The 72089-nt window shown below is 42.8% G+C and overlaps 1 protein-coding gene across 1 annotated transcript; it reads left to right on the top strand.

The window, feature by feature from the left end:
- The first annotated feature begins 37292 nt into the window (after nucleotides 1–37292).
- pard6gb (par-6 family cell polarity regulator gamma b) lies at nucleotides 37293–71877 on the top strand. Its single transcript, XM_085395924.1, has 3 exons — nucleotides 37293–37627; nucleotides 44063–44285; nucleotides 70296–71877. The coding sequence occupies exons 1-3, from the start codon at nucleotides 37556–37558 to the stop codon at nucleotides 71357–71359; spliced, it is 1359 nt and encodes a 452-aa protein (XP_085252050.1). The 5' UTR covers nucleotides 37293–37555; the 3' UTR covers nucleotides 71360–71877.
- The last annotated feature ends 212 nt before the right edge of the window (nucleotides 71878–72089 follow it).

Below are 72089 nucleotides of genomic sequence, written 5' to 3'. Positions count from 1 at the left end.
CGAGTTAAAAATAATTTCATTTTATTGTCACAACAAGAATGACTCATTTATCCTCTGTCCAACTCTGCTCGTATCAGCTGGTAGTTGCATTCCAAACACTTGTGTTGCAACCAGGGTGGTTACCTTCTGGTGGATAAACTATATCCACCAGAAGGTAACCACCCTGGTTAATGTTGTATAAACTATACAACATTAACAACATTAACACAACATTAACACTGCTGTGTCTTCTTTACTTTTAAAATTTTCATTTATCGACCATCATAAATCTCTACACAGATATATTGACAAATAGCCAATATTGGGCTCTATTTTAGCAATTTGCCAATATCAACCAATATATCAGTAAAGAGCCAGTATCGGCTGACATATCAGTAAAGAGCTAATATCAGCCAACATATCTGCAAAGATCCAGTATCGACTAACATATATTGGCAAAGACGCAATATCGGCCGATAAACTGACAAATAGTCAATATTGGGGGCTATTTCGGCAAATAGCCAATATCAGGCAATATATCAGTAAAGAGCCAATATAGGCAGAAATATCCGCTAGGTAAACATATTTGTTGGGCTCCAGAAAGTACAAAAAGCAATCCCTTCCTGTCAGTCTTTGTTGAAGGAAACAATTGGATTAAAGACCTGTTGAGTTTTAGGGGGAGGAGGCTAGATTGTCATTTAATAGCAGGAGGGGAATGCTGATTGCGTCCTCCTTGTGTGTGTGTGTGTGTGTGTGTGTGTGTGTGTGTGTGTGTGTGTGTGTGTGTGTGTGTGTGTGCGCGCGCACGTGTCAGTGGAGAGTACATGTTTACAGCCCATGTAAGTGTTTGTGTGCCTGTGTATCTATGTCTCACCTCCTCCTCACCCTGCTCCGCTGAGAGATGAACAGATGGACACAGTTGGGGGGGAGGACGGAGTCTAGCGAGGCACAGCGAAAACAAAGAGAAGCAGGATGGAGTTTTCTATCTCGTCTTCCCTCCTTCCACCATAACACAAGACACCAAGCTGTGCCTCAGACGTGTCAGACTAACAGGTGCTACAAAGGTGTCTTTTGAGGGAGCACTTGGGTGACAGTCGGACGATGCACCTGGGTGACAAAGGTGACACCGTGTTAAAGAAATGACACCGGAAAGGTGCGCAGATGGCACAAATGTGATTTGCAAGGTGCTCACAGGTGAGGTTACAATGAGGCAGATGAGAGACATGCATGAGGAAAAATTAAGTTATTAAAAGTTACATTGTTATAAATGTGGCTGCTCTTTATTCTTAGATTAGCTGTCTGGAAAATAGAACTCTGGCTTTATTTTGGTCATTTGGAAAATTTTAGAACACACTATAAATAAAGACTGTTAAAAAAAACTCTTTTAAGTACTCACATTTATACAGGGCTTTTCTAGTTTACTTGCCACTTCAGACTACAAGTCACATTTTAACCATACAGGACTTTAGCTGCCTCACAACCATGGCCAATTTAGATGTGCAGTTACACAAACATGCACGTCTATGGACTGCGGGAGGAAACCCACACAGGCACAGGGACACATGCAAACTCCGCAGAGAAAGGCCTCAGCCGGGGCTCGAACCACAAACCGTCTTGCTGTGAGGCGACAGTGCTAACTGCTCCGCCCCGGTGCAGCCACAGCATGCAAAAGCACTGCAGCAATGACCAGAGAGCAAAGAATATCATCAGTCGCATAATGAACCGGTTTGTTTCTGTAATTCTTTATGTGCAGTTAATATCATAATGCACATTTTCAGCAAAAACATTAAGGGATTTGTTTGATTGGAGAAGACTGGCCTAAAGAAAAGCAGACTAATGACTCGTAGATATGATCAAAGATCATTTTGGTCGAATTTTTCCCTTTATTATTCGTGATCGCTGGCTAAATTACAGTAGTGTCATTTTGGTTTAGTGTGACTGGACCACATCAGTGCTTGTGAGCTCACTTACAGTGTCACATGACTTTACAAATGACATATGTTTTACTGGTTGACTGGGAATATGAAACTCAAAAGCCAAAGAAAAACTAGAGCGGAAAAAAGAAGCAACTTGATACAACACTGAAACCATGAATGTGCTCTGTTGAGTTGAGGTTTGGAAATGTAAAAGAAAAAATGTCAGGCAATTTTTCATATTGTACCGCTAGATTATACCGCTCAGCCAAAAAGTCACTCCTTCTACCACACGCCTTTCATTTCAGAGCACGCTCACGCCTTTGTTTTCATCATGCACTCTGTAAATACATGTGATTTCTTAACCATCGTAAGCTGGTGCAGCGATACAGTGGAACGTTTTGTTAGTTTACACTGTCTTTCACTGCAGTATATGTATATATGTGTGTATATATGTGTGTATATATGTGTGTGTATATATGTGTGTGTATATATATATATATATATATATATATATATATATATATATATATATATATATATATATATATATATATATATATATATATATATATATATATATATATATATATATATATATTTGGTTGAAAAGATATTTGGTTGAAAAGAATGAGTGAACATGTTACTAAAACTTTTTAAAACTGCAGTTCTTCAAATGGCCACTTGAGGGTTCCTGAAAAAGTGAGTCAGTACCATAGGCAGGATAATGCTCTGCTCCTCTGCCTCGGAAGTCGGATCTTGTAGCTGAGAGTGATGTCACTTCTGAGTTTGGCACATTCAGAATAATTAAATAATAAATAATATATAATAAAGTCGGGAAAGCAAAAACAAGAACATCCTTTATCAAAGGTAGAGCCATTCATGCAGAGTTAGCAATACACCACAATGTTTGATTTGTGCTTTAAAAACAGCACTGCAGCACATTCATGGTTACAATTTTTCTCAGTCGCTTTGGTGCGTTTCTCAGAACACCATTAACATTTGCACAGCAGTTAGTGCATTTCCCAAAACAATTAGTGCAAACTGCAAAACCTAGTGGATAGCCTGCAAAAGCACGTCACATGCACAGAATTGATTATCCATACCTCAAAAGCAAGTATCCATGTCAATGAAACTGTCAGTGCCATCAAAATGAAAAGTCTTGACACCATCTTTATGAACAAGATAGTCAAATGGCATTGTCATGTTTCCACTATGACAGTTTATAATTTCAGTGTTTCCCATTGCAAAAACAATTGGTGACACCTGAAAATGCTGACAACAGCACTATGGCCTACCTGTACAGCCATCTGAAATGTGCAGTAAAGTCACTGTAGATGTTATGGGAGTCTTGGGAGTAACTAAGACACTGAATACGTACGTTTCACATTTCCATTGTGTAGAAGTGTTTGTAATCCTACAGAATTGTGCAAAAGAAAAATATGCTACAGTCACTTGTTCACTGTAGAATACATGTAAACATAAAATCACCCATTTGGTAGAGCCTCCTCATGAGTGACAGCTGTAATTCACCTGAGATCAATTGTTCAATTTCGGAGACATTTCCAAGAACAATGATACAGAAAGGTATAGGATTTGCTTGACAGATGGCCAATATTTGGCATGTGATAACTAGTTCAACAATTTTGTGTGTGATGACTTAAGCAATGGATGTATGACTATTAGTTTTATTGGGAATGACTATTCAGCATCCATAGGTATGATTACTTTTGACTGACATGACATAAGCAAATGGAAATGTCAGAAAGCAGCAGGGAAATGTATGGAAGCAACTGATTCATGTCCAAAATCATTTGCAGTTTGTTCAGAGAGAGGAGAAATTGCTACTATGATGTGCACAAATGACTGAGTGTTGTGGAGGTTGAACTAATAGTTATGAGAATTTCAATTCTGATCTGAGAAACGCACCAAAGCGACTGAGAAAAACTGTAATAGTCTGCATATAGCCAGTCCAAAATACCTAAACATATATACAGTTGAGGTTAGTTTTACAAATGTTTACCAACAGTAACGCCATCTTGGATTATTAGGTGAGGGAATTTTCTGGGTAAGAAATCTTCAAAACCCTGGAATTATGACTTCCGACTTTACATGGAATGTGCTATAAAACATGGATGTGTGAGGAAGTGTCTGAAAAGCTGCATTCAATCCGAAGGTCACCAGATGGCGATAGTTGTGGTTGGAGGAAGACTTCCAGGCTGATAGAGGTATATAGGGTATACAGCGTCTGACAGTGTTACACATTTTCCTAATGAGTTTGAGCTCAGTCCTCAGTCATTTATTTTGATTATCGATAAAGATAGATAGATAGATAGATAGATAGATAGATAGATAGATAGATAGATAGATAGATAGATAGATAGATAGATAGATAGATAGATAGATAGATAGATAGATAGAGAGAGAGAGAGAGAGAGAGAGGGAGAGATTGAGAGGGAGAGAGCATTATTATTAGTTTGCTGATTAGCAGATGGCTCAATGAGCAAGCAGTGACACAGTCAGACCTGCACCTCCTCACCGCATCTGTTTGTTTAAAACCAAGAAGCCAAAATGAAAATGTTAATTGGAAGCTTCAAAATGAGACTTCAGAAACCAATAGGTGACTTTATATTCATTCTCCACACACTCATATGTTAAAATGACTAAATTTAAAGCAGAAATATCCACTGTTACATCCTGCTGCAAAAATAGTTTTAGTCTCTTTTGCTAATTTTACCCTCTGGAAAAAGGGAACTCACCAGTTTAAAGAGAAGTAACACTTAAATGTATTCACTGCTGAGGATGTGCAGGACTTGCAGTGTTTTAAGACTACAGATATTAATATATATAAAAAATAAAACCACAGGGACTGAGATGATGAGTGGATCTATTTTTTCCCCTTTATTATTAAAGCCATTGTGCAATAGAACAAGATTAACTGCTATCTAGTCCAGATATACAACAATAGCATGGAATAGATTTTTGTATGAATGCATTCAATTCAATTTTATTTATATAGCGCCAAATCACAACAACAGTCGCCTCACAGCGCTTTATATTATAAGGTAAAGACCCTTCAATAACAGATTGATTGATATATTTTATACTGGCTGCACACACACAAATCACAGTGTTGATGTCACTGGTGTCTCCATCCTTCACCCTCCTTCAAACACCACCCTCCACTCGCTCGCTCCTCTCTCCTTCTCTTTATTTCCATCGCTCTCTCTCTCAAGGACAGAGAAGTGGCAGATTCAGATTCAGCTGTGCTCTCCAGTCATCTGCAGACCAGGCAAATTGAATAATTGCACGGAGCATGTGCCATCAGGGCATGTAATATTTTCATGTAATTGACAGTGTGTGTATGTGCGTGCGTTTGTGCGTGAGTGCCTTCAATGCCACCTTCTGTGCATCATTAAATTTAAAACAACTTTATTGAGATATCTATAACGACGCACAAAAAAAATCCTGTATACATCCATCAAAGTGTGTAATGCTGAAGGCTGATGTTGTAGCTTTAAATGTGCTTTTATACATTTCCTAATACATACAAGGTCACGCAGCTTTCTGTTTGCTTGTTGCTCCGTGTGTCTCTGTCAGCTCTGTTAAATGGACGGACATATCCGCTGTGCTCTCTCTCTCTGCGCCTGGAAGTGAATCTGATGGGTTTTTCCTGCGACTGTGTCAGCTCTGCTTTGCTCTGACAGTCTCCTCAATTTGAGCGGGAATTAGATTTACTTCCCTCTGCCAGCTTTGGCCTTTCATCAACACATACAGGACAGTGAGATCATATTTGACAAGTGCAGCATAGGTAATCTGTGTCCGGACCCATCATTTTAAACTTTTTTATGTCCGGCATTGACGGGGCGTAAATCTGGAGGCAAATATTTATTGTTAGAAGGATGTCAGTGAGCTGAGAGCTGCCTGACGGTCAGTGAAGGCCAAGTGGTGCCCGAGAAATCAATTCAAAATCAGCTCACAGTGCATTGGTAAGAAGTGGATTTCTGGTGTGCGTTTTATACTCCTTTTTTTTTTTTTCAGACAGAAAGCTAAGTGAGTTTTCACTTCTCTTTGTTTGTATGAATTTCACAGCTGGATCATCACTTGTTTCACCCCCCCAAAAAAGACTACGCAGCTCTTACAGCCATGAAGCTAGCTGTCGAAACTGAGAGTGGGAGTCTGCCTTTGCGTTTCTGTTCGGCTTCTGACTGAACTCAGTACTTACTCACCAGAAACTCTTCCTGCTAATTCATCTCTTTTCTTCTCTGAACGTTTACGGAGCAGATTCTTTAAAAAAAAAACCTTCGTGGATTTTTCAATGAAACACTTTTTTCCCCCCTATGTTGACGGGGCTTTATCTTTGTCAGTCGCTGCTCCACATAGTCAATAACGCACGCCAGCATCCTAGCTCTGTATACGTATGCTTCTACTCTCTTAATTCACTAGAAGCATACGGTTCTAGCACAGCGATGATAAGTTGCATCTGTGTGCTAGAACTTCACTGTTTAAATATTTTATCTTCTCATATGTCTCTACTATCATTTTTATAAAAGTATTAAAGTTTTTCAGCTTTGTAATAATTAACTTTTAATATCACAATCCAGGAAAAACAAAGAGAAAGTCTTTGTTTTGATTAGGCTGATTTGATTTGCAAATAAATTTGATGCTTGCCTAAACAAACTACATGTAAAAGGACTGATGTAGAAACAAAGACGTACTATTTCATATTACGCAATGTCCCAGCAAGCTCTGCTCTTTGGAAATATTTCAAAGAGCAGATGGTATGAAACTGCATCATTTTAAGGTAAGTAGAGAGGGGTGGAGGTGGGGGGACTACACAAAGGTCAGAGTACTATTAGTATTAGTAAGGAGGATGTGCTTTTTCTCCTGTGGTGGAAAAGACATGTTTCTAACTTGAAAACTGTTCCCCGGGGTGCTAGCAGGTGGTTTTGCGTGACTCACAATTCCCTTGTTTTCGGCAAATTTGTGACACCTCACTTATGTTTGTTATTATGACCTGAGCCTGTTTTCCATGCATCCACCGTGGTATTTCCGCCCAACTGCAACGAACAAAACGTCAGGTCCACGCCATCCCCGTGCTGCTCCCTGCATCGGCTTCCACGAGGCCTTGTTTTTATCTCGTTTTCTACGGGGTGGGGGTTGTACGAGTGCCGAATTGCTTAGTTCAGCCTCTGCAGATAGCTATCACTTCTGAAGCTATTTGCTTGTAGCCCCTGCGAGGGAAGCCAAGATGGATGCGTTAGCGATTTGTTGATGAGCGAAAATAAAACTTTTACGCTTGACAGTTTGCTCCAAAGTGGATTCCTTTTGCTACCTGCAGGTATGTCTGGGGAACACTTATAATCCATCTGATGCTGTTCAAGCATGGGACAGCGGGCAGGTTTGCCTCTGGTGGTGAATTCCTTCTGCGAGTGTGAGAGAAGGAAAGATTTGTATGCTGCCTGCGTGAGTAAAGCGGTAATATAGAGGAAAACAAGATGCTCAGATTAGACGCTTTGATAATTGTGTGTTTAGATCTCCTTTTTACTCTGAAAACAACCACCCTGGCTCATTTACATTAAATATTTTGAAGAGCTAAAGCACTAAAGTGTACTATTGTCACACTAATCTAAATTAATGTACTGATAGGAACATAATTTAGTGGAAGGAGCCAGAGTGACACAGTGTGTGTAAAGTGCTGAGACGATCAGTAGCCCAAACCACCGAGCTGATTTACACACTCCACAGAATATGCAGTGATTATGCAGCAGTTTGACCTGGTGGAATAATCAGCCTATTTTCTTTCCTCTCTCGCAGCCCAACACTTGTTCTCCAAGTCCCGCTCTCCTCCGTGCATGTGCTTCAGAATATGCGTTAGAGCATTTCATTAACCTACGATGGAGATGTTAATAAACACAGCCTGCGGGCAAGCATCGATTGATCACAATTTCCTTACTGCTGTTTTGCCTGGTGTGTCACAGATACACACAGAGTGCGCACAGATCTACATGAAGGCTTGTATGTGCATGAATAATCACCAGCACAGACATGCACAAATGTACAATAAAGCGCCAGCACACAAGCCCACATCTTCACTCACCCTGAGAATGATGAATTGCAGTGGATTCTGGTTTTCAGACAGATAGGCATGAAGAATTACACTGATCATCGTTTTAGTAATGCAGTTTTTTTTCCCTTCTCTTTTCCTAAACATGGTTCTCGTTTGTTTTGGCTTCTAAGATCAGCACAGCGAGCGGGGAACAAACCAGAGTCGGTGTTTTGGCTTAAAGGAGAGCCACTCATTTTCTGTGTTTGCACGTCGCTGAACGCTGAGGCCTCATCGTGGTGCTGCTGGTAGCGAGGCTTGTTTTGCATGCTGCTTACATGGCTGCACGATCACTGTGTGTGTTTAAGTTGTGGGTGAGACACCGCAGCGGTTTGACATATATTCTCCTGGGTGATCGCACACACAAACACACATACACAGGAAGCAAGGTGCAGCCTGTGTGAGATGAAGGTGTTTACATGCATATTATAAAGCTGGCTTAAAAACATGTCTGAGACGTTCCCAGCATTTGTAACACATCACTGTCACACAGTTCAGAGAGGTATACATTGTGTGAACAAAGCGAAACTTCCATACTTGCACCCAGGTCACTGTGGAGTGGGTGTGCAAAGGCGATAAATACACTCTTTTTTTTCTTTTTTTTCACGCAGCTGCAGTTTTACAGTTGCTATTAACGAAGATCCAGAGGTACTCTGGCTGACACAGACTCTCACATTCGAGATTAAGATCTCTTTTTCAAAAGGAAACCGTGTTCAAGAATAACATGTATGCATTAAACATAGAGATAAAACAGAAACAGAAACACAGAAGAGAAATTCAACGTGACACGATTTGCATATACAGTTCAGATAGTCTACAGTGTGGAAATTAGGTAATTCTGCAAAAGGCTTTGCACCAGTTTTCAAGCAACAGAGTCAAAATATCCTGTGAGCTGACATTATGTAATTTCTATATAAGCGTGGGAAGTGAGGATCATGTTTTGTCATAGTTATCACACGGGCATAGTGTGTCTTTACATGCAGCCATGGGAAAAAGACACTACACCCTAGGAAAACGCAACCTTAGATGAAGAATAAAACATTACAAGTTACATTGTGTCATTCTTTATGTAACAAAAATTAAGTCAGCGTGTGAAAAGTTAAGTACACTCTTACTGCTTCTATAGGAATTAAGCGGGTAAGTAGCTGCTGGGTGTTGCTAATCAAATACACTTAACCGATCATCAGCACCTCTGTAAAAGCTGAAGTTTTGGCAGTTAGTCTGGAGTGTTCAGGTGTGTTAACACAATGCCAAGGAGGAAAGATCAGCAGGATCTTAGAGAAGCAATTGTTCCTGCTCTTCAGCCTATTAAGGGTTATATGGCCATTTTCCAAAGCACTTTAACGCTCTACAGTTCTACAGTGAGAAACATTTTGCACAGATGCACAAAAGATTTCAGACAGTCATCCCAGGAGGGGACATCCCAGCAAATTCAGCCTGAAGTCAGACCATGCACTACTCAAGACAGAATGCAAAAAATCCGAGAGCTTCATCTCAGACTCTACAGGCCTCGCAGAATGTGACATGTTAAAGTTCGTGACTGTACAATTATTAAAAGGCTGAACAAGTATGACTTGCGTGGAAGGATTGCCAGGAGAAAGCCTCTCCTCTCTAATGGATATGGCAGCACAGTTTAGGTTTGCAAAATTGCATCTGGACAAAGTACAAGACTTCTGGAGCGATATCCTTTGGACAGAGGAGGCCAAAGTGGAGAAGTCTGGCACCACATCTAGAGAAAACCAAACAGTATATCAACTAGGGGTGGGGGAAAAAATCGATACTGCGTAGTATTGCGATATTTTGTTTGCTAATAATGTATCGATACAGGGACAGCAGACATTGATATTTTGTTCCAAAAACTTCCAGTCCACCAGATGGTGCGGTTGAGCTTTTTCTCTAGTGAGGTCAGCAGAGGTTAGGTCAGCACATGGGAAAATTGATCAAACAGCCGTACCCAATCTCTACATAGATGTGAAGCGTAAAGTTGAGGAAAGTTTGAGCACAGCAGAAAGGGTTGCATTAACTTGCGACGCATGGACCTCGCGGGCTGTGGATTCATATGTGACTATAACAGCTCATTATCTCACAGCGGACTGGCAACTGCTGTCTTACGTTCTCCAAACTCGAACATTACATGAAAGTCACACCGGAGCGAACATTGCAAATCTCCTGCAAAATGCAGCACAGGAATGGGGGATTGCCGACAAAAATCTGGTGGTTGTCACCGACAATGCTTCTAATATGACAATTGCCACTCAGCTAGCGGGATACCTGCATGTGAAGTGTTTCGCCCATACGTTCAATCTGGCATCACAACGAGCCTTAAACCTGCCTGCAGTAGCCAGGGTCTTGGGGAGAGTGCGGCGCATAACTGGGTTTTTCAATAGAAGCACAGTGGCAAACCACGCTCTGGAGCAAAAACCAAAAATGTTACAGCTCCCGACTCACAAGCTCAACGCGGACGTCTGCACGAGATGGAACAGTGCTTATGACATGCTCCAGCGTTTCCTTGAACAACAACCTGCGATTTGTGCAGCGCTGCTGTCTCCCGAAGTCAGAAAGAGTAGCACAGATATCTTTACTCTAAACGAGACGAATATTGGGAACACTGAAGAAATTGTCTGGGCCTTGAAGTCAATGCAAGTCGCGACTACTGTGATGTCTGAGGAAAAGAATCCTACTCTGTCTCTCGTAGCACCGCTGCTAGCACAGCTGTTGCACGACACCCAAGACAACATTGGTGACACAGCGCTGGTCAGAAACATCAAGCAAAGTATCAGTCAAGATCTTAAGAAGAGATATGCCAGCACAGTTGAGAGGAACACCCTCTACACAGCATCAGCTCTCGACCCACGCTTTAAAACCCTGCCGTTCCTGTCACTGGAGGAAAGACAGGAAACCTATGCCAGAGTGGTTGCTGAGGCTATAACCCTTCAGGTAAGCAAACATTCTGGTGTTATAATTTAAATAACTTACTTACAATATTAGTCGATCGGTGATATTTTTGTCATATTGGTAATATTCTATTTAACAATTAAATACATTAATTATAATTTGCTAACATATTACTGCATACTAAAAGATATGAAATATTTATTTTCTCCCTCTCTCTGTATGTGTGTGGGTTTTCTACAGGAAGAAAAGAGGCAGCAGCCCATCTGTGAGCCAGAAGCCCATGAACATCATGAGAAACCTGACGAGACTGAACAAAATCCCAGACCCCCTCTCATACCAGCCAAGATGAGGAAGTCTTGTGGGTTAACAGACTTGCTTGGTCAGACTTATGGTGATGTTGGAGCCCCACCAAAATCATTATCTGCCACAGCTGAGGAGGAGGTGAAAAGATACCAGGAGGTCACGACACTGGCACTCACAGAAGACCCACTAAGCTGGTGGAAATCCCATGAGGAAGTCTATCCTTTCCTGGCCACGCTGGCAAAAAGATACCTTTGTATCTCAGGTACTAGTGTCTCGGCTGAAAGAGTCTTCTCAACCGCTGGAGACATCGTCACAGCAAAACGGAGCACTCTGACTTCAGAGCATGTTTATCAGCTCCTTTTTCTGAGCAAGAATGCTGACATTGCTTCACTGTCCAAATGTGTTTAACTTTTTAGGGCAGCAACAAACAGGACAGTTTTCTTATTTATATTTATTTACCTTGGCTTTTAGCACAGCAGGACTTGTTTATGTCTCTTAATACGTTTCTTATTAATTATATTATTTTTAATTTTAAGATATTTTATATGTAATTTAAACTGTTTCCTCTCTGTTTTATATTTGTAGCACTTTGGTCAACATTGTTGGATGTAAAGTGCGTTATAAATAAAGATGCTATGCTATGCTATGCTATTTTAATTTAAGAAATGTTTTATTTTATTTAAATTGAAAACTTTTTTATTTAATGTAAAATTATATTTTGTTTTAAGCTATAATTGTACCAGATAGTTACGTTCAGTTAAGTTGGTTACTAGACTGTTATACAAACCGTTCACTTTGTCAGCAATAAAACTGACTGACATGAGAGAAAGACTGAGTGTGAGACTTTATTATTAGATAAAATGAATATTGATAAAGTTTACCTTTAAGGACAAAATCTGCAGTAGAAAAAATATGTGATAAATCACAAAATATCGTATTAAAATACCCAGAATATTGCAAAAATATATTTAAAAAAAATCGCAATAATATCGTATTGTGGAGGTAAGCATCAACGACACAGAGCTCTCAGTTCTCACTCCTTCTTTATTCGTCTCCAACATCAACTGCGCATATCGCGCCACAAAACACAGGAACACACTTCCTATACACTGGGTGTGAGTGGAGCCCTCTAGTGGTCCACCACACATGCCCCCCCCGAACACCCAGCAGAACTAGTCCAGGACCCGGGGCTTAAGCAAACAGCTGGAACGGCTGAACTGGGGGGGTGGGGAACTAACAGAAGGCAACCCAGCCTGGGAGCGAGGCTGGCACTGGCGGTCAGAAAAAGCTGCAGACGACTCGGACTCCGTTGATTTTGGGTCGCTCCTGGGGGAAAAAACAGAATCCATCAGCCTGGTGGCAGGTGGGCGGCCGCGGCGAGGGGCCTGGGCCAGGACCACCTGATCCTCTTGCATAACATGTACAGGCTTAAGTCTGTCAACAGAGACAACTTCCTGCCGACCGCCAAAGTCCAACGAACTCGGAACAAAAGTGTCAGGCAGGCAGTGGTGCACAGGACCAAGAACAGGAAATGAGTCTCTTGGGGGGCGAAAAGGCAACAAAAAGGTATCGAAACATGGGGGAGGGCTCTCAGGTAAGAATTCCCCGGGGACCCGGAGAGGCTGGCCGAGGACCAGTTCAGCCGGGGAAACCCCGAGGTCTTCTTTAACTGCGCTACGCAATCCCAGGAAAAACCCACGTAAGACGGTCGACCCAGTCGCCACTTGTTAAGGAAGCCCGGAGCGCGGCCTTAAGTGACCGGTGAAACCGTTCGCACATCCCATTTGCTTGCGGGTGGTATGCTGTGGTGCGGTGGACCTTGACTCCCAGGCCGTCAGCCATAGCAGACCAAAGCTCAGAAACAAACTGGGGGCCCCTGTCCGAGGTAATGTCAGCAGGGGGGCCGAAACCCACGTTGACAAAAACGCCCTGGCCACCGTCGCCGCTGTCGTGGACGCCAGGGGTACCGCCTCCGGCCACCTGGTTGTGCGGTCCACCACAGTCAAAAGGTGCGTGAAACCCTGTGACTGCGGCAAGGGACCAACCAGGTCCACATGAACGTGATCGAAACGCCTACCCGGGACACGGAAAGGTTCGAGGGGTACCTGTGTGTGCGCCGGTGGATTTTCAAGCCTTGGCATGGGATACAAACCGCCGCCCATTCTTCCACCGTCTTGTGAAAGCCCGGCCAAACAAATCTGGCGCTGACCAGCTTGACCGAGGCCCGGACGCCGGGATGAGAGAGGGCATGCACTGAGTCAAAAACACGGCCGGTGGAAACGTCGCAAAGAAGGTGCGGACCGCCATCCCACACCGGGGTGTCCTCCAGCACGAGGCCCGTTTTTGTTGACTGAAGGGCAAGGACGTCCGGGTCAGCACGTTGCTCGGCGGCCATGGCAGCGTCGTCGATGCCGACATACACCGGAGAAACCAACACACGTGAGAGACAGTCAGCGACGTGATTGGACTTACCAGCCACATGCTGAATGTCTGTGGTAAACTCTGAAATGGCCGGCAACTGGCGCTGCTGACGTGCGCTCCATGGGTCAGAGACCTTGGACATCGCAAACGTCAAAGGTTTGTGGTCAACGTACGCAGTAAAGTTGCGACCCTCGAGGAAAAAACGAAAATGTCGCATCGCGAAGTGCAGGGCCAGCAACTCCCTGTCAAAAACACTGTACTTGCGTTCAGCATCCCGGAGCGTACGACTGAAAAAGGCGAGCGGTTGCCAGAGACCTGAAACCCGCTGTTCCAACACCCCCCCGCCACGTCAGACGCGTCGGTGGTCAACGCGATCTCCGCCGATGGGCGGGCCAGCAGGGCGGCGTCAGCCAGCGCAGACTTGGCTGCGGAAAATGCACGGACGCGTTCCGGCAGCCAGTCAACCGGATCTTTGGCTGTTTTACCTTTTAAGGCAGCATAGAGCTGTAGCAGGTGGGCAGCTCTGGGGAGAAAGCGGTTGTAAAAATGTATCATCCCCAAGAACTCCTGCAACGCTTTAACCGACGTGGGAAGCGGAAAAGCCGAAACGGCCTGGACTCTGTCGGGCAATGGAACCACACCTTCAGCGGAAATGCGGTGCCCGAGGAAATCCAAACTGGCACTTGGAAGGGTTGATGATCAGGCCGTGCGCTGCCAAACGCTGGAAAACCTGGCGCAGATGGGACTCGTGCTGGCTCGCTGAGCAGCTGGCCACCAATAAATCATCCAGATAAACAAAAACGAACGGCAGCCCATGCAAAACGGAGTCCATCAGCCGCTGAAAGGTCTGGGCGGCACCTTTCAGGCCAAACGGCATGCGCAAAAACTCGAACAAGCCGAAGGGGGTAATGACAGCGGTTTTCTTCGGCGCGTACAGGAACCTGGTGATACCCCCGCACCAAGTCAATTTTAGAAAAAATCGACGTTCCGGCGAGATTGGCAGAAAAATCCTGAATGTGGGGGATGGGGTAACGGTCATTCTCCGTGGCATTATTCAAACGGCGGAAATCTCCGCATGGCCGCCACCGACCGTCCGATTTGGGCACCATGTGAAGCGGAGAGGCCCATGCACTGTTCGAACGCTGTACAATGCCAAGGCGCTCCATGGCTGCAAACTCTTCCCGAGCGACGGACAGTTTCGCGGGGTCGAGGCGGCGCGCGCGCGAACACCGGGGGCCCGACTGTGGGAATATAATGCTCAACCCCATGCTTCGTTACCATGCTAGAGAAATTAGGGACAGACAGCGATGGAAATTCTAAAAGCAAACGCTGAAAAGCATCCCCGGAGGTCACTACATTAGCCCGAATCAGGGGCTCGGCGGCCCGAGTAAAACAGGATAGCGAAGAAAACGAGAGAGCTTCGATTAAATGTCTGTTAGCAACATCGACAAGCAGTCCATGAGCACACAGGAAATCAGCACCCAAAATAGGTACAGAGCTAGCGGCAACAACAAAGTTCCACTGGAAATCCCGGCCATGAAAACAAACAGTCACCAACCTTTCCCCAAACGTTTTGATGGGAGAGCCGTTAGCTGCAATGAGCTGCGGCCCACAGTTCGCTGCTAGTCCGTCGGCAGCGGTAGAGGGAAGGAGGCTCTTCTGGGAGCCGGAGTCCACGAGAAAACGTCTCCCGGAGCGCGAGTCCTCTATGAAGAGCAGCCTTTCTGTATTACCAGCGGTCGCGGCTGCTACGGCGCGCTGGCGGGTCCGTTTCCCCGGGCCGTGAAAGCGCAAGACGGCAGGCAGCGACGCGCTCTGTCGCCAAAACGCTGATGGTAGAAACAGATGCTCTTTCCGCGGTGCCGGCGTGTAGCAATCCCTGCCGTCAGCAAGGGGGCGGATGCTCCGGGGGAGGCAGGTGGAGGCGTGGAAGGTGCCGCCAACGATTCCGTAGCCAGGGCGTGAACGTCGAAAGTGCGGCTAGCCAGGAGAATGCGATCCGCTTCTTCAGCCAGGGAGCGATAATCCTTCGCAGGCAGAAGCGGAGAGTTTGCAAGGACAGCTCTCACGGCGGCCGGTAGTTGGCGGAGGAAGAGGTGGGCGAAGAGGAAACCACCGTCATCCGGCCCGAGCAACGATAGCATGTTCTCCATGAGCTCGAGGGCGGTACCGCCACCCAAGCCTGACAGATTGAGGAGCTTTTCAGCTCGTTCAGCGTCGGAGAGGGCATAGAAGCAGCTCTTTGAGGGCGGCGTATTTCCCTTGGGCGGGTGGGTCACAGAGGAGCGCCATCGCGCGACGGGTGGCCAGCGGGTCGAGCGAGGCCACCACATGGTGATACTTCGTGTCGTCAGCCGAGATGCCGCGAAGGGCAAACTGAGCCTCCACGTGTACAAACCATGACGGGGGGTCATGGAGCCAAAAGTCCGGCAGTTTCATCGCCACAGTGAACGTAGCTGCAACAGGAGGCGGAGGTCCAGCGGCCGCTGATGCATCCATAGCGAAGTCTGCGTTATCTGCAGCCCGTTACATGCTCGAGTCAGGGGTCACCAATGTGGATGTAAGCATCAACGACACAGAGCTCTCAGTTCTCACTCCTTCTTTATTCGTCTCCAACATCAACTGCGCATATCGCGCCACAAAACACAGGAACACACTTCCTATACACTGGGTGTGAGTGGAGCCCTCTAGTGGTCCACCACAGTATTGTGAGTTAAGTATTGTGATAATATCGTATCGTGGGGTGTATGGTGATTCCCACCTCTAATATCAACATATAATAACTCATACTTACAGTCAAGCATGGTGGCGGAAGGGGGATGATTTGGGCACCTTGCGCTCATTGAGTCGACCATGAACTCCTCTGTATACCAAAATATTATAGAGTCAAATGTGAGGACAGCTGTCTGAAAGCACAAACAGGGTCAAAGCAACAGCAGCAAATCTACAACAGAATGAGTGAAAAAGTCAAGGTCCAGACCTCAACGTGAACGAAATGCTGTGAATAAACGAATACCTGCAAACGTCAATGAACTGAAGCAACACTGTAAAGAAGAGCGAGCCATTGTGAGAGAGTGATAAAGTCATACAGAAAATGACCTTTAACCTTTAGAAGTGACAGAGGGCACGCTTTGTTTTTAGCACGACTCTACAGGTTAACTAAAAAGTAACCTATGGCATCACTGAGTAAAAAGCAGGAAGTGGAAACTATTAAATAAGGCATGTTTGTGTGTGTGTGTGTGTGTGTGTGTGTGTGTGTGTGTGTGTGTGTGTGTGTGTGTGTGTGTGTGTGTGTGTGTGTGTGTGTGTGTGTGTGTGTTGCAGACAGTCAACCTTTGTCCTCTTGAGAAATTCTTACACATTTAAGACCAGCAAAAGACAAGTAGTGCTTATCCTTGTTCTTTCCCCCAGCTTTTAATTTTTTCAAAAGATGTCCTTGGGATATTGCGGTAAAACCTGACCTTAAACTGAAACTCTTTCACCAGTCTGTTGAGGTGCCTCACAGTTTTCATGAGGCGAGTTCCAAAAACACTTTACTTGTTCAACATGCAATCTGTGGCGCTTCACAAGAGCTGCGCCATTGCTCATTTTTACCGCATGCAGTGCAGCCACCACAGCCCCCCGCTTACCGTATAGATTTACTGAAGACAGCCTATAAAATTCTATATCACTTTTCAAACTGTTATCATACAGCGGGTGAAATAGGAGTCTTTTAATGGGACGTATTTAAACGGCTAATTGAAGTGTAATGTGCCCAGATTTTATTTCCATTATAAGCGATAGTGACACGTGAGAGCATAAACGCACAGACCATTAAATGAGCTCAATGAATTAATTTTAATGCCAACACGTGTGTGTGTGTGTGTGTGTGTGTGTGTGTGTGTGTGTGTGTGTGTGTGTGTGTGTGTGTGTGTGTGTGTGTGTGTGTGTGTGTGTTAGCAGATGTGTGTGTTTCTAAATGGTTGACTCTTTTGAGTGTTTGTCTGTGCATATGTGTGCAAAAAGCGCTGCTTTGCTACACGTGTGCTTTTGCCCGTGTGCTTTTGTTCATGTAGGTGCCTCTTTTTCTTCTTCTTCTTCTTCTTCTTTTTGTGCGAGTCTGCTTTAGTTTGAAAGCAGCACCATCCCAGTGCCAGTCGCTGCCTCCCCCTCATCAACCTGCTAATCACTGTGATTAGTGACTCATTTCATCATTACAGGTTTCATACCACACACTGCTTATTCTCAACACAACCGTTCCTAGAGAGAACTTCACACACACACACACATATACAAGTACACACACACAGAAACACACAAAGGCCTGGCTGTTGATCACACACTCCGCCACCTTCACCCCTGCAGTCTGCCATCCATCACCGTGCCACTGGGGAAGAGAGGGAGAAAGGAGAGAGGAAAAGACTGGAAAGGGAAGAGAGAGAGAGACGGAACGACCAAAAGACAAAGGAAAGCGTGGCCACGTCTGTCTTTGCCTTGAGCTGGGCCTCTCTTAATCCCCATCATGCACACACTCTCGCAGCACCGGACGAAACAAGATATGTGAAACCAGAAAGCCTAAAAGGTAACCACTTCCTCGAGGGGCAGCTCGCACATATGCGCGTATAAATGTATATGCGGCGAGGTGCAACAGAAGCTACACAGAACTGTGTGAGGTCAGGTACATGTGTGAAGGTGCTGCAGACTTTCAGGCTCAAAGACACAAAGAAGCGCACAAGCGTGCATATAGCATAAATGAAAGAGTCTAAATATAGTCTGTTGACGGATCTGTATATTTTAGAATTATGATTATTATTATACATAGACTTTGTGGGCTTTTAGAGAGGGAGGCTTTTCTTAGATGTCCCTTTTAAAGAATGTTACAACTGACAAGAAGACTCATATGGAAGCTTTAAAATGCTCAAATACTCGTATGTAGAGCAAAATATGTGATATTTATTTATACTGAAATGCAACACATCCTTTTAAGCTATGTTGTTAATTTTAATAGTAAATGAGCTGGTTCTGCGTGACCTCCTGAGCCACAGCCACCCCAATAGGAGCACATGAAACAGCAGAAAAAATGACCTAACTTTGTTTAAAGAGGCATGTCTTCTTTAATGCAACACCCCCCCCCCCTCCCCCCAACTCAGTTTTATCGAGATTAACACTTTTTTTTTCTATTTCAATCCCTTTTGTAACTTTAAATCTGCCACAGCTCCCATGACACCCACACACACATACACTATTGACTGGTTAAACTCAAATGACATCGGCAAACTTGCTTGTAGACAGTTGCTTATTAACACACCCAGCAGTTAAACAGAGACTTTTTTTTTTTATTTGGAGTCATGTTTCCGTCCGCATGATGGATCAAAGTTTTGTATCTGCTCATTTTTAGCCCGTTTTGGTTTCTACACAGTCCTTGGGGAAATATCTCGGTTTTTAGCTGCTCCTGGAAATCCACCAGTTATTTCCTCACTCTGTCTGTCATTGTCATGGTCTTCGCTCCTCGTCAGCTGACAGCCGTCAGGTGTTTTGTTTTTGTTACCTTTCTCTCTCACCTCTGCTCTCCCTTTCTCTCTCGCCCTCTTCCATTCTCTCTTTCTCCTGCCGGGGCGGAGCTCAGTATGGGCTCCTGCCCCTGGCCTACGCACCTGGAGGTGATCAGCACATCTGTCGCTGATCATGAAAGATTGGAACCCTTCTTAAGAGGGCGAGTCTGCTCTACTCGTCGCTGGATCGTTGAGTCATCAGTGTCAGTCGTCCTGTATTTTGTAAAGTCAGTTTATGAGCATGTCTGAACCAGGAGACTAATGGTTTTTTTTCTGCCTGTGCATAGATTGCCTCTGGACTTGTTCTTCTCCTGTGCCTGGCGACTGAACGGGAGCAAGAGAGATAAAGGAGAGGAGATGTGCTAGGACTGAATGGAAACTTTCCCTTCCTGGACTCCTGCCTCTTTCACTCCTGGACCCTGGAACTCCGGCCCCTTTTTCCTTTGATACCATTATGTGTATATATGAATTCCACTGTAGGAAACACTGTAAATAAATGCACCTTTTGAAGACACTAGTGGTCTGCGCGTGAGTCCGATCTACGAAACCTGACAGTCATGCATTTAGTGCAAAACTGTGGCTTTTTGCATATCTGCTGAAAACAGAGCAATGCTGTGTTTGATAATGGTGAAGTACTGCAGTAAAGCTGCAGGCCAGATACTTACACTATGTGATTATTTGTAGAGGGTGTTTAATTTTCTCTAGGCTCATCACTAGAATCAGTTTCACACTTCACATTAGGCTTTGGTGCATTGGCAAAACCTCCAAAGCTTACATTATGTGTGTGCTAAGACCCCCACCCTCCCTGAACTTCAGCCACTGCCTCCTACAAGCACGTTCAAAACAAAAGTGATATCAGTCGCAGAAGACCTGAGAGCTGCTTGTCTTCGTGGTTGTGAGCATGTATACATTCTGTATATAGCTTTGCATCTGCAAAGGCATAAGGCTGTCTTTGTACATATTTCCTCTGCTACATCTCGCCCATGTGGTGTGTGTCACAAGTCGAGCCAAAACACCTAGTTAGCTTTTTGTTTCTGATAGCTGTTCCCACATCTGTGTTTCGATGGCACCTTGTCCAGCCTGCTCTGAATGATCCAGCCAGGCAGACTGAGCCGAACCCTCCCCTCGTGCCAAGAGACCGCCAAAATAATAATCCCACCCCAGGTCAGAGTACATTAACAGTCTCTTTTATGAGGTAGCGTACCCCCAGAGGCATTCAGGGGTGGGGTTGAGGGGGGGTCACACCTTTAGAACAATGAAGACTGTTTCCTGAAGGCTCTGAAGCAAATAAATCCAGCCTGTGGGGACCTTTGGAGGGCGCATGGTAGTAGCTGTAACTTCTCAGCAGTAGATAAGTTTTAAATTCTAATGTTCCCGAGTCCCCCCACTGTGTGTGTCTGCGGCTACAAAAAGGTCCACACATGAAATAAAAATTAGCTTTCAAAGGAAATGTATTAGCTGAGTATTGAGAGGGCTACTGCACAAATCAGGGCAGGAACAGGTGGGGAAGAAAGATACTAAAGCAAAGAAAGCCAAGTCTAGACTGCAGGGGCAGGGCTATAGGGTTGTAGTGAGCTAATCCTAACCAGCACTGCCTCGTCTGTCTTCAACCAGCAACACCTTGTAATGGAGAAGTGTGTGTAGGAGGAGGTGGGGACTGGTCTGCATCATGTTCCAGTTTAGAAAAAAAGTGGATAGACTTTCCTGCAGAGTCTGTGTGTGTGTGTGTGTGTGTGTGTGTGTGTGTGTGTGTGTGTGTGTGTGTGTGTGTGTGTGGTGGGGGGGGGGCACATGTTGTCAAAACCTCCCACCATATGGGCTGTTTTACCAGGTGACCCAGTGGACTGCATTACTGGGTGACAGAGATGCATGGCAAAGGCTCATCCATCTCCACATCTGCAGAGAGGATGGAGTGGGGGGCATCGTAGATGGATTGGATGCAAATTGGTGTGAAGCTCGTGCACAGAGTATTTTTCTTTTCTCTCACAGAAGTAGCAGCACACGTGACTACAGCAGCTCCCTGTTTCTCCATATGTGGCACCTCGCAAAGCTACCGAATATGTAAATGTGCCGCTCATAGACGAAAGTTCCCCGCTTTATCTTTTTTTCTTATATTGTAGTACAACTCATTAAACGAGCTCTTTTATTTGTCTCCTTTCTTGAACTGAGGATTCATTTCACTGAAGGATAAAAACAGCACATACTCTTTACCCCCCCCCCCCCAACAGCAGTTTTCCTTCCTCTTTGCTGGTCTCTCCCACGCTTATCTTTCACTCCTACACAGTCTCTACTCTAACACCCCGTGACTGTACAGTAAACCTGTCAGGCTCTTTTTCTTTTTCTTCCTTTCTTTTTTTTTAAATCGCTGACATATTCTGACAACAGCAGTGAGAAAAACAAAAATGATCTAATGCCAGATATTGTTTCAAAAAAATTAGATTAGGGTGATGTTTTAAAAAAAAAAAAAAAACCCTTAAAGCCTTAAAGCCATGAAATAATTGCCAGACAGTTTTTTGAAAAATAAAGTGTTTATGAACCTTGTTTATGAACGTTCTGATTTTTATTTACTTTTTTGCAATTTATTGCTTAAAATGTATTGCACAATGTATTTAGATTTTTCAGAGAGGGGGGAAATCACACTGATAATGCTCAAAAACTCATAAAAGCTGTATGTATAAAATATAATGCATCAGGCATTAAGGGTTAACCGCATTTTTGCATTAAATGTATACATTGTGAATGGTATTGCAACTGATTACACAGCTTTGTCTGCACAGGGGTTTTTTTCATCAACTAAATGATTTCGGGTTGTAAATACATAAGAAGCATGTGCAGATGCTCCCTCATAGTCTCAGAAATTGATCTGTATCATTGCCACCTCTTTTTCTTTTTTCTACAGCATCTTCAAAGTGTGGCCTGAGTTTAAGGCCGTAACGGCAAACAAAAAAGTCCAAAAAGCAGCCCGTCGGCAAACAAACTGAGAAAGGGAAGAGGAGGAGGAGGAGGGCGAGGAGTGGGGGTGAGGAGAACGGAGGGGGGCCATGTTTACCTCACTTCTCTTGGGGCACTGCTTTAGGGTCGGAGGAGGGGGCTGGCTTCACCAGGGGGAAAGGGTGGTTCTTTCTAAAAGGGAATGGGGGGTGGAGTGCTGTGGGGAGTACTTTAGGAGAAAGGGAGAGGGGGGATATAAAGATTTATACTTGGGGGAGGCCAAGGTGCTGTAGACCTCCTTCCCTTCTTTTCAGCGAGACTTGTTTTCATTTGTCAGAAGGTCCAGTAAAATATGAGGAACAAACGCTCACCCTCGAACACTCAGATTATCGCACGTTCGACTCCCTTTTTGTAAACTGTTAAACTCTTCACACGACATTCGCACCTAGACACAGTTCACGCGGTGTTACTGCCACACATGTGGACCCAAGAAACTACAAGTCATTCGTGGCAGCCGAGCAGAAATGAAGATTTGAGCACGAGCTGCCTCCTCTCCTCGCAGCTTTACATTCAGGGTATTTCTCTTACATTCAAAGAAGGGAGAGGTAAATGAGTAATTAAGAATTCAGCTCTACAAAGTGTTTTTTCATGGCCTGACTTTTTATCATTTTGATAAATCGTGTTCTCAAAACAGCGTGGATTTCAAACAATCTCACGGTTAAGGGAACGATACGTGACTAGACAGTGCCAAAATGAATGAGCTGCCTGTTTGTTATTTAGCTCCACACAGACAAAATCAGTTTAACTCTGGCAAACACCTTCGACAAGCCTCCTCACCCCTTAAACTCTTTCTCTCACACACACACACACACACACACACACACACACACACACACACACACACACACACACACACACACACACACACCAAAGGCCTCTTCCCAACAAAGCAGCAGAGGAGCGCGAGAGGCAAAGAAATAGAGAAAAAGGAAAATACACGCTTGACTAATCCTTGTATTCAGAGTCGGTAGTGCCTTCCCCTCCCTCTCCTCTGACCATGAGGGAGTGTGTGTGTGTGTGTGTATGAGACAGAGAGAGACAGAGAGAGAAACTGGCACTCTCTAACCTTGACATTTTAGCATCATGGGGGCGATGAATGAAAATGACCACAATAAACGTCGAAAGGGAGGAGGGAGACGAGGGAGACGATCATAAGAGAGCAGAGAGGCTCAAATGGTGAAGGAGCAAAGATCTATCTATCTATGGACATAGATATAGAGGGCAAAAAGTGTGTGAGTGTTGTTTTTGTGTGTGTGTGTGTGTGTGTGTGTGCGCGCGAGTGTCACTGTGTGTGTCCTAAGTCAGCAGCAGCAGCAGCAGGGAAGGAATGGGATCTTTGCTCTAAACAGCCTGCTGGTTATTTAAAGGCCTCGGGGCCTGTGCTAGATTGATGTTGTTTTCTTTCAATCAAGGAGCCATGTGGGACGCTCTCATGCTGCAGACTGCACGCATAAACACTCTTTACTGCTCTTGTAGGGAGGAGGACAGGCCAAGACGCTGTGTCTGCATCCGCCTGTCTCTGCATCCGCCTCTCTCTGTCCCCGTGTGTCTCCGTCGGTCTCACAGATTGATGGGAACTTTTCATAAACCCAACACAGCTTTAGGACAACCGACATATTTCTCAGGGGGTCCTGATGCTGACGCGGGATGCCATATTGGCAGGTTTTTTCCTTAAAATGCATCCATGTGCACATTGACTAAACGTTTTTTCACCCCATCCCGATTTCTCAGTTGTACCAACGTTATTCTTGTGCTCTCACAGTTTTTGCTTCTTGCTAACACGTCATTAGCATGTTGTTTTGGGGTTTTTTCTTCTGTTCTGTGTAAAGGAAATAGCGTTTCGAGGTTAAAGTCCTACACAATGACTATTTTTCACCCTAATAAGCCTTCATTACTCATCCTGTAGTCATCTGTATCACAGCCTCATGTCTGATTGATATCCTCTTACACTGAGTTCACCTATTAACACTCATCTCTGGTGACCTATTACAAAAGTGCACATGTGTTAGCAAGGTTTATCCTTTCATTTGTTACAGAAAAACACTTTTTTTTTGGATCTCTGATTGTTTTTTTGAATAATATACTACACACACGCAGACACACACACATGCACACACGGACACTGACTCAGATTCATTTCCTGAATGCTTACTTAAACTTTAATCAGCTCTTAGATCGTGAGGTTTATGTTTACAGATAAGGAAGATGTGTCCTTATGTGACTTTGCAAATAGATTTAGAGCAGTATACACACTCTCAGCCACACCTTTCTAGTTGTAATGTACTCACAACTAGAAAGGACTAGAAGTTTCTCTAATGGCCGGTCTATCTCCTTAAGGCACAAGTATGAAACATAAGGCCCAGGGGGCATAATCAACCCGGCAATGACTCCAGTCTCGGCGACTAGGCAGCTTTGGAAAATGTAGAGGAGTGCATAAATTCTGATGTTTTAAGTGTATTTTCCTATTGATACCCCCTCACCCCCATACACACACACACACACACAAACACACACACACACCACCCACCACCACTCCATTAATTGAGATTTAAGACAAGATGTCTTTTGTTTTATAGTTGGTTCACAGGAAAAAAGGATATTTTCTGTGAATTAATGATTATATATTTTATAATTACAGTCTGCAAAATGAAGTTCCCGAACTGTTTCTGTAATTTTACACCTTTATCATGTAGTTTTTACTGGTCCAGCCAATTTAAGATCAAAGTGGCCTGCATGCGGTCCACGACATAAAATGAGTTTGACGTCTCTGCCTTAAGGCTTATACAGAGTAAGAAATAAAAAGTGAGGTTATAAAATGCCCAAAGGCCTATCAGAAAAGTATGTTTTATTTACCCACTGCAGACTTCACCTGCAGATGTTGAATGGATTCTGAATTACGTCTTCAATTTCCCCTGCTGCCCCAAGTATTTGCAATCTAAGACAAACTACACCTATCCAGCTGTCAAGGCAAGGGAGAATCTCAAAACTGTCCTCAGCTTTTCCCCACAAGCAAAAGATTCATGCTCACATTTTTAAAATATAAGTAATCGATGCGTCATACACCACACACACGCACACACACACACTAATGACTCGGCCAAGCAACTCTCCCTTCAGATATTTTATTCCAGAAAATACCAAAGAGGGGAAAAATATTAAACATTTGTTAGTTGAGCTCTCTCTGTATGGTGCGCTGACACGCCGCTGTTCAGGAGACAAACTGTTTCAACTCCTGTGGGCAGAGAGCTTCTATAAATCTATGACCTGAATTTCAACAGGAGATATTTTCACAGAGAATCTTAATAGAGAAAGACAAAAAAAAAATCACACAATGTTATGTGCAACACATTTGACTGTGTAAATGAGAAGCCAGTAGTTGTTTTCTATCAGGCAGCAATCACAGCTGAAAGTGCGAGTAAATCTGAGTGTTCCTGTTGTGACAAATAGATTCTGGCTTCGAGAAAACCTCTCTGTGTAAATACATAATCTATGATTTTAATATTGCTCCTCACTGTTTCTCTAAACTAGTCATCACTTCGAGACGATTCACTTCAATTCATTTTTTATAGCACCGGATTACAACTGTTGACTGATGGCATTTATGCTGTAAGGTAGAGACCCTAAAGTAGGGTCAACGGGGGGTCAGCTAAGCAACAGTGGGGAAGAAAAACTCCCTCTTAACAGGAAGAAACCAGGGAGAACCAAGCTCAGGAAGGAGAAGCAATCTGCCATAATCTGCTGGGAATTGATGGAAAAGTGGTAATAAAGGGAGAGCATAAGAGCAAATGTGAGCAAGCTCCCGGTCACACTGCCGTCTGGTCGACAAAGAAGCCACACCGAGATCTCGTTGTGTTACACAGAAGCTGAGGTCTGCTTTCAGGACGATTAAGAAGTTGAAGATGGGCATGTGCAAAAGTTTTCAGAGGTGCTGCAGGAGACGACCTCAGGTAAACTTAAATCGAGTGTGATCTTTGCTTTTCATGAGCAGAGTTAGTGGATTTTTTGAGGGCAGTTTGTGTCTCTGATATGGATTTCACTGTGTAGTCTCTATTCATGAGATGAAGAATGATTCTGCACAGATTATTCTAATTCATCTACCAAAGCCACGTTCTTTTAGTTGAAGACAAGACCACATTTGACCGTTAAATATCCATGCACATCAACAAATAGCTGCAGTTCATTTTTATACTGTTGCATCAAAGCAAGAAGGTCCTAGGTTTGAACCACAAGCTGGCTGAGGCCTTTCTATGTGTGGTTTTCAAGTCCTCCCGATGTACTTAAGCTTCCTCCCACAGTCCAAACACATGCATGTCAGGTCCACTAGTGATTATAGTGTCCTAATGCGTCAATGTGAGCGTGAATGGTTGTCTGCTTCTCTTCAACATGTACCCTGCCTTTCGCCCATTGACAGCTAGGATGGGCTCTGGGCCCCTGAAGCAGAAGCAAGAGGATGGACAAATGGACTATTTGCATTCACATGTGATGATTATAGGAATAGCCTGCTGCTCTGCAGGTTGGGGACAGACTACAACACCTTTAAAGGTTACCGGTTAGTCAAAGAGGTGGTAGTCTACTCCTGAGGACTCTAAATATTCCATTATTCCCAACATCTTTTGGATCTCCATGGCAACTAACACACACACACATGGGCACATGCACAGACACACATAATAGTCTCTAAAGAGCATAAAAGGGGGGTATAACTCAGTTTACTTGTGAGCTCTCTGTACTTGACTGCACTGCTGAGTCTCGCCATTGTTTTTTCCAGCCAATTAGGCAGCACCGCTGCAAAGGCCAAATGAGACCTGTTACTATTATCTAACAGCTTACCTTTTTATAGACCTGCATGTTATAGATACTGCCAGCTGAAATGCAGGGGAAATTATTACAGTCATGGTGGAAAATAACTGGAACGGATTGTGGGACGTGTTGGATGAAATGGCTCAGGTGAAAGAAAAGGTTGGTGAACGCGCACACAAACACACACGCATATAGAGATGCGCACACGCCTTCGTCGCAGCAGTATCCCCTGCGCCTTTTTCTTTCTCATCGACCACAGCTATTGACGTACTGAATGTTGGAAGGCTGAGTCAATAAACAAGAGGAAAAGCTTTTTGAAGCGAGAGTGCCTGAAAGGAAGAGAGGATCCAGGATGCATTTGTACGCATGCGTGTGTGGGTGGGTGTGTGTTGAGTGCATGCATTCATGTGTCACCTGCACATTTCTTTCCTCTCTCTCCCTCTCTGAAGTGACTTCGTCCACACTGTCTCTCTCTCTTTCTCTACTCACGTCTCCTGTCCTCCCTCTAGACTCATAGAGCTGAGTCGTTAATGTTTAATGCTCACTCAGGAAGCAGACACGCTCATGAGAGAGGCTCCCTGGCACACACGTATGTACGCGTACACACACTCACACATCCTACATCCACCTAGCAACGCCATCCTCATTAACAGCCTGAGATTTGACCTTTCACCTCTAGACCAGATGGCTGATGTTTTCATTCTGGAGGGAGAAGAAATGAACCAGGAGTGGCTCCACATTTTACAGCGTCACAAGAATGATGGAGGTGTTGGTTTGTCACCAGGAGGAATCAGAGAGAGCTGCTGCTGAGACTGCTCCTCTAGTTGCATATCGTTTGGGAAGATTTTTCTAAGGCCACACTTTATAACATCAAATTATACCTGTGAGATAAAAGTGTTCAAAATATTCTCTTCCTTTTATGGTTCAACTGTTCAAAGTTTGGTGTGAAACAGGCCTGAGTTTGGAGTAAAGTGTCTCTGACTCCCAGCACTGTGACGAAGTCCAGATCCAGCTCCAGGTCTTTGCCACTTTACACATCAAAAGACTCCACAAATCACTCGGTTTGGACAAGAGGCAGCATTTGCACAAGGCTGAGAGTAAGCAGGCGTCAATGAGTGAGAGGTTTCATTGTTTAAAAGAAAAGAAAGTGTGTGTGTGTGTGTGTGTGTGTGTGTGTCTGCGTGTGCACACGTGTGTGCGTATGTGGTGTTAAAAAGCGACCGAGACAATGACTGAAAGCAGGCCTGTGTACGTGCCTGAGCGCATGTTCATGCATGGTTAATGGTAAGGCAATGGCACCCTCAGGTGGTGGCAGGACCGTGATGGAGTTATCTCCATGTTTGCGTGCTCACGATTGATAAACTTTATTTATAGAAGTCATTCAACATGTACAATGTTTCGACAAGCATCCTGTGACCAAGTAGTTATGACTCCCATTAAATAGAAACCGACAAAAAATCCTTCTCTCATACGAGAATAGTGACAGAAACAAAGATAATCATGAACCAAACTTCATAAAATTCAAATAAAAACAAACAAACATGTTTAACGAAAAATAATTACCCGTCATTAGTGTACAGCGACAAGTTGTTAGGGTGTAAAGTTTGTGAACATTTTATTGACCCTTAAAGGTACAGTACATAAAATCTCACCAATAGGTGTCAGTAAAGTAGACAGAACATGCATACGCTTTATTTATTTATGTATTTATATTTAAATACTTGGCAAAAATATTGAATTAAATAGCAGGTACCAATTAAATATTTTATTTTTTGTTAAACAATAGTGAGTGGTCCTAGATAGTTTTCCAGAATGTGTGTGTATGTGAGTCAAAGTTTTGCTTTGATGGATGTTTACCAGACTGGATTCGCTCCAGAGTGTTTCAATATATGGGTAGGCTGTCAGTCCACGTTTCACCTCAGTTGTCAATGCCGGGTGAGAAGTGTCCAGGTCAATAGAATGACTTTACAACTTAGTCTCTGTTAGCTACTGTTAATCAGTATAAGTGAAACTTTCTTTGAAGTCGGACTTGGACACTTGAATAAACTTGAATAAACTCCAAGGAACTCTAATAGAAGAGTGGGAATCCAATCAAACTATTTATCAGATGGAAAGTGAGATTTTTAGGAAGCTCAAGCCCAATAACTTAGTTGGCACAACATTAGTTTATAACCAGCTGTTGTTGTTTAGTTGACTCATTGTCAGCTGTCTGGAGGTGGGAGGGTTACATGTCTAATCTGCTGACAATAAGTAATTGTTACAATATCGGGAATACATTTTCATATTTTTGCACATTTTTGTGAATTATAGGCCTGATTTCAGTTCAGGAGGTGAGGCTTGAGGTGAGGAGGATGGCATGGCCCCCCTGTTGTAGCCATACTGACCTGTCAGTTCCTGCCTTTCTTTCCACCTCATGCTCTCTGCCTTAATCCTCTGTCTTGTGTGTTTACGTGTGTGTGTAAACACACATGACAGTCCCATGGTTTATTGGGGATATGATATGAGATATTTGGAGACTTAATCAGAGCAAATATTTCAGTTGAAGACAAATAAACTGCATCCCAAAAAAGAGACCAACCACCACACTTTAGAGACTATATTGAAAGACCTGCTTGGAGAAAATGTTGAGGGGTTGTCCAAGCAGTGACGTGCTGAGCGTAAAGGCTCCAGGATTTATAGAAGCACTCAGGGGAACTTTGTAAAAGGGCCTTAGAACTGGTCAGAAGTTCACAAATGGAATGAAGCTTGCAAGCAGCAACTACAGGCAGTCAACCAGAGCTGCATCGCATGCTAAAAATGTAACATGCCTCATTCCCCTTACGGCATGTACCAAAACATTCAGTGCTAATTTATTGGTCTATTTAAGCTTCAAAATATCCAGCTCGCTCTCAAATATAACATATTATTACTTCACAAATCAGTAAATACTAAAATTTGGCAGTATTTTAAAGGAAGCATTTTGTAGAATTGGCTAAGATAGAATGATAAACAAAGATACCCATTGCTGCTGATCTACACAGTTCAGAAAACTAAGAAAAAGATGGTTTTACATTGGAAATAATATTCCTCCGTACTAACATAAGATTATAAGGATATCTCATTTTAAATATTTTTATATGCAAAGAGCACCATTCTTATTTCAGCATCAAAGCGAATTAGTGAAATAGGACCTAAAGGTTTAGATGACATCATACAATGGATATTACAATGGAAATAGCTGGGAGACCCAAATTCTTCTACTTTAAGTATTTATTTAATCAAGACCAGTTTAAGCCATCTGTATAAAAAAAAAGTATATATTATTCAACAAAGGTTGAAGGGACGGGGGGAGTACTAGTAGAAAAACTAGAGGATCCGCAACAGGGCCTTGAGGGACACCATAACAGTCACATGGTTACTGGTGCAAAAAAGAAAAAGGACATAGGATGATGTAGTAAAAATATTTTTTATTAGTAGAGAAAAGTCAATGGCAGATAATCTCAGAACTGGTAGATAAACAAAAAAAATTAATGAAAATGTGTAATTCTATGGATGAAATCCCAAGATGAAGTCCTGAAAACAGCTCAGCACTAAGCTATGGGTTAGTGATAGTACCTGAGTGGAAATCTCACCAGCCTGAAGTGTACAAATATGTGTTTTTAATCAAATGGCAGCAGATGTGTAATCAGCACTACTTACCAAGTCGCCTCTGTAACAGTGAAAACCTTCCAAAGAGCTTCTCCCAGCATCGCTGCATGTGTTACTTCACTCTCTTTATACTTTTTGCTTCTCCTCCTTCTTTTCTGTCTTATGCACAGACATATACTCCAAGAGAATCACGCTGCAGGAAAAAAAGAGGCAGAGACGGAGAGATTAATTTTCCATTTGTCAACTTGGACCGCATTTAATTTTGCCATTTAAGTCAAAGGACATGGCTGGAGAGGCTGGTGGTGTGTCATGACGCAGTGTGATTCCAGAGACAGCTCTGCTTATGAGAAAACTCAACCACGATGTCTGTTCAGTATGACCTGAATCTTTAGATCTGGCTCTGTGTGTGTGTGTGTGTGTGTGTGTGTGTGTGTGTGTGTGTGTGTGTGTGTGTGTGTGTGTGGGTCCTCTTTTCTCTTTAATCAGAGAGTGAGTGAAGCAGAACAGCGTGGTGGGCTGAGTTGAGGAGCCTTTCTGTTGGTCTGGCTGGCATTCCTACCCTACTATAACCAGCTCCGGATGTTTTCCTGTCTCTAAACAAAGGATGGATTAATGTGTGTATCTCTTCATCTCACTGTAATCATCTCATCTCACATTACCAACAAAGGACCACCTAAATTCAGACGTTAGCTGGATAAAAACCACAAACTGCTATGAGCTCTGAGTGTAAAATGACTGTCTCCTCATTATGGAGACAAGCAATGATGCATCCAGCCTTCTTCATCTTTACCTGTTATTCCTCTTCTACTGTTTTCTTCTTGTTCCTCAATCTTTTATTCTTTAGTACCTGTAATTTGTTTATGTATTACTTGCACACCTTTCCACACCTTCTTTCTTTCTATATTATCTTTTGTTATTTTTTTCCCTTTATTGATTTCCTCATATATATCCCCTGACAGTTCAAAGCAAATAAGCAGCAGAACCATTAATACATACGGTAAGAAAGGTTGTAAATCGTAAGCCACTCTTAAGATTATAATATTTGGCTTTGGTCACTCTTACAGCAAGTATCTGAAGTAAAACCGCATTTTGCCTATATCAAACAACCATATAATTTGTTTGGGGGGCGAATAACATGCGTTGTAACTGTTGTGTCAGCTCTCTATGTGACTGATCCCATCCCCCAAGTGCTTGCTGTATGTATCTTATGTGGGTGTGGTCTGCCCTCTGGTGGCCATATGGGGAACTATCTCAGAGTAAAAAAAATCAATATCCCAACATTCCATTGGAAATCCACGTGCTGTCATATATAGTAATCCATGTTGTTCTGTTCACTAAAAAGAAGAATATGCAATTAAATCAACCATAAACACAATGAAGATTCAATATTTCACTGTCACCATTACAGCCACTTGCTTATTGTATCAAAAATCTGGTTAACATACAGGACCTTACAAAAGCCTTGAGCCATTTTTCTTCCAAAATATTCCAAGCCACTTATCACTGACATGAATCAGTGGGATGAACTGCGTTGTGTTCATCAGTGGCAACAGGTTTTATGGACTAATTAATCCAAATTTTATATTTTTGGTTCAAATCATTGTCATTATATATTAAGGATGTCAGGAGAGAGGTCTGCAACCATCTCTAAAACATGGTGGAGGCTCTGTCATCATTTGGTGCTGCATTTCAGCCAGTGGTGTTGGAGATCTTTTTTGGGGGGGGATTATGAACACAGAAAAGTCCAGTGAGATTTTAATCTGCGATGCAACCCATCTGGCAAGTGTCTGGTTGGTAAGGGCTTCATTTTTCAGCATGACAATGATCCAAAACACACTGCCAATGCCATAAAAGTACAACTGGACAGACAAGCACACAATATAACACTACCAACCATGAATTGGCCTCCCCAGAGCTCAACATTATTGAAGCAGTGTGGGATCATCTTGACAAGAAACATAACAGATGACACCCAAAATCCAAAGAAGAACTTTGAATGTCCTTCAAGAAGCCTGGATAACTATTCCTGGAGCTTTATTAAAGAAATTACTAGAAAGCCTGTCAAAAAAAGTTCAGGCTGACTTTCAAGCTTGTTAGAATGCAAACTCGGTTTTCCACTTATACACTATATTTCCATTTACACGAGTTTAAATAAATCACTGCACACATTTCCTATTTTCCCATCAAAATATAAAGAAATAAGGGATGGCTCGGGGCCTCTGCACACTGCTGTTTGTTGGTATATAGACTCATCTCACTGCCGATCAGCCCCAAAGCAGTAGCAGACCCCTTTGTCGTGTTTTGAGATAACTTTAATAGATTTAGACTCATTCTGAATAGAGTATTGGATGGCAACTAGCCAACATCCTAGTTGGTTTTGTCTGTATCGAGCTGATCGATTACTTGTGTATAGTCAGCACCTTTGATGTGGTTTCATTGTATTTTTATTCACGTCCAGAGTAAATTTATATGTTTGCCTTGCAATCCTCATTGATCATGAAAGCCTTGTAACTTCCATTTCAAAGAACATACTAGTGATTGAAGCTTCTTTATGAGTTATGGCTTTGTTTTGTTTCCTTGATGACACATACAGAATTCTTTTTAAATCATCAAATATGTGAGATGAAAATCTATGTTTTAAAAAAAACTCATTCTGTTTGATGTTGCATAAAGTTTTATATTTAAAAGACAGTCTGGATGTTGTCCCACCATCTGCAGAAAAAGCAAAATCATGTAAATGGCTTTGCTGCAAGATAGCTGATTAAAGTAAATGTACATCCCCCTTTGTCTCTTTCTCTCCTAATTGATTGCCTGGCTTTTGAGACAAGAAGAAAATAAATATCTTTAAGCCAAGATACTTTAGTTGCACAGAAAACTAAAACGGTTTCCCCCTGCCAACGCCAATACACTATACTGCAGTTTTAAAGAGGCAATGTGGGCCAACACTAAAATTTAGTGAGATCTTCCTTTGCACATGCTCCACTACTGCTCAATGAAGTTTCATGACATTTACTTTTTGTGTAATGTTGATGACAAACAGAAAGATTGAAAGCATACCTTCACTGACAGCATCCACAATAGTTCGTGGCAAGACAACATCCCTAAACCTTCAGACCGTGTCATTTTTACTTGTGTTAGATTGTTCTTCCAAGCGGCCTGCAGCAGATCAGCAACCTGACCAAGATGTGCTCTGCTTTTTTCCCTAGGACACCAGTGGTTGCATGCTGGAGCAGCAGGTTGAGTGTCGTGGATGACAACAGACAAGACCAGTAGCGTTGTAGGGATGGAGCTGGACTCAAGGTGGTTGTTGTCCAAGATAGAGACAATACTGGACAATAAACTCTCATCGAGTCCATGGTTTGTTGGTCAGACAGGAGCGCGTTGCCCAAATGCACCACTGAATGACACAGGAAGTCATTTCTTCCTATGGCCATCACTATGTATAACTCCTCCATCTACACAAGTACACACTGCAATAGTTGCACGCACTTAAAATCACATCGTCTACAAAGAAAAGTTCCAATTACAGTTTTTTCTGAATGCTTAAACCCTAACTGTGATTCCTGTAGCACAATTTCTAAAACTATTCAGACTTATAGCAAAACCACTCACTGAGTTTGCAAAACTAAAAGCACAAAAACTGCTTTGCACTCAGTTTGCAATTTTGTAACACACACTTTGCAAAACTGTAGGCACAATTCACTGCACAACACTCAATTACCAAATTTCCAACACACTCCTAGCAAAAGTATACACATGTATGGCTATCATTAACACTAATTTGCCAACTGTCTGGCACACTTTCACATGTGAAAACTGTTTTAGATAATTAGTCCACTTTGCAATCAGCCTAAGCACTATGAACAGGCCACAGGTAAGCTGTCTATGTGGAGTACAATGGAAGGAGCAGTAAGAGTGAGAAGAGTGAGAATCAGAGGAGGCCGAGGGAGAGGACGTGGAGGTGAAGAAGTTGGAGGAAGAGGACGTGGAGGAGCAAGAAGAGGACGAGGAGAGGAAAGAGGAAGGGTAAGAAGAGTAAGAAACAGAATAACTGATGACACCAGAGCTACAATAGTGGACCATGTCATCAACCATGGGATGACCCTGAGGGAAGCTGGCCAACGTGTTCAGCCTAAACTGAGCCGCTACACTGTGGCAAGCATCATTAGGACATTTCGAAATGAGAATCGGTAAGTACAGTCACTTTGCACTAAGATTTGTAGCACTGGATGGATCTATAACAGAAGTATGAGCTCAAACTGACATGGCCTACCTTGTGCACAGAGAAAGCAAAAGCCAGATGTGTTTTTCATTCATACCATCAGTGTGTAGTTGGTGAATTGTGTGCTTAGTAGATGATGGCTTGTGTGTACTGTTTGATACGGAAACACCATTTTTACAAAGGTGTGAAGAGTTAATCTAGCTGTGTTCGCTTTTGCAAGAGAACTAAAATGTTTTGATGATTGGGTGACAGGTTTTCTTATTTGTGTGAAGAGTTTTGCAAAATTAGCCAATAGTTACAAAAAATGTGCTTAAGCAATCAGAAAAAACTGTAATATAACAAAGGGGGCACCTCAGTGTCACCCATATATATGTAATTTAGTGTAATATACAGGGATATTTATGATTAGAGCTATTTGTATTTATTACAGCGATTTTGTTATATTTTGTAACTTTGTAATATATTGTATTCTATTTAGTTTAGTTAGTTAGTTCTTATTGGATCAACTGTGACCACATAATTTCCTCTGAGATTATTAAAGTATTCTGATTCAGATGCTAATTAAGTAAATGAATGGATGTTCTTCCAAGTTTTGGCAACCAGGGAACAGGGAAATTAATTCTTCTGATTGACACACAACAAAAACATATATCCATCTTTCCTTATGGTAGGTTTATGACAATCACCTGTGATGATTCAGGCCCAGATGGTTACAACTGCAAAAGATTTAACTTTATGTAGAGGAAGGTCTGTATTTTTCCACCATAATTCAGTTAAAACATATGCAGATCCTGTAACTGTTGCACTGTTAAAGTCATTAAAACAATACCACACATCGGCCGTTAGTGGGCGCAATACGCTTGACTACTCGTTTTCATAAAGCTAGTTATATAGAGCACCACCACATTTACCTCACAATATTTCATTAATTATTAACTAACAGCAAATATGACAGCATCAGATGTTGTAGAAACACATCAAAAATCACTGTCTCTTCTGCTAATAACCAAATGTCAATGTAACCATAGTCCTAACTTGATTGTGGGCACCCATCAGATGTAGTTCTGACTACAGTTGATAAACATTTACTCACTAAATCTACTATAGCGTAACTATCCCTGCATGCAGTCACATAGGGAGCATTGCAGAGTCTGTGCTGCAGGATCGCAGTGAAACCTGGGTTTGGGCTCTGTTTGTAAGCAGTCAACACATTCCTGAAGAGAGTAAACCAGCAGCACTTTGAGCTACTGAGAGGGTAGCAGCCTGCAGCTGTTGTGCACAGCCAGCTTCAGGGGCCCAGGAATGCTGTCAAGCAGGATTGCGGTCATGGATGCTAATTAACCCAGCTGAAAATGAATATTCCCGATCAGCTGGTTCTTACGCTGTGAGGTTTTTTGTTCAGGTTGAATGGCTCAGGATGCCTATACCTCACAAAGGAGGGGGTGTGAGATTATCACGTTCCAGGGGCAATTAGAGATGTTTACCTGGTGCACTTTGAAGCTCTCTGCTGACAGAAGAATAGCTTCCTCTTGACCACCCAAATTGGGTGGCAGGTTTTATTACAAATCCCGTGTAACCTGGATAAAAAGATGGTTTTGTGGTCTGTAAAAGATCACAAAAATAAGACTTAAAGGCATCATAGGCCATATTTAACTCCATATTATGAGGACAATGTAAAAATGCAAGTAAATCTTCACCTGTTATGTATCTGAAAAGTTGAGCAGGCTACAGCAGATGGTTAAATATAAAGATATGTGGCTGTTTTCTTCACACTATGGTGTTTTTATGTGTTTGAGTTCCCAGTGGCTCACACTTCACCTTCACTTACAGAGGTAATGATTGCAAACTGAACTGGGGGGGTTATATTAAAAGATACTTGTTCCACACCACAGGGTTTGTGGGCTTACACCACCTTGTTTGGATCAATGAATTCAATCATTTAGCTACAGACCTTTTAAAAAAATGTTTAGAAAATCGCGTCCTCTGGTGTCTCGGAGGTCCAGCGTGCTCAGTGCTGCCTTCGCAGATTCTGGAAATGCACGAACTAACCGGAAAGACCACTTTTTTTTACCCTGAATATATTAGGCTATAAATTGGAGAAGGCGGGGTTAGAGGAAGTCTGCTTACTTTTTACATCTATATTTTTAAATGCTTACTTTTAAATATATATATATTTTGGTTTCATTATTTTTTTTTCTTCATATGCATCAAAAGACGACTAAACACGGCTGATTTAATATGATATTTTTATTAACAGGACATAATACATATCAAGTTGTTATTGTTATAAATATTTGTGTGTGTGTTTTGTTTGTTTGTTTTGCGATAGCATACATTTTTAAACCTTAATCCATTATCAGTAGTAGCTGTTATTTACTCAGCCTTTACTGACTACAGCAAGGATACAAATAGATCCCGACTGAGGGAGTTGGGGATTTCGTGCGGTACGTGAATGCATCCCAGAATCCCGTTTTTTTTTTTTTTAAAGAGGGCTGATGTCATTTTCAAAACTTAACTCACACTCCTCAAGTCAACGCGGCGAGTCGCACACCTCCTGCTCTCTCTTGAAGTCCTCCCTCATGTCTGTCGGAGCGCACTGAGAAAAGAAAAAAGAAGTCGGGGAGGTGAAAGAAACACGAAGTTCTGTGGAAGAAGCGAACAGGGAGAATTTTTTAGAGCAGAAAGCCCGGGACCAGAGCCCCTCTCTCTGTGGGCAAAGGCGACTGAACTTTTTTTCTTTTTTTTTTTTCCTTCAAACGGGAAAAAAATGAATCGGAGCTTTAATAAGTCGCAACCTCTGCGAAATCCTAACTGCAACGCTGTGGAAGTGAAAAGCAAGGTGAGTGGAAACTTGAAAGCCCTGCTTGGTGGTGGTGTGGGTGGATAGGATTTTGGGGGGATTAAAATAATAATAATCATGATAAATGTTCACATGGCTGTCCCGTCACGGAGCCGGAGCTGGTCGGACGGTGTGCAGCCTACGCCACATAACTATTTCCGCTTTTCCCCCGTGAGTTGTGCGGGGAAAGTTGCAGGTTCTGGATGTTTCTCTCATTTGCAGTGATTGTTTGCTTCTTACTTCCTATCCAGATTTTGCTGATTTGACTCTTTCTTTCCCGATGCTGCTGTGGGTGGTTGATGGAGGAGGGCTGGGTAGGTGGGTAATGGGGTTGTTTTTGAAGCACCTAGCTCTCCAGATTTCCTACAGCAACAAAGTTTCCACCTGTTAAAGTCAGACGTTGCATTAGTTGCACTGAGTTTTTGTGTTCTTGCTACACAGTATCAGCCTAGCTCTTTGTTTTAGATCATTTTTTTAAACGCTGACAGACTAATGGACACACAAACATCAAGTGGATTGCCAAGATTTCAATTGTTATGTCTCAATGGAGTGCCCTGATTTATGAAGCTTTTCATCTCAACACGTACACAATACATCCACATGAGTTATGCGGCTCTTATTTTAGTTTATACTGCAGAGGAAGAGTTTTATTTTTGTTTTGTTTTTTCGATACACAAGTGACTGTTTGTGTGGGCTCTGTGAAGAACTACCAGCTGACACTCATCACTTGTGAACCCCACAATGATTGCTGGTGACCTGCATTCTAATCCAGTGTTTCTGATTTATTTGTGAGATAATGCAGTATTCGCATGTGTTCACACCTGAGGGTTAGATTGAGAGATGGGCAAGTGGTGCAGAAGGTGACTCATTCACTCCTGAGTTGTTTCCACCTTTTGGCCGCCCAGTTTCAGTGGGGTGGTGGACAGATGGAGCACAGATGCTCTGATGGTGACAGGTGGGTGCGCATGTACTCACACAAAAACGGCCAAAAAGGCGAGTAGTGTTTGTGTGTGTAGGTGGGTTTTTTGTTGTTTTGCCATTTCTTTTGCTGCAGGGTTTGTTCCACAGAGACAGGAGTGGTCACTCCGTGGCTGCCGCAGATTGTTTGTGGGTGGGACTGGCACGCCAGGAGCTCTGTGGCTAGAACAGACAGGTCCACCGGCGTCACCACGGCACACCGTCATGCCACCACGTCACACGTTTCCACTTTTGGATCAGATGTGACTCTCCGTCTCCGTCACGTCACTTTAAGTGGTTTCACATTTTGTTCTACTTCGTCAGGTTTTGTTTTGTTTTGATCCGTTTGGGGTGTGTTGGGAGCTCTAACCCCCGTCCCTCATGTTCCCTCATCTCCCTCAGTGAAGAAATCAAGCGTGTTAATGAAACAAAAGCTGATTATTTGGAGAGAAATAGCACACTGACAGTTGAGGACATTTGAATACCTGTAAAGGGAAATCTTATCTGTTACATAGCTCTGCCACAGTCTGGGCCTCTGAAGGCACAGAGGAGCAGGATCAGCTACACGTAATTCAGTTCATCATTTAGTAGTAAATAATATGATATCCTCACAATACTAAGGGCACATTACAATATTATTACAGTTTTAAAGTTTTGCAGTAATATGTAATGCAATCTATCACCATTTTCAAACTGCAGATTATGTCCTCAAAGTTAAACTTTGTCAGTGTTTGTTTTATCCAATAAGATAAAGTTATCGTAAATGCAGCCCATTTACCATTTTATCTTGTTTTTGTTTTTTTTCCTGTAAAATGAGATTTTCCAGACTGCCAACACTGGCACTAAAAGCGTGCTGTAAATGTAACCTAATACTTTACTTTAATGAGTAAAAATTGTTACATTTTTAAGAAATACACAGAAATAAACAAGACCCATCGATGAGGTTTGGGACTCATAAATTGTGTAACACTCATCAAGACTTACCTTCTTATGTAAACGCCAACAAAACAAAAAAATACACAATAAAATGTATACGGACTTCCTACCTTCTCATTAGATACAAATGTTTCCATAACAACAACTATGGTTCATGGTAATATCCAAAGCCAAACGGCTTATTTACCGACTCGAATCATCCTCGTATTCACTTTTGTTTTGTTTTTATATAGTTATGCAAACTTGTGCCGTGACAAACAGGTTTTCATTCCTTCTGCGTAGTTAATGTAAAGTTGTAACAGTTACTGTTGGTTCCTACAGCCGCTTTATTAAACATGGAGTTCTCTCTCAGTACGTGGTTTTTGTGTGACTTGAAACAAACTCTGATAGGAGAAAGATGCCGCTTCGATTGCAGAAGGAGACGCTTCTTTGGTTGCAACCGAGGGACACAAAATCTCCCAAGTCAAACGCGTGCAACTGGTCGCTGCGGTGACCTTTTTGTGAATAAGGAAGCCCCCAAAAGTATCTTTTGAGTGTCTTTGGGTGCAGTTGAACATGTGAGCATTCATTTTTGTTATGCGATTACTTTCTTTAAACCAAAAAAAGTCTAAATAATTCATTTGTTAAGCAGAAGCAAACATGGCCTTTAGGTGCACTCCCTTTTTAATAATCGTATGCCAAATAAGGCTCTAGAGAGAAAAATGTCTGTTATGAAGACGTTGCAGAAATGCTGAGGTACATTCAGATTTCCAGAAGTGTCAAGAGTGTTACATATGTGATTGATTGCTGTTGTGTGACTGGTTCTTACTGGTTCATGGTTTTGTTTTTTGTTTTTTTGTTTTGTTTTTTCCTTCGAGAGGAATCTGTTTCTGTGATAAGCTTATCAGGGCTAACACTGGAGGTGTCTGGCTGCCTGTCACTGAGGCCTCAGCCAGGATTTGCTGGTTTCACTCACATCAAGCTCTTATCAGAGTGTTTTAGGAGATGTAGGGGGTTGAGTGGAGTGGGGTCCTGTGGTTCTCCTTTATTAAATACTTAGTCGTCTTTTAAAATCCTGGGAGCCTGTAGGCAGTTTCTGAGGTGAGTTTCCCCGACTTACCGAATATTAGGTAAGAAAAGAGCCAGCGTTGGCCAGAGACAAGAAGTCGGTTATCTTCCATTTTCTTCAGTGTGTCAGTTAAAAGGCTCCAGACATGTTTCAGCCTGTCGGACGTCACTCTGCAGCAGTAGGCCAGCAGAGCAAGTGATGTCATGTTTGTAGTGGTGTGCTCTAAGAGTCGAGGTTTAGCACTGAGGCCCGTGATTAATCGCGCCATGTTCAGACTTGCTCATACCTGAGGGCCGGGTTCTGCTGGTTCAAACAGATTTCTTTTTTCAGACTGATCACGTGCTGCACTAAGAGAGCAGTCGCGTTCAGAGGATAGTGATACGCACAAGTATAATTATGATGTGGAGCGTAGCGTATGATGTCTTTCAGAGTTGATTACAGTATATGCGCGCCTCGGATTCACTTTCCTCGACGCTAACAGCACCTACTTCACTCTGACGAACCTGCTTGTCTGCTTGTTGTGTCATTGTAATACGGGCTGAGGTTTATGAGCTGAAGGTGGGTGGCAGGTTTTCAAAATGCAGCCTCACACATTTGCCTTTCCCGCTGCCTTGAGTCAGCCTGGCAACAAATTACACCCGGTATCCCCCTAAGTCTCCTCACACACCGCCGCTTAAATTTATGTGTCATCTTCTAATTACAGAGCTGGTTAATGTATCCCCCCCAGCTCCTCTTCTTCTTTCCAGTCAGTATTCTGCTGCTCTCCTATGTCAGCAGTTTTCCTCTTCTCCCTCCTCCTCCTGCTCCCTGATCATCTCCCCACTCTTCTCCTCTGCTGTCAGCTTCCCTCAGCTGTGAGCTGATGATTACAGTAACAAACAGCGCCTTAGTCTACAAATTACTACTCTGATTCAGACCCCGGTGCTGCCACTGCTGCTGTCTGTTGTTGTAGATTATTGTACCGTGCTTCAGCGCCTCAGTCGCGCCTTTGTGTGCTTGTCTCAGTCACATGATGACCTTGTCGTGACCCTCAGGCACGCTCTCGTTGGCGATACAGTGGCCTACCCAGGAAAAGCTGAAGCCCAGTTGTTCAAGTCTGTGCTTTTGTGTATAAATAGTGGGTGGGAGGAGTGGCTGCCTGCTACTGTCATGCATAGCTACCTGAATTCTGCTATTGTATAGGGACCTGCTTTCCATTTCCTGGTGTTTTCAGGCAGTGCGCGGCTGAAATTTGTTTTCTCGGTGATACGATCTTGATGTGCAGAGTCGCACGTAAAGCTACAGCGTTTCCCCCAGGAAATGATTTAGCTGAGATGGAGAACCACCCAGACCCCGATGCATCTTATCCGGTTATAATTTTAGCCAGTGTAGGAAGATCCCAACAGCAGGCACAGATGTAAAGGGACTGGGTTTTAGGGAATGTGCTCATTCAGCTTCTTGCAGATAAGTAAACTAGAAGACTGGTGTGCTCAGTATATGAAGGCCATCTAGTAAATGTCAGCCTGGCTTTGTATAAAGACTGAGATGATGTCTCAGAATTGTGAACATCAACACGCGTGAAGTGAGGGGCTGCAAATGTACTTGTGGGTCCTTCCATGTTGGCGCTTCAGATGCTTCACAACTGACCATCTCAGATGTGGCTGAAAATATTCTGGGGAAAAGAAAGACCTCTTATAGCAATTGTGCAAACTTTCATGACCCTAATGTTGTTCGTTTCTTCTTTTTTTTTTCTCTTTTTTTTTTCCCTCCAAGTATTTTGATGAAGTTGAGGTGGGTTTACTTTTGTCTTGTTTTCAAATCTGAAAAGCTACTTGAGCTAGGTCCTGCAAATGTTTTAGGGTAAGTATCTAGACCTCTGTGAATGTTGACTCTCCGGAGTGTAGTTTAGTTTTATATACAAGGCATAGAATAGTCATTAAAACGGTACAAATAAGGTGAATGGGATGGATTTTTTTTATTTTATTTATTTATTTTTTAATACCAATGCTGCTGTTTGGTGATTTATTTTAATCAAATTCATTTCATCCAAATTCAGTGTGAAGTCTGGTGCTGACTTTTCTCCTTTTTTCCTAGTTTGTTTTGGAAATTATGCATAATTCCTTCTGAGGAGTGCATCTTTCCCCTGGAACTTTCTCTTAGTGACAAAAATTGGTTCTTCTCTTCCAATCCACTATGTATGCAAGATGGGGACCACTGAGAGTTAGAAGTTTGCAGCTTTTGTATTTATTTTTCTGTTGGCTACATCATCTGAGTCCTTTGAGATTATCTGGAGTCTTCATGTTGTAATGCGCTCAAAGTACTGCAAATTTAGAGACACAGAATGAATATTGCTTTATTCAGAGGTCTTAGGAGTGATTCCTAGGACATTATCCTTGAAGTGTAGTTGTTTAAGCCTAAAGAGTGAAATCAATTACAAAAGGCAACACAAATGACAACAGTTTAAAAGCATCTGCACCAATGAAAAAAGTTACAATAAACCCATCAACATTGGATCTTTGAAGAAAACAGTTGTTAAGTTTTGATATTGTTTCAAAGAGTAATTCACCGACCAATGAATCATCACTGTGAGGGTTCAATCCATAACAAAATATCATTGGGCAAGATACCGAACCCCAACACATGCAGCGGAGTGTCAATGTGTGTTAATTCAATTTGGTGTTATTTATACATTCCCTCAAGGCACTTATGTATGTTAGAAAGCACTTGGGTAGAAAAAGCATAGAAAAGACAGGAACCAGTTAATCTACTATTTACAAGACAGGCCTCTGATATTAAAAAGATAAATCAAAGTTGCACAGCTGCCTGCTATGGTGACCCCTGGTTAATAAGAGAGAAGCTGAAAGTAACCTTATTCTCATGATTAAGAAGTTTTAAGTATCTGAGTTATTAATCACTGGATTGTTTATGCATTCTGGCAAATGCACTCATTCATTTCTTTGCCAGAAGCTTGATAACAAAACTTTGAGATTTGTCAGTTTCATACAAAGCTGCAGACACCATAGCTTAGCATAAAACCCGGAGAAAAGGGGAACAGGGAGAGCTTTATTAGCTTTTTGTACACGTTATATAAACAAGACTCGGGCTGAGATTTACAGGTGACTGTAGAGGGATTTTCACACCTTCAGATTGCTGATGTAAGCAGTTTTAGTTGTAGCTTTAGCACAGAGATATCAGTCGTCAGCTAACTCCTACTGAAAGTATTTTTGTTCTATATTTCCTGAAGGTTTCATGTTGTGTAATCCAGTTGTTTGGAAAGTTACGCTCCTCTTGCGGTATTTAAAGTTGCAGAGAATCACAGCTGTTCAGTTTGTTTACTGCTTCAGGAAAAAAAACCTTCCTTTCTTGGTGCTTTATGTTACTTAAGGTCACAACCACATGCTCGGTGAACTTCCACCCTGTGACTTTTATGTGGAACAGTCAGAATCCCAGTTTCCTCATCCTGTTTGGTTGTCCCTCTCACAGCTCCTCTTTTGATTATTCCTTTTTCTTCTCAGTATGGGGCAGAGTTTCGCCGGTTCTCGGTGGATCGGGTCAAGCCCGGCAAGTTTGAGGAGTTCTACAAACTCATCCTGCATATCCACCGCATCGCCAACATGGAGGTGATGATTGGTTACGCCGACGTTCACGGCGACCTGCTCCCGATCAACAACGACGACAACTTCGTCAAGGCGGTGTCAACCGCTCACCCGCTCCTCAGGATCTTCATACAGAGACAAGGTAAGCTGATCTACACTGTGCGATTTCCTTCGCCTCTTTATCCCCCGCAGATTACGTCTTTAATACTAGTTTAAATATTTCTTTCCAAATGTCTTCCAACTGGTAAACCTACCAAACTATCAACTGTTGCATTAACTGTGTCTTGGGCTGCAATTATGGTGCTGACTAGAATCAAGTTTCCCCCCCCTGAATATTTCCTGGTCCAATTATGAGGGCTTTTTGTTTACTTCATGCCAGGCCTTCTGTGTGTGTCTGTATATGTGCTTTTGTGTTTCCGGCTCTCTTATTGGCTGGATAAGTTTCAGTCTGCCTCTGTCTGCCTTGGTAAGTCCTGTGCCTGATCCAGAGGAAGCCCTCGCAGGCATATGAAAACACACTCACGCGCACACGAAAAATACACACACGCACACAGACCAGTGTCTCGGCAGTCCCATAGAAATCAGGTCATTGAGCAAAGGCCTGTATCCCGGCATACCAGACATTACTGAGAGACAAAAGATCTGCATGAAAAGAGAGACTCCTTACCGGGCTCTCTCAGTTTGTGTGTGTGTGTGTGTGCATGTGCTGATGTATTTGTTCAAACACAACACCACGGCACTCTGAATGGGAACCAACTCCTAGTCTCTCTCGCGCACTCTCTCGCTGATCCCAACTCTGGAGAGGGTCTCGACTGCTGCCAGCCAGTCATCGAGCATACAAATGAATCTATTACCATTCACTATTCATACCCACAATCCTCCTTGGAATGTCCCTCGCTCGGTTGTGTAATGAACGGGTTCACTCCAGGGTTTTGTTTTAATTGTCAACCAGTGGTTCAAAAAACAAAAAGATATCCACAGATTTCCAGCAAGAAACCAGGTTGAGATATTTGAGAGGCCCAATCGGAGTGTGAGTCACCGCCTCGAGAGATTAAATGGCCAGACCAAAACCAACTAACTGTAAGTTGGCTCATAAGTCATCCTGCAGTAATGTTTGACTTAAAAAATAAAGGCTGATTCGACCAGTCAGGTCGCGTAAGTGTAACACCTGAAAGCCATAACTTGTGTCCTTGTGGTTTAGCTGACACGTCGTGCATTACTTCTCACTGTCCTGCTGCTTATCTCAGTGTCTATATTCCTCTGGTGATGCATTTGATTCTCATGAATATTCCCCCTTGCTGGCTTCTTCCAGAGCATTTAATACAAAGGGGAAATTCCCTCAAACACCAGAAGGACAGAGGAGTCTTTGCTGATAGAGATTTGGCTGCTCTTATTGTGGGAGGGGGCGTATTTAGTGCTATTGTGGTGGTGAACTGCTGATGTGGTTTAGAGGAATTTGCATTGTTGTGACTGATGTTGAAACAGTCAGAGCATCCTTATGGCTCATTTATGCTCGCTGCAGTGGTTGCTTTGGACACCAGTGATGACGCTTCATCCATTTATACTTGCTTTTAAGGCGCTTTTGTCTCAAAGTTGCAGAAATCTCCCTCCATGGGGAATCTGGGAGTGCCTGTGTAATAGAAATACCTGCACAGGTGGACATGCTGACAGTCTTGGCTTAAGCTCATCTGTTGGAAAAATTTAGAGATGCACAACTGGGCGAAAAAACGGCAAAGAGCAACTCGTGCCAACGGGTATGATGTCACTTTTGTCATCCGTTGCCGTTCACACGCAGGAGAATGGAAAGTGTAAATGGGCCCCGTCGCTGGGATTCTCTTGGCGATGTGGATGTCATGACCATGTAGTTGTTCTACTTTCTAAACTACCTGGAGTCTCCTATGAAGAAGTGCATTTGTGCTCATACCAGACTAGAACATACCTCTACCTTTGCACAGAGCCTTCCCCGCATTCAGTGTCTGATGTTGAAATTTACATCACTCGACTTTTCACAAATGAAATTGTAACACTGGTCTTTGTATAGTCTATTGTTAAGTGCTGGACAAAGAGTTGTGTGTTTATGATAGTGTGAGTACCTTGTGCCTGAGAGAAGATGCCCCTGTGACCAGTGTAGTGGCATGGGAAAGTGTGTGTGGACTGTATCAGTCAGTACCAGCCTGTTAGTGCGGGTCATCAGTGGTGTCGCCACATTACTTCTCTGTCTGCTCAGATGAAAGGAAAGGCTTCACACACTCATTAAAACAGTGTGACTCACCATCCAGTCACAGCAGGGGGATTGTGTTTAACCTCAACCAGCCGTGGCTTTCATATTGATCTAGACATGAAAATAAAATCTTAATTATAGAATTAAAAAAGTTACAGCACTGGATGGTATGTGTAGCTGTTTCATAGATGCAGTTTATAATGAAAAACTTTGAAAGCTTTAGGGAGGGGAAAAACATTAAATGGTGCCCTGACATACCAATGTTGTTTTGGTCTAAAGGGTTTATGATTAATAACTCAATCTTTGTACTTCATTGCTCAGACAGACCCTCCCTTCCAACACGTGACTGGTCATCTGTCTGTGCTTGTGTATGGGCATGTACCTTTTCAGTGTTGCTCCATTTAACAGTGGGTATTTTGAATGTGCCCATGTCTCTTTCATCTACCTGATACTCCCCTGCCAGGCTTACATTTCCATTGTTGGTAAAACTGCTTCAGCACGTGCCACAGTTTTGTGGTGATGCTGATGGTACCAGTTACCGCCCGTAGGTGCTGATGGCAGCTTTTTTTTTTTTTTTTTTTTTTTTTTTTTTTTTTTTAGTGGTAAAACTTCACCTGCAGAGTACAGGGTTACACTTTGTGGTTTTTGTCCAAGTAGCCTCTCATTACAGGGTGCTTGTATTTAATCATAGCAAAGAGAAGATAATTGTTAACATTGTGGAGTGAACTGAGATATCTTTGATGTCCGTTTTTGAGTTTACAGAAGGTGATTTTGATTGCTGTCGTTGTCTGGCAGGGTAGACTCTTAAATACTTGCCATGCGCAAAGAATAGAGGCAAACAAGTGGGGGGGGGGGGGGGGGGAGAGAATAGGACACATGAGAAGATAAGAGTTGGAGGAGTTCTGTATGTGGAGTTGTTCTGCTTCTCTCCAGTGTGTGAGCAGTTTGTTGTGTTGCCAACTAATGACTCTAAATTGGGATCTCATTTTGGGGGCAATGCATACAGTGACTCCTGTACCCTCTTGTTTTCTCAGCTTTTGCTTTCCAGTTTAATACGTCAGTAACTCCTACAGTGTTCCAGCACGTCTGACGTATTGTCAGATGTTTATGGTGCGCTTATCTAGGGAAACTGCAGAAGTACTAACTGCCCATTCATATTCTGTCTCAAAACAATGCAAATTAAGATATAGATAAGCCTAAGAGGGGAACACTCCTTACACTGATGTCAGCATTTCACCAGCTTCTATTTATTTTTCTTCTATTAAAGTGGATCTATTCATATGCTTTTCACTATTCTTTGTCATTAGTTGTATGGTTGCAATATAGCAAAAGTTTCAAATAATCTTGGCATATAGTTCCCAAGCTCAGGCTTCAGACTGCTCCAAATGCAAAAGAAAGGAGGTCGTCCTGCTATGATCATCTCAGCACACAGCTCTGTCTTCCTTCAGTGTTCCATTTGTGGTCAGCCAAACTCGTTTTACATTGTGGGCTACATACAGCCCACTTTATTCTTAAGTGAGCCAGTGAAACCTCCCTGTTCTGTCACTGTTTAGAAGTTTAACTGCACATTTAATCCCAGACACATCTTATATAAGAAAAAGAACTGCTTTTACAACAGTGTGTTGTAACCATCTGTTGCTGGTAGTAAATGAAAGAAATCTAGAAGCACAACTCTTTGCCCAGATTGGGCAATTTTTGTTAGTTAGCAGAAAATGACCTTTTTTATGTTTTTAAGAAATCTTTAGTAGATGGTGGGGGGAAAAAAAAACTGGAACTTTTCTGTCATTTAACGGTTTATTTGGTCATGTATGAAAGGCAACGTGAGAAGTCCTTATCAGTAGGAAATGATGTAAAACTCCTGAAAATGCAAGTAATCGTTCAAAAGTTATGCCCTCCTTCACATTTTCCAAAGCTTTGGGGTCTTTGTTGGGCCAATTCTGGCCCCTGGGCCTCAAGTTTGACACCACTGCTCTAAAAGAAGACAAAGGAGCTAAAACCGCCTGGGCTGCGCCGAAGAGCAGTGCGCTATGAATCACACAAAATTACTCTAACAGAGTCTAAGAATGTAAAATGTGGAGTTGAAAATGAGTGTAATAAGTTCCCCATAAATTAACAGAAATATTAACTGACCCCTGTTGGTCGACACAACATTGGACTGAATCTATCCAAGCTGTCTCTGGAGAATAACAGGAACTGCACATGAAGGCTTTTAATGTGCTGAAAAGCTTTGAGAGCTGACAGGCTTCAGCGCCGTCTTGCAGGTAGTGGTGCACAGCTACTAATTTTCCACACTACAGTAATGACTCTAATAATCGTGATGAAGGTCTTTAATGATTTGTGTACACTGGATTACAAGCGGGGCTCAAACGAGGACATGCATGTTGAATTATATTGAAACTGTACCTGCACTTACACCATGGCAGACACAATCTGCGTCTATCCAAGCAAAGCACATTCCTGTTTTTAAAGGGCTGTTTTTTGGGGAGGGTGGTGGGGGGGGGCTGCAGTTGTTTTTGTAGACTATGCCAGTGGCCTGCACACAGACTAAACTTTCAACAGTGACAAGAGACCCCTTTTTGGCAAAGGGCTGAAAGTTTAAATAAATAGATCCAAGGTTGTGTCTGAGCGTGCTGGGCGTTTACAGCTCCGGCAACCCAGCTGCTCTCCCCACCTGTGAAAACTGCGATCAGATACCAATATCGGCCAAACTAAAGAAAGATGTGGCACCACAGCACAAATAGAAAAAGCGGTGGACTGTATCAGCAGCTGTGCCAGTTTCAGCTGAGCTGTGCAGACATCCAGACCGAGGCTGTTACACAACAGCTTGGACTGCACAGTTGCTTGGAGATCAAAGAAAAAAGGAAAATATATATTTCTGAATGTCTCCACTTTGCAGATTTCCCGCAGATGACCTTTTATTTACTTTTTTCTCCTAACACAACTACAGAGCTGTCATGCAGTAAAGTTACATAGTAACAGGAAGAACCAATGCCGCCTGCTGAAATTGCTTGAGTGGAAGGGTTATTAATTGTTTTAGCATAAGAGTCACTTTAATCAGGTGCTCCTGTTCATTGCAAACTGTTGACATCCAAATTGTGAGGATGGGGGAGGAACATATGGGAGGTTGAAAAATCGACTTTCTTTCATCCCAGAATAAGACTTTTGAAATGAATCACAGATGAATCAAAGGAGGAGTCTTTGTCACAACAATGTGTTTTGTGGTATCTGGTGCACACACCATGCAGTGTTTGCTACTAATTTCACTTCTATTTGAGGCAGATAGGGTTGCACACATAAAAGAGGCACACATGTTCTGCAGATATTTTAATTGTGAAGTACTTAATGAATAACTGGGCGAGCTATTCGGCTGCTTTTTCAGTCTGCAGAACAAACAGACTACATTCGAGTCCACCTGTCACGACAGTTTGGGTGAGCGTCCACCAGGATGAGATCGTCTTTGGAGGAGTGGCTAAATGATATTGAGGACCATCACAACGGCAACCAGGCCAGCCAAGCCAAGCAGTGGAAAACATGTGATGGAAAGGTCCAGGGTGAGTTAGTTAGAAGGAAATGATCTTTCCAAACAAGACTGAAGGGATTCCCCCCTAGTAAATCAGGGATGATTTTGTTATTGCCTCCACATATACTTGCAGCCAAAGTAAGCCTGAGTGTGGGAATCATGGGGATGTTGGTGATATGGGTGAGGCCCACAGGTTTGACCTTAACCAAACCAGCCCTGACCTTTCCCACTCTGGAGTCACTGTGACAAAGAGCAGGAGCTCTGCTCAAACTAAAACCACACTCAGCAACCCGCATACACGTCCCCTCCTCACTTACCCTGCCTCAGTTTTTCATGTGATAGAAAATTATTAAATTTCCGTTGTGAAATTACAGAAACACTTATCAAAGAGAAGATATTAGGCAGAATTTACCGTAAGAAGGAAAAAATGTTGTTGTGCTAAAAGGTGGTTTATACCTTCGTGTTGATGACACAAATGCTTAAATATTACCATGGAGACTAATTTCTTATCGTGATTTTTGTCTCAAGTCTCATTTATTATTACCGAACATTACATCAGTTTCAATTTTATTTCTGTAGCACATTTAAAAAGACCAAGGTACATCAAAGTGCTTCACACAAGTACAGCAGTACAGGATTACGACAATAGAAGAACAAAGTAAATACAGTAATCACCTTGATAGCCTTTTCTTCTTTCGTAAACCACCTGGCTAGTCTTGTGTGGGATCCCCTCATTGAGCCAAAACTGCTCTACCTCATTGAGGCATAGACGCAGGTCATTGCGGGTCCTGCTGTGGTGTCTGGCACTGGGATTATCCTGGTCCTGTGTGGTGCCAGGGACATGATGGAACTGTGGAGTGCGCTTATTTCGCTGCAATTGGTGGAGTTTGGCCATTGAGTCATCACTTTGGTCTCGTTCTTGTATTTGTTGAGACGTTTTTGCAGTTTGCATGAGGCATTGTCCTTCTGGGAAGGCTAGTCTTTCTGTAGCATGGCGTGCTTGGTCTGTAGCACCAGTTTGGTACATTTTCCCAGCAGAACATTGCATTTAAAAAAAAAAAAAAAAAAAAGGTCTATATGTTGGGCCTCATCTGCGTATATTTTCTGAAATGAGGTTCTCAATTGCATCCCAAAAGTAACTTGTTCCAAACCAGTTACTGTAAAGATTCCTCAATGCGGGTCTTTATAGTAGCTTTTCTACATTTTTAGAGCCACTGCCTGTGCAGTGATCCTTACAGGCTCTGTGCTGCTGTTTTGGTCAACTGCAGAGATCCTGTCAGCACATCTGGCCACTCTCACACCATGGCCAAAGGGCTTCTGAGAACACGTGCATGCACGTGTGTACTTTTGTCCACATGTCCCCGTTCACAGCCTTTGATCCATGTGGGCAAGAGAGGGAGAGAGTCCCCTCAGTAATTGGCGTTGGCTGTGTTTTCCAGGACGCCTCTTTAAGCTGATTTAGCCCTAAAGACACCAGATTAGAGTGGATGTTTTGATTAGTGTAGATAATTCAGCATTTATTCCTGCCAGTGCAGCTTTTCTTTCTTTTCTTTTTTTCAGTTTCATCTTCTGTGCTCAGTTGCATTTCAGATGCCGCTCGGTGGATTAATAACTCTCATTCCAGTGAACTCCCTCGATGGCCCGAAACCATCTTTTTCCTCATTCCAGCACATCTATTTTGGTCATGCAAAGGCACTGCCTCATTGCTCGGCCTTTAGTGTGCTTTTGTGACTCCATTTGTGGTGTCATTAAAAATGACTTTCAGTATCGTCTATTGTGCTGGAACCTTAAGTACCTCGTCCCTTTGTGTTTGGCACCACAGAGCAGCCCCTGGCTCTGCGATGAAGGTTCAGTGAAAGGGGCTGCTGTGAAATAACAACCCGACACACTGCATATGGCTCTAAAGAGGAAAGAGTGGTTGTCATTTAATCTGTTTTTTCTTTCTTCCCTTGTCTTGTTCTTTGTTACAATTCTCCTCTCTTTTGCTTGCTCTTGTCCTCAGAACAGATGTAAAAGTGCAGTTTCTGCACGTATGGCAGCAAAACTATAGTATCTGATCATCTTGGTATGTGTTCAAGTATTTTACTTAAGGTAGCTCCAGCCAGTCCTCATTCTTTTCATGTTGGCGCTTAAACATGACTCAGTCGTCAAGGGCAAAGAGGGGAGAAAACCACAGCAGACAGTGGGGAGTCGCCCTGACAGTAAGACACAAACATGCAGGAAAGGGGGAAGGAAGGAGAGACAGCCGGGCAGGTCGAGTCCACCTCTATCCTGTGGTCTGGCACTTGTCCTCTTCTTCCAATCTGAACCAACAGAAATTAGCAATTTTTAGGAAAATGTGAAAAAGATTAAAAGCTTTTTAGCTTTAATTTTAACAACGGTACTGGACAAAAAGACTTTTTATTAGTGCTTTTTGAAAGCTTTAAACAGATACTTTGATGTCACATCTGTGTGACATTCAGAGGGCAGCAGTATGGGGAAAAGGTTTCATGGATCAGTCACTGTCAGAAATATGAAGCCTTGCCTCTACTGGGGGGGGGGGGTGTGTCTGTGCCATAAAACCGTGTGTAGTTCTTGTGTATGTGTGGGTGTCACAAGAAAACCTGTGTGTGGCCTTTTTCTGTGTCTTCAGACAATGCTAGCTATAGTTAAAGTGTGATTAAGATCCCCGCTTCCTGCCAGGATCAGGACAGAGCGGCAATAGCCATTACTGATGGGTGGACAACAGAGCCACGGCAAACCAGCTTGCATGACGCTGTAAATCGTCTCAGCTGGCAGGAAAAAAGAGATGGATGTGCATGTGAGAATGCACTAAAGCGACAGCACAACAATGTTAACCATGCAGCCAGTCAGGAAGTGCATCATTTTATGATGACTGCACCAGAGGCCGGGCTTGCGCTTGACCCGTAACAAAAGCACTTCTTATTGTCGAATGCATACTTTCCTACGTGATCGACAGTCACCACGCAGCGCTTCGCTGTGTTCTCAAGACCTGGGAGGGAAAGTCCTGGTTTTTTTTAATGAAACGTTCAAGGGTTGTTGCATTTGTCAAAGCTGTATTCGTGTTTGTGTTTGCTAAGTCTCTGTTTTCATTTTGGTTTACGACCTCACTTTGAACTGCACCTCCGCTCTCCCGCGATGAAGTTTCCAGACATTGTGGGAGAGCGTCTGTGTCAGGGCACCCATCCCGAACATCTGCTTGCCACTTACGACAGGCATTTTAATTGATTTTTTTATTTTGCCTTTGAAAAGTCTGGAGTCAGCATTGCTCTTTTTGTCAACTTGTCTGAAAAGGAAAATCAATCAGATGTTTTACTCTCTCTGACAGGCACATTTCCTCGAGGACACAGCTGATTTGCAGTTCTTCATATGGGTGAAAATGAACTCCATACACAGCTGGTCTCAATTTAAAAATCCCATCACACCTCAACAGAGTGTCTGTTATGTCTACTCAGTTTTTTTTGTTTTTTAAGAAAAACTCAGGGCCTCTGAAATTGAATTCATCCTGCATGCACTTAAAGCTCTAGAGAGCCGGGCTCTGGAAATGTGATGAATGTCATGAACATAGCCGGTCCTTCGGAGACAAACAAACAACTTCCCAAGTCACTACCAGCAGCATGAACCTTCAAAGAGCATAAACGAGCTTGTCCTTTCCCCTGGTTTATGGCCGGGAAGTGGAATGAGATCCTGTCACATGTGTGACTTTGAATATCCCAACTGTATGTGGGTTTCTGTTCTCCGTTTGTGTTTGTTTGGGAGCTGTTTTAAGAATCATTTCAACAGCTTTGTTTTTGTGCTTTCAGCCTGACTCTTATACAAATTCTTTCAGGCAATTGTGACTCATGCCAACCGAACAGATAGTATCTTGGTCTTTTTTTGGGGGGGGAGGGGAGCATATGGAAAAATACACTATGATACTACACTCGAATGAGTAAAAGTACTACATTTTATTTTATTTTCTGCTCCCCGCTGCTGCCAGTTGCCCTGTGCATTTGTTTTCATTCAACACCTTACAGAAGTGACTATGCATGGTTTGGCTCTGATACCTAAATTTAGCACAGATTGATTTTTGTGGGACTCTGTATTCAGAAATGCCAACGTAATTCAGTCGGTACCCTAAACGTGCTGCTTTCAGTACCCAACCTAATGATGTGTTTGGCGTTGACGAAGCGGACAGAGGTGAGTGATGGCAAATTTCACATTTAATACCAACAAATTAGGAGCAAAGGAAGTGTGTGTTTGGGAAACATTCATGACCGGTTTACAGTTGTCAACATGTCTGTCACAGTTGGCAAAGTAGCTTTAACTTGTGTTTCCCTACACATGCACGTACTCGTTTGTTTCCTTTTTTCCCCTCCATTCCTGACGGCTACACCTGGTTGAAGGGAGGTTCAGGTGTGCCATACAGACAGATAGTATATGTGGGTTTGAGTTTGATCTCTGAGCAGGATGGCAAACATCTGTAGTCTCCAAAATGTCAAACTAGTCCCTCTATAACAGTTACATCCGTCAGCCTTATCTCCAGCAATGGATCAGACCTAGATGATGGATGATGATGATGATGATGATGAGTTCCTTCAGCCAGGACAGAGACAGACCGAGAGTGGTCAAGTACAAGAATGCAGTGGAAAATTCCCAGGCAAAGTTTGGACCGAATCGTGAGGGAAGAGGGTGAAGATTTGGGGTTAGAGAGAGCGGGGAATATGGCCGCTGGGTGGGTGTTAGTGGGTTTTCAAGGGAGGAGTCGCTGGTTTGGTGCAGAGACAGCTCGCTGCAGTTCCTCCTTAATTACAGCTCTACTGAAGGACAAGGCCAGGCATGCTCTGAGAGTGCTGCTGTGTATGTGTGCAGCAGTGGAAAACGCACACTCATTCACACATGTGAATGTTATGAACACAGCTGCAAGCTTGAGCAAAGGATTTGTCCTTTTTGAGGAAATCCCATCATCAAAGCGTGCAAGATGGCTCTAAGTGTATGCGGCAGTCTGCGGTGCAATTATCAGCTCAAAACCCTGGACGTGGCTTCAGTGTAGTTTATATTTGTTCTGTTTTCTGCACCTGGTGAAAAGCTTTTGGATTCATTTCAAATTTGAACATTAAAGTTAAAGCTACTGCGCATTTCAAGGCTTCGTGACATCTTGAGCTATAAGAAGTGTTTGCTAGCTAGCACAACATCAACCTAGTTTAGCCTCTGCAAAGAGTTATTTTGGGAGTCCATAATTACAAAGGGAGGGACTGACTATGCTTCTCGAGAGCTCAGCCACAGAAACACACTCCCCACGGGCAGAGTCGCTCAGCTAACTCCAAGTTAGCTGTGTCCTGGCTACAGAAACGGTTCTGTGGTGACCAGTAGTAGCATGGCTAACATGAATGTGATAAACAAGTAGACTGCACTTAACACCTCGCTATAAAATTTATAGGTATCTTGCAGATGCACTAAACATGTAGACTCGTCTTTCAGATCCAACTGTGGAGCAAAGTAACTTTATTTTCCTAATTTGATGACCCTGGTGAGGTCCCCGAGGCCAAAATCATACAGCGCTAAATCCACCAAACATATGGGAGGACTGAGGGGTCCCTGTTTATTATTTTTGTAAGTTTCTGGTGTTTGGTTATTGAACCTCACTAACAGTGGTGTCAGTAAATGTGAAGCTAACAGAGCATGCACACACTTAACATGCACACAGTCACCAGTGTGTCTTATGCACACTGTAAAGATCACGCCTGTAGTCATTTTTGTGTCACAGCACATTTCATGTGTTGTGTAGTTTTGTTTTTCCTCTCTACGCTTACAGTGGTTGGAGCTGGTTCCGCTGAGAGGGAGTGCAGTGTTTCTTTAGGGTTGTGTACTTTTCTTGTATTCCCATGTGGCCACGCCACACTGATGAATTAAGAGGCCATTTCGTTGTTTGTTTTAAGTGGAAAAGGGGGGGCTGGATTTCTGAGTTTGAACCTTTTTTGTTGTCCCTGGTGAGGGAAAACACTCTTGTTTGTTGTTTAGCCCCAACAGATTCTATAATTGATATTTTTTTTGTATAATTTATTTCTATCTTATATCATATATTACTTATATTTTACTCACATCTGGTTGTTAAAGGGGTATGTGAGCGTGTGTGCGATTTTTAGGTAGTTAAAATACAGTACATTGTCTTATATAGGTCATGAGGCTATAACAATGAGACAAGCTGTCATGCCCCTGCGACTCTGGCTGTTATTCAGCCATAACATTCAAAGTCACGATTTGATTGGCTACAATTGTGCTTGAAGCCTTTTATGATTGGCCATCACAAATCACCAGAGCCTGACAGTGGCCCCTGCAACGTGCATCAAAGTAAACCCCAATTAACCTCTAATCAAGGTGTCTTAGCTAAGGCCTGTCCATGATTTAACAGAGGGAGCTTTAGCAATATTTAAGTTATAGTGGATGCAACACTTTTTTTAGCAGCTGTGTATTTGTCACACAGGATGTGAGAGGTTCTCAAATGGCACTTGTGCATCTTTTAATATAATCTTGCAAAGGACAAACTTGAAGTCTCATAAACGTGGTTTACTTTTTGAGCCCATTTGGGGATGCAGTCAGCACCCAAACACCAATAAATTCCCACAAAGGTTTTAGGAAAAAGCCCTCCTCTTCATTTGATCTTATGAGCAGAACAAAAACACACACCGTGAGAAGACGCTGCCCACTTCTCCCAACCACCATCCCCCGTTCTCTAAACATGTGGGCCACGAGTCGGTGGTTGAATCAGGCCAACTCAGCAGTTCAGGACGGGAGAGGAAGGAAAAGAATGGAGGAGGGGAGGAATGAGCCCTGACTCTTGTCCTGGTACGAGTTGTGTCCTAGAGACTCCCTGAAACAATGGTTACTGACAGCTCATGTGGAAATACTCCCACAGACAGTTTTGACATGGTGTGTGAGAGAGAGGGAAGAGCGCAGAGGAGAGTACTGACTGTTTTAGCTGTAGCTAGCTGCGAGATGAAGTAAACTGCAAATGAAATCAGTGGAGCAAAGCAGGGGCAGGAAAAACCAAGGATATGTGTCACTGTGCACAGGAAGTTTTCTGTTATGCTGTGTGGTTGTGTAAGAGTTGATGTTTCAGGTGCTATCTTTCAAGAAGATGGAAGAAGGGGGCCTGTCCAAGCTTGCAGACCATTTTCCCAATCGCACTCCATAGCAATTGTGGTGGTGGTGGGGCACTCACTTGGAGGCTGACTGACCCCTTTTTCATGACTCACTAGAGCTCAATGTGTTTGCTCACATTAAGGGAATGGTTGAGTACGTAGCAGTGCAAATCTCACGCTGAGGCTTAAGACTGAAGCCGTCCGGCTACATCGAATGTGGACAAGTAGTCAAAGTTCTGCTTCAGCTATCGCTTAATTTTAGACAAAATAAGCACAGTTGACTGGACGTGATTGCTGCATACTCGTCTGCTTGGATAAGAATGAAAAGATCTCATTTGCTGTCCAACGCAATATTTTCTTTGGCCTTCTTTCTTTCTTTCCTTTTTTAAAAAAAATTATTTTTTTTTTTCTACCATGAAGTACGGGAGATGAACGTCTCCAGAGGCAACTTCAAAACAAAGGCTCCCTTTTCCTGTGAGTTGATGTAAGACCCTCTCAGCACGAAGTCTTATTTGAAGAGAGGCAGAATCGCCCTTCCTCGGTTTCTCTTTGTGTGTTTCCCCTGAGCCGTCCGTTTACAGAAACAAAACTGGTGCGCAGGCAATACGACGACTTGTCCTCAGCTGTTTACACAAGAGCTGTTCTAAATTTTTCACATGCCTGTTTGTGCACTTACTTCCTTACCTGCCCGCCTTGATTGTCACAACCTCCGGTGTGTCCTGGCCTGTCTGCAGAATGTTTGTGTATCTGCATGTGAGCTCCAGAGAGACCATAATCCTCCTAGTCTGCCTGTCGTCTGTCACCTGCAGCTGATAAAAGATTAGGTTTAAAAGGTTGGGAAGGATGAAGCAGAAGGTCATGAAAACGGCAGAAGAGGTCTTCAAGAGTTCATTCGTGGTGTTTGAGATCACACAGATTGTATCATGAAGTAGCCTCTGTAAAAGAGTTCTGTTAAACTGAAAGGGTTATAGCTTGGAATTTATGTTTATTATTTTGCTTATAGGTTGATTATTTGGATACAATTAAACAAACCATGTTGGTATCGTGCTAAGTCGCAAGCAGCGGTGCAAGTTGAGGGGAAATAAGAATACAGTTAAAGGGACAGGAAGTCTATGTGTGTTGATACTTGATGCCAAAATTCTGACAGCGCAGTAGTACTTGTTCTGTTTTGGTACATTAGCCAGTGTACTGGTACGTTGGAGATTAAGTCAGATTTTGAAACTGAAATGCTCCTTCAACTCAGATTTCCAACTCGGAGAATCTGAGCAGTCTTACCAACTCAGAATTAACATCCAAGATGGCAGCAGTGAGTGTAATGGGTAAAAAAAATAGTGAAACTTCTAATCTGTGCTGTCACTGCTGTGGCTAAAGAAGCCATGCACAAAGCGCTAAGCAGCCTCTGTTCATGGAAAAAGCACAGGGAAAAACTACAAGCAACTAGTGCGGCGTAGGGCAGTATGACCTCTAATCACAATGACGATTAATTCAACGTCCTCAATTACAAAAGGTGCCATCATACTTTTCAGACCAAGGGAGTAAATACCTCCAGTTTTTGCAAACCACATAAAAGACCATCATCCAGATCATTCATTCTATCACCATCCAAACTGTTTTCATCCTCATGTTATTCCAAAATAATATGATTTCGTTTGAAATTGCTGGAAAAGCCACATTTTTTTTTTTTTTTTTTTTCCATAGGCTAAAATGTTTGCAGCTGGTAAACAAGAATAAATGCTTGAGCTAATATAATGCAACTAGCATTATAGCTTGTGGGGTGATTGGTAGGCTACTTGAAGCCATACTAATGTTAACATTTGAATAAACATTCTGCCATCATCAATATCTGCTTATGTCAGTACTACTGCTACCAAGTGCTACATTTCTGCTATCATGGATTTACTTATTTGGATTCCAATTCCATCTTTAGATCAGGCCTACCATTTTGGACCAGGGATGATCTCTGATCAGTAGTACTGATACATGGTTGAAGGGCACAGTGTAATGTTCCCGTGTTTGTTCAGTATAGAGAATGATGCATCCAACTGAACAGCAGCCACTGTTTTCCGTTTACGCGTTTTTAGTTTTTATTATTCTTATAATAAAATCTAAAACCTTTTTTTTTTTTTTTTTTTTTTTTTTTTTTTTCCCCCCCCTCTGGCAATTCATTTGACTTGTTTGCTCCTATTAAACTTCATGATCAATGCTTTCAGCATAAAGCATAAAACCATCTCAACAAGCTGCTGCAAATGGACCGTGTTCCCTTTTTCTCACTCCTGAAATGAGCGCACGTGAATAATATGCGCACAGGACTCGTAAACATTGTTCTCTCCATTAAACAATGTGAAGCTAATCCAGAGTCCCAATCTTTTCAGCCTGGGGCTCATTAAATATTATTTGATGGTTGAAGAGGCCGATAAGCTCGTGTTCGAGGGTGGGAGTGGAATCAAAAGGTTAGACTGCAGCTATTTTCTTCGCCCTATGTCTTCCGAGTATTCCTTAAGAATGTCTTTTTGTATTGTCTTGAAGAGACGCACAAAGATGGCTCTATTAAGAAACAATATCTTCTGTTTCCTCATATTTGAAAGCTTTTGGAGGCATTCCTCTTAAGTCTTTCCCGTCCTTCCAAACACACCCACTTAATCACTCGCATGTCTCATACTAACAGAAGTCCAGACAGATGGCATGTACTCAAGTCCAGGTCTGCTGCTGTGACCCGGACGCTGCCAGAATCTATTTCCCCGCATCCGTTCTTTGCCAGAATGCCTGTAAAATATATTACTTGTTGTATGGTTATGAGACGTGCGAGCGATCATGCGCCGGCGCTGAGTGTCGTCTCGTTGTCTTTTTAAATAAAAGCAGTCTGTACCTGGATTTTGTCTCAGTGCATCTCTGTGATGTAAAGAGTGTAAGATGTACATGAACTTTGGTGATGTATAAGGGTGTTTATATCTTCATGTGGTCAGTAAGCAGTGAAAGTAGAGCGTTTACCTTCGGCCATATGGCAGCGGAGGCTTTTGGGAGCTTAAATCAACAGCATGTGTTTTTTGGGGTTGGAAGCATGCATATGGTCAGCAGAGAGGCAGCAGGATTAAAAGCAGAAGCAGTAGTTGGTTATGTTCAAGAGAAAGATGAAGGGAAGGAAACTTGATGAATCCCACCCCCACCCCACCACCCACCCCCGAAGGCATTTTGTAAGTGGGAACACTTGATGGAGTGTACATTGTTCCTTTTTGAAAAGTTGAAGGAATGCAGGACCTGTCTACTTCGCCACACTCCTCCCTCTTTGATGTTTCACTCTCCCCTCCTCTGTGCCTTGTCAGCCACCACCCCCCCTCCTACACATAAACACAGATTAATCTCTTAAAGTACGCGTGCACACACTCCCTTTTCCATTAAATGCACTCCTATTTTCCCTTAACTTGCATCTTCCCTTCTGACTTGGCCCGACACCCACATACGTAAAGTTTCTGGTGGTTTGTGAGGTCAGAGGGGGCGTGATGGGGGTGGGCGATACCTGCAGCGAATCTCAAACCTGTGACTCTCTCCACACCCCACCACGCAGACGAGCCAAGCCAGAGTGGAGCAGACAAAGCAGCTCCATTTAACTTGTCCCAGATGTGCAGCCCGGCCTCTGTGTGCTGCAGAAACTGTTAGCTGAATGAGTGAAGCCGGTGTGAACGCGGTGCGTGCAGAGTGTGCACCCAAAATCTGTATTTGGCACAAGCTAAGACTGCTGTTTCCCTGAAGCTAACGGTTTATATTTCTAAACTGACTGTCCCTTGTTTTTATGTTATCCCATAATTTTTATTTTTATTTTTTTTATTATCTACCTGAAGCATGCAGAGAATATGAATGCAGACTAAACAAAGGATTGTAGGTCTTTGAAGTGTTAAGCAATCTCCATGACAGTCGTGGCTCTAAGCTGTGGTTTGCTACCATCTTTGTGGAATTAGCAGGTTGAAGGAGTTCACATTGAAGTGTATTTATGTTTGGATATATCCGTATCCTCTCTGTCACTTGTGGATGAACTTGTTTGAGTGAAAGTAGGACTGCAAAAATTAAGAAATGCTTCACTGTCGAATTGCCTGTATGTGCATAAAAAGCACAGTGAGATTTTACAATGTTAAACAGTTTAACTAATAATTAAGTGACTAGTTGCAACTGCAGTTAGCTTTGATGTATTAAATTCCACCGATCCTGTAATCCATTTTCTTCTGCTGATCCATTTTGGGGTCACAGTTGGGGATGGATATCGTTTAGGTTTTATGCAATACAAGTGCCAAACCGGTACTTTTGAAATGGTGCCGGTGCTTAAAGAATGGAGAACACTTTGTCCAAAAACCTCTTACGTTTTTATTTTTAGAAGTCTTTTTTTTTTTCTGCAAAATGATAACAAAGTTAGCCTTTTCTGTTGATACAACATACCTCCTTTGGTTGGAACCAGTGCTTAAACAATGGAAAACACAAACTTTGTCCTACAACCTCTCATGTTTAGCTGCTGTTGTGTTCTTTTTTTTTTTTTTTTTTGGCAGCTATAGGGCATATATGGTATCACTCTATCAAACAAGAAGACAGCCGCATGTAACTACGATGGTGTTTGCTAGTTCACCTCCTTATGTGCATTAATTTAATAATGTGGTTAGCCTACTCAACGAACAACATTAAGCTACTCACTCAGAGAAGAATGGCTGCTGCTGCCATCATCATCATCATCATCCGTCATCATTTCTGCTACACTGGCAGGGCTAGGGGCCAGGACTCTACTCTTCGGGTTCTTTGGGGGGGGATGTTGCTAACTCCGGGTCCGATAACACACCCGCAGTAGATGTGCTCGGTGTGAGGTCTTGCAGCAAGCTATCAAATACGGTGCATTTCTCGGCTTTTGAAAAAAACGCTATGCGTCGCCAGGTGTTTCATCAGATTCGAGGTGTTACCTCCTTTGCACAGTATCACCTTAAAGCACTTGTTGCAGGCTGCTGAGTTTGCATCTTTCTCTGTGAAGTACAGCCAGACTTTTGACCGCTTCGCCGTGTGCGTTTTTAATCTGTAGCTCTGCTCTAAAAGAACGTACGTACCTGGGCCCGCCTACTATCCTTGGAAAGGTAAAATGATTGGCTACAATCCAAACTGTATGACAGCTCAAGAAAAAAAAAAAAGCACCGAAATAAAGCACTGACATGTGCGCTGCTTTTCGGTCTGGTTACTACTGTTTATGTCAGAACCGGTACCCATCCCTAGTCACAGTGGGGCTGGAGCTTTTCCCAGATGTCATAGGGCAAGAGACACCTTGGACACGTCACTTCTCTGTCACAGGGACAACATAAAGACACCCATTCATGCTCTAGCTTCTTTCCCCCGCCTTTTATCAGTTGCAACAATGCCATTTGTTTTCTATCTCCACACTCTTATTTTGAAAGTTTCCCTAGCTGACAACCAGCTACCTTTTTTGGCCTTCCTGTCTCATGTTTCTTTACCACTTGCCGTGACCGACTTTGATGCCACTGTCTTGGATTGCATTTGGTGACTGTAGTCTTCATTCTGCTGTGGACATCTGAAGGTGTCATTAAACCAGAATCTGCAGCAGGTGAAGAACTGGTTCATGTGGGAGAATGTAGTACCACTGTTGCTAACTGCCATCCGAGACGGTGGAGCTGGTCGAACCTCAAGGCTCAGTGATAACTCTGATTTAGCTGCTTATTGCTCTAATATACAAATGTTACAGTGTGAGTCCACTTATAGATCCCCTCCCCTTTACTGCCGTAAATATAATCACATTCTGTTGGAAACACTGAATGTCATGGAAATACGGTAAACCTTAATATGGTCTGTGCATTCACAAAATCACTGAAACTTCCAGTTAGCTCCTACCCTAACCCTCAGTGCAGCTGTCTGTTATAACCACGCACATTTATCGAGCTTCTCCAAATTTCCACTCGGGCTCTGCCTCATCCACCCCTGCAAGAATGTGAAATATGTTTGCATGTTTAAAAATGTCTTTATTCAGTCTGGATTCCTTTTCCATGTTAGTGTTAGTTGGAAAAATCTTGGCAGTAGTCTGCTCCTAAACACAAAGAGGGACTTCTCAGCCATCTCCAAAAGGGAGGCCCGGACACGTCCAAGAAGACGGATTGTTTTGGTTCCTCCATTTGATACTGAGACAAAGATGAAAACCTAACCTCTCATTTAAAAGATACTGCACGCTGCATTCTGAGTTTTTCTTGCCTTTTTTTTTTTTTTTTTTTCCTTTTTTTGACATGGGAAAGAGACGTAGAAATTTGCTGCTCAGCTCATTCTGCTGTATTTGGAAGCGTTGTGTGAAACCACAACGGATAGTCATGAAAACCAGCTATTTGCAATCCCACGCACAAGGAGAAAGCAACACAGAATGCTCTGCATTTCATTAAATCTCGTCTTTTCTAATGCAAACGGGACAAAAAAAATGTAAATGCGGGTAAAGTGGGGAAATGTTTTCAGTAGGACGCATAGGCTTCACTGTCCTGCATTGTACTGAGCTGTCTGGTTTTGTCCTGCGAGGCTCTGCTCTGTCATGTGAGGTTTCATCCTTTCCTGCATCATGCCATGTTCCTGGTGGTTGTGAAAGTGAGGAGCTCCCAGCTGTATGTCTGTGTGTGTCTGTCTGTGGGGCTCAGGAATGGAGCCCACTGCCACAGCATCCAGTGACCTAATGCAAAAGGCAGCAGGGTCAAGCCCTATTCACTGTTCTCTCTATATGCCTCGTCTCTCCCTCTCCAGTGATTAGTCTCTGCTGTCACTAAGCACTTTGTCACGCTTGGACGAAGACCCTGGTGGGGCCTGGAAGGGTTGTTGGGGCACAGGAATGTCACATGCATAGCTGTACTGTAGCCGGATAGACCAGCAGACTGATGCTTATAGGCTGCTGCTGCAGTGAGCTGATAAAATGCCATGTCCTGTGAAAATTCTCCATATCCAACACTTTTTTTCTTTTCTTTTTTTTCTTTTTTTTTTTAAATGAGCTGGGAAGTCGGAACTTTTCAGCATTATGAGATAATGCTGAAATTATGAGATAAAGTTTTACGTTTTGGACGCAAGGACGTTTTGGCGTCCTTGCAGAAGCTCTGATGAAAAGATTGCAATCATGTGTAGTAAATAAGAGGCAGCCAAATGCTGCCGACCAGAAATGGTGTGATCTTTTCCCATAACTCCTCACAAGAAAGCATAGCTGTGAAAATATGAAAGTGGTCCGTTTATACCTGCAATAACTGCAGAAACACAAAGTTCAACTATTAATTACCCTTTTAGGTTGACATTTTTAAAATTTTTATTTATTTATTTACCAATAGCAGTAGCCTGGGAGGTGTTGGATATGATGGCGAAGAGAAAACGAGTGCTTTACTTAAGTACCAAAACTGCAAACTAGTGCTTTTTGTTTAGATTGGCCTCGTGGTTGTTTTTGAAGTTCCTCAGCTTGGCTGTTTGTGTCTTGGTTGTATCTGGGCTCACACCACTGTGGAGACCACTGCTAAAGCTGTTAACCAGCTGTGTGTGCAGATGCCTCGACCCACTCCCACATTATGACAACTCTTTTTGCAGTGATAAAACCATAAAGCTTAATATCACTGATTGCATTTAATTCTTCCAAAAAACAGCTTTTAAATGGTGAGGAAATGAAGCTCAATCAAGACTAGCATGCACGTGAGATTAGCCAGTCAAATGCCTGGTATCATCTGGCATTGACATTAGCTTATCTTCTGGGGTTGCCCTTTGGCATACCTGAACTAACACTGTTTGATTAGTGTCTTACACCGTATTTGCAGCAGTGTTTAACTCCTATGTACACTCACATGATGGTACAAGACGCACTAATAACTGACCTTATCAGTTCAGGCTCTGGTTCCAGCAGGTACTTTGTTTTTCTCTGTGGTTGCACTCTTTTCCTGCACAGGTGCAAGCAAAGCTTTTAACATACTACTCACACATCTTGAAGGTGACCCCTAACACTTTGTATGTGACAGTGTGCTGGACTGATGATGTTAGACAGAGTAGCTTATACAAGCAAACACACCCAGGTCCAATTCCCTGCGATTTTATTTCCCTCCGTTAAATCATGCGTGTTAGCTATGTTGTATCAAACATGAAATTACCAAAGCTGACAGAGAGGGCTTAAAGCACAGCCTCAAAATGGAAGTGCACTCTTGCTGTGTTTCATTTCCATCTACTTTGCCCCTCTGAAGTTGTTTTGAGTCAGTGGGAATGTCAGAAGACCTGCCAGGAACAAGTGTGCAGTGAGGTCCTAATGGCTGGGTCGTAAAACTTTTTAGATTCCTGCTTTTTATGGGAAAGGCTGGAAAAGCAGTAGGACTTGAAAACGCCTTCTTTTCACAGTTTTGGTTAACTAGAGGTGGGCTTGAGTGGATCAGAGGCTATTTTTCCAGTTTTTCCCCCTTTGGCTTTGTAAGGTGTGAACAGTATGGGGCATTTAATAGCAGCTGAGAACCAGGCAGAAACTCATTTGCTAACCAGCCTTTCAAGGATTCATTAAAAACTGTGGGTAAAACAAACAGAAAAATATATATGTCAGCAAAGGCGCTCATTAGCCAAAAAAAATGATAGTCAGGTTTAAAATAGGCACTTGCTGTGTCTTGTCTTGACGTAATGCAGGAGTTCAACCTGATCGGAGATATCGCCGACTAACCACCACATTCTTGGAGTGGCAGGCACACACATCAACAGAGAGCAGAATGTAGACTCCTTTTCACCTCTGACCTCAAAGCAGTCGGAGCCACATAAGGTGGTGTTCTGGCATCGTGGTGCATTTGGAGCCAGTATTGCTAAATAAAACTCCCTTTCACATGTTGATTTAAGCATTGCAACACTGAATTCCTCTCAAAGGAATCAGAGCTCCCGTATTACCTTTGCTGATACTTCACACCTCAACTGTTAAACGTTATTTTTGTTTTTGTTTTCATTTGTTTTTTTTCCATCTGTCAGCATTCAACCTCACTCCTCTGGTTTGGCTTGGCTTGAGTTCTCTAGTATTTCTGGGCAAAGTAACAGTACAAACAGCTGTTACTAGCGAGTGTGCATGCATATAAGTGTTCCTAAATTTGACTCATTTTCTATTCCATACTGTGATCAACATTTAGTCTTCTCACGGGCTTTTAATTATTAGGGCGAACCTGCAAACACTCAGCATTGACCCGGCATTCTTTGATCAGCGGGTTCACATCAGCTTACCCATCATGCTTCATCGTGCTGCAGGGATTAGGTTTGTCAGGAGTTGTTATGTTAACCATCGTGTTATCAGCTGGAACATGCTCACTTTGGGTTTGTCTGCGTCTCCCACACTTGGCAGGGCTATGACACTGATGGTTCATCCTTACTCGGTTCTTTTCCAAGTAGTTGACCTTTTTAATAAGATTTAGTTTAGAAACATCTTCTTTTTCATGCAAACGTTCAAGTAAGAGAGAGTTTTCCTGCTTTATTAAACCCTAAAGAAACACATGTGAGTTTACCAAGAAGGCATACAATGTCTGTGCTTATGTAGAGGGGTTTTCAACAGGCAGCAGACACTAGGTGTTGAGCTTTTGCAGTGGAAAGGTGCTTTTTAATTTGATTAATATATTACCCCAGTCCAGCAGACAGACATGAACTAAGTTTTGTGGCCACTGTTGTTTTCTTCTTCTACTCAACATCTCAATTTGATTGGCTACATATCACCTAACTAGCTAGATATGATCCATCATCAGTTTATCTACTGATTATTTTCTTGAGAAACAGGTTTTTATAAGGACTTTTTTTTTGTTTTCCTAAATATAATATGACTTCAGGCTTTCCCGTGAAGTGTGTTGCAACTCACAGCGTTGCCTCTGGCTGTTTGTCGTTGTTATTTAATACCTTTTGTCGTGGCTCTCTTGGCTCTCATTCTTTCATCAAACTATGTGGTATTACTTAGTGTTTGGTACTTGCCTGCTGAGGTGTATGGAGTTTGAGGCTTTCTTTTTAGAGAGGTAAACAGCCGTCTGCATACATTTTGATTGTGTCACAAGTCGTTTTTGTTGTTGTCATCGTTGTTGTCTTGGTTTTGTTTTTATAAATAAGATGGAGGGAAATCATAGTATTGGAAATAAAGAAGATAATTTGGGGCAGATTTTATACAGTGACCCCCCCTTTTTTTTTTTCTTTTTCTTTTTTTTTTTTTTCCCCTTAAATGCAAACACAACCCCAAACAGCTTAACTAGTCTTTCCTCTTCAGCTCTTCCCCTTTGGGTATATCAGCACACCACTGTAGTCTGTTGTAAATATGCAAGTCCCTTAAAGCAAATTACAGAAATATATGCTTCTTTGGGGTTTTGCAGAACAGCTGTGAGCCATTGCATACAAACTACAGACTTTTCAGTTGGGGGGGGGGGAAATCATCTGTTGCCCCATATACCGCGATGATGTGGCGTGGCATTGCTTCAGACTGAGGTGAGGGTGTGGAAGGAGGGTGTTGCTCCGAAAACCTGTAATGACATTCTAGCTGCAATCCCACCCAACATGGTTCCCATCAGACAGACTTTCACTTGTGGTAGAAATTCCCGCGCTACAGCGAATGCCTCGTCTGGTTTCAATCAAATCAGCTTCTGCTGCAACATGCACAATACATTTTAGAATACCAAGCACCAAGTTTGATTATATTCAGACTGTCTCTGCTAAAAAATGCATTTTTACAAAGCAATTTATTCTTCCTTATCGGGCACTTCTGGCACAGCAGCTTGGCTTGAGTCTTTGAGGACTTGACAACATTATTTCATGCTGAGCCAGGAGATGTCAGTCTTATAGTTTGCACATTTATCATTTCTATTTTTGCCTTGTTTTCATTGTGTTTCCCTGTGATTTCTACGGTCGACAGCACTGCCGATTTCATGGGAGCTGCTTCTGTTCACCTGACAGCATTAAGACCCTGAGCACACGTTGCGTTTCACAACAATTATATTCTTTTCTCTACTTTTCATGTCCATCATACAGACATTATCAGAAAGAGATATGACACTCAAAGTATTCTGAATAGAAATTGTAGAGCTATGTTAACCTGCCGATGTTTAACTTTAAAGTTAATTCTCCCAAAAAAATTAATTCTCTAAAAACAAAAAATTGCAGTTGTCCCACCCTCTGACCCCACAGAGCCAATCAAAACTGATGCATGCACACAGTCGAGGTTCGCGACTTAGCTGCCACCACAGAGCTGGCAGGTATTTTGTTGTTAAGGTTGGGCTGTAGGTAAGTGTATTCAAAACATGACTTAACCCGCCTGGAAAACTTCCCAGATTCGTTGCCAAGATGCATGCCAAGAGGATGGATTTTGGCAAAAATTGAATATATTGCTTAGTCATCAGTCTGCACACAGAAGTTGTAGAGGGAGAACATACAATGATGATGAGTCGGCACTCCATATGGAGGTGTATGGCAAAGGTCCTGAGGCTGGAGCTGGCTCAGAATTGAAATTTATTTCAGTGTTTGAATAAAGGCCCAACAAATACTGTGTGCTGAACCATCAGTGCACAGTCAAACACACAATTTCATTTTTTTTTTTTTCTTCTTAAAGTGTCCCTAACAGTCGGGCAAACATGAGTCATAGTAATGGAAGTACTGGAGCTGATTCTCCTGTCTGGGGACCTTCGCTTCCTGTCACATCACGGTTTACTGTGTCCAGATTTCCTGCCTGCCTGAGAAGAGAAGATTAGAGAGCTATTTTTTTTTTCCTCTCCTCCTCTTATTTGCATCTTTGTCAGAAATACAACTCAGTGAACATATGTGTAATCATATGTGAGTCAATGTGAAACTGTAAATACACATTCATCCCTTTTTTAAAAAAAAAAAAAAAAAAAAGGTTTGTTGCTGTTGTTTGTTTAATGCTCAGCAGTGATTACTTTTTTTTTTTTTTTTCTTTTTTTTAAATGTCAGTCATTCACTGACAGGGTGATCCAAGCCACTGATTTCCAACCAGGGAAAAAGTACCAGAAGAGGTGTTTTTTCTGTAGCACAATTTTAATTGAAAAGATGAGTGAACCTGAACAAATTTGGCCTGAGAAGTTAATTAAAAGTAATTAATAAATGCAGACAGAACAAAAGGTAAGGGGTGACTGGGTAAAATTGCTATTTAAAATGATGTTCAGAGCAGTTATTAAATTACAAATGAAAATTGATCAAAGTTCAATAATGACTGAAATGGCTAAAAGTAATTCCTAGAGACTTTGTGTAGTTAAAACTGTAACTGCTCAAAGCTTTAACATATCTGATAAACTCTCTGACAGTTTGACATGATGACAAATGATTAACATTATAAACAATTAGGAGTTAAATAACAGTTGATTGGAATTGCTTCAGAGTTGGGGGGATGATGTTGTTCCTGTGGGGTTTGTCAGATTATAAAAAGGCTAGGGAGCACTAATAAAGTCCACCATGAAGGCCTCCATTGTTTCATCGATGGCTCTGAATCTGTGGTTGGAAACATCGAGCATTAACTGAGATTTGCAAACAAATCTTCCCTCAGCTCATTCTTTCCACATCGTGTTGTCTCATTGTCCTTTGAGGTCACTTGTGAACTGAGGTCGTGGAAGATGGTTCACTTTCTAATTAGCTATAAAGAGCGCAATGAGGGGTTTTGTTTTTGTTTTTTTAACATTTGATACTGAGTTGTATGGGTTATGGTACATGTACCTCATGTGACTTTGTATCTGCGTGCAGAAATGCAACCCTGTTATCCATGTAGCTGCAGCCTGGTAGCAGAGGGGTGGGTCACAGCTTTCTGCACTGGAATGCTCAGCAAACTCAGCAGTTTACACACACACACACACACACACACACACACACACACACACACACACACACACACACACACACACACACAGAGCTTCTCAGCATCTGAATCTAGTTGACCTGTTCAAGTTGCACTTTTGCATAGAAACCTTGTGAGTAAACCTCTGAGCACTCCGGTGTTGTTTATAACTTTCCTCTAATTAAAATATTGTGTCAAATCTGGAATAAAAGTTGTGTAAATGATTAGCAGGTGTTTCCCAGGACAGTTCGGGTCAGCTACATCTGTGCATCATTTGCACAAAGGTTTGTAACAGAGGTTTTGATAGTCCTTTTTATCTTGTTCCGTTCCAGATTTATATTTTTGTTCTTTGACTAGTTTTCCATGATTCATACTTGCAAATAGTTATTTTTCTATGGGGCCTTGGTTTAACACATGGAAGATAAACATTTTGAAATGGTTTTCTTGTCACTAAATCTTTTTCTTTCTCTGTCTCGTCTCTTTCTTTGCAGAAGAGATAGACTATACCAACTTTGCCTCCAACACCATAACACGTAAGAAGAAGCCTGTGGTCGCGCTGCGCAACGACGTCAACCGCAAGCGTCCTCACATCCGCATCGGCATGCCACAGGACTTCCGACCCGTTTCCTCAATCATTGATGTGGACATCTTGCCTGAATCTCACCGCCGTGTCCGCCTGTATCGCCACGGTTCAGACAAACCTTTGGGCTTTTACATTCGAGATGGAGTCAGCGTGCGCGTGACTTCTCACGGACTGGAGAAAGTACCTGGCATCTTCATATCTCGGCTGGTGCCTGGAGGTTTGGCGGAGAGCACCGGGCTGCTGGCGGTTAATGACGAGGTGCTGGAAGTGAACGGCATTGAAGTGACGGGGAAATCCTTGGATCAGGTAACAGATATGATGATCGCCAACAGCCACAACCTGATTGTTACCGTCAAACCAGTGAATCAGCGCAACAACGTTGTCCGCAGCAGCAGGATCTCCGGCAGCTCGGGCCAGTCGTCCGATAGCAACGGCTCAACCGGTCACATGTATGTAAACATAGGGGGGATGCCACCTTCTGGGGCGCATGGTTATCAGGATGACCTGGAGAGTGACGAGGATAATGACGTCGTCATAGAGAAAAACATCAAGAGGCCATCTCAGAGGTCCAATGCTTCGCTGGCATCCAGTGCGTCCCGCACACAACACCAGAATCCGACCACCACCTCAGGCTCGGCGGCCCCTCCGAGCCCTCCCACACGACCACTATCGGTGGTCTCCACTGCTTCATTCCATTCCCAGCAGAGTCTAAATGGAGGGTCCCACCACCACCAACACAGCAGTCTTAGCTACCAGTTCCACAAAGACCTTAACCTTCAGCATAACCCACACCAGCAGTCCCTTCACAGCCATCAACCCCACGCGCAGCTTCATCATACCAGCAACCCAGCCCTCCGCCACAGCAACGGCAGCCTGCACAAAATCCTCAGCTCACTGAAAACTGACCCACGAAACAGTCTCGCACTTCCCAGAGGAGGGGTGGAGGAGGACGGCACTGTCATTACCCTATAATACTTACAAACACAGACACACAAACATCCCGACTGCTCAGAGACTAAACTGGAACAGCTAAATAATGAGCATGTGCGTGTTTTGTCAGATACTAACTGTAACTTCTGTCTGGTTTTACAAAACCTTTGATGTTAGGAAGTTGCAAACAGGAAAGAGCATTGTGTACATATTTCTTGTGTTTGTTTTTTTTAAAGTCATCTTTATCATACATGAGAAAATTTGTATGTTTTGTAATAAGCATCAGAACAAATAACTGTTTTTAGGCGAGTCCACTATCGTAGTTCTGAATGTACCTACAGCCTCGTGTCTTTACTTAGTGACCACTTTTTATTAAGACCCTTTTCATTCTTCTTACTGGGACCAACTGGGGTTTGTTTATGTGGATGTTTTAAAGAGTAAATCTATATTTCTTATATTCTGATGAATGCTGTGTAGAGTGTTTTTGTTTTTTTAATAGGTCTTTTATGCTTTATGATCAAATCCGTGTATCTGTTTCAATAAATTATTCTGTCTCACAATTATGCAAACTATAAATGTGATGTTTGCTCCACTACTTATGCACTTAATGGCTTCTAAATTGAGACAATCATTTCTGCATTTATATAATTATCTTTTTAGCTTGTTAGAGCTTTCAAACTACAACTGGTCACTTCATTAGGCACACCTTATTGTTGTTTTAACTCCTTATTCATGGCACTGATTCACAGAGGTGCTCATTCCTCTGATATTT

Source organism: Rhamphochromis longiceps, linkage group LG22 (assembly GCF_057381845.1).
Source record: "Rhamphochromis longiceps isolate RC_006_pf linkage group LG22, R_longiceps_female_GT1.1, whole genome shotgun sequence".
Lineage (NCBI taxonomy): Eukaryota > Metazoa > Chordata > Actinopteri > Cichliformes > Cichlidae > Rhamphochromis > Rhamphochromis longiceps.
The sequence above is the reverse complement of the archived record's forward strand: the minus strand, read 5'-3'. Positions and strand labels throughout refer to the sequence as shown.

Excerpts from the sequence above, each read along its gene's own strand:
- pard6gb (XM_085395924.1), top strand. The coding sequence starts at position 37,556 with ATGAATCGGAGCTTTAATAAGTCGCAACCTCTGCGAAATCCTAACTGC. Across the intron at positions 37,628-44,062 it reads CTGTGGAAGTGAAAAGCAAG|TATGGGGCAGAGTTTCGCCG; the intron begins GTGAGTGGAAAC and ends TTTTCTTCTCAG. Across the intron at positions 44,286-70,295 it reads GATCTTCATACAGAGACAAG|AAGAGATAGACTATACCAAC; the intron begins GTAAGCTGATCT and ends CTTTCTTTGCAG.